Source organism: Dioscorea cayenensis, chromosome 19, assembly GCF_009730915.1.
Source record: "Dioscorea cayenensis subsp. rotundata cultivar TDr96_F1 chromosome 19, TDr96_F1_v2_PseudoChromosome.rev07_lg8_w22 25.fasta, whole genome shotgun sequence".
NCBI classification, from domain to species: Eukaryota; Viridiplantae; Streptophyta; class Magnoliopsida; order Dioscoreales; family Dioscoreaceae; genus Dioscorea; species Dioscorea cayenensis.
Window position 1 is genome coordinate 25523425 of NC_052489.1, and position 53471 is coordinate 25576895.

The following is a 53471-nucleotide window of genomic DNA, read 5'->3' on the forward strand; positions in this document are numbered from 1 at the left end:
GAAGTACTTCAAACTTCTGGCGTAGAGTTTGTATATTAACAGAGATGATTTTTGAATCTCCTTGATACTGGCTCTTGAGCTGATCCCAAGCTTCTTTGGCACTAGAGACATCTGAAATCCTATCAAAGATAGGTTCATCCACAGCCTGTTGGATGTAAAAGAGAGCCTTTGCATCATCCTTCTGGCTTTCTTCTTGTTGAGCTTCAGTACCAGTAGTCACCACTCCTTTCTCTACTACTTTCCAGAGATTCTGAGAACGAAATAGAGTCTTCATTTTAATACTCCACCTTTCATACCCTTCTCCCTTAAAGAAAGGAAGTGCAGGTTGAGTAATATCAAGAGGTGTAGAAGCAGCCATGACTGAGATTAGCAGAAAGAAAAAGACAGGGATTTGTTACACTGAGATAAGATCAAAGTTTCACAACCTGTCTCTGATACCAGATTGAAGGATTAACAATGAGAAAAAACACTACCTGAGATTAGCAGGAGAGAAAATTGAAAGAAAGAGAGCACACATTATAGTATGAGAACAAACAGAGGCGTTACTTGCTTGTGGACCTGGTGATACGAAACTCTTCTTCACCAGCTTCTTGATTCATAAAGCATACATATATGGCTTAGTTTTTCATGATGACAAGATTAAAATATTCAAGACATAGTACATATCTTTTAAATACTACATGACATTAGCCACCAAAAGTTAAAGCTAGGTCTGACACTTACATGATACACAATAGCCTAGTGACACCATACTGTAGACCTGAATACTTATCAAACACATGTTGCCATCTCCAGAAATTTCTTCAATCTTCTATTCTGCAGATAGCTATGATGATCCTGCAATCAACTTCATCAATTGCCAACACCCCTATGTTTCTTAGTTTCTTCTGATCTTATTCTTCATCTCCATAGATTACAAACAATGGACAAGCTACCCAAGTGTGGAGCTAACCATATATATATATATATATATATATATGCTCCTTTGAGCCCCCATCTCCTTCTTGCCAACGCAGTCCAAACCTATGGTTCGTATATATATATATATATATGTGTGTGTGTAATACATACGTACATAATGATAATTTTTTTAATATTTGATGTCAAATTTTTGTATTTGTAAGTATATGTAGGTTTCGGTATTTGCACCGAATATTCCGGCAATGTATGAGATGCACTTTGGAGTGCCGATCGCCTGGCGGCGCTAAACACCAAAAAACACACGCCTGGATTCTCGCCGGCAACGTGTCCACCATCCTGAAGCACTCCGAAACCAAGATTCTCTTTTGTGGATTACCAATACGTGCCACTCGCTCCACAAGTTCTCGTCGACCATCTCGCAGCGGATGGTGCGCTGATATGATACCAAAGTGGGATGCCATAGCAATGAACTACACTTCCTGAACGACGTCGGCCGGCGGTGAAAGGAGTGGCCCACAGCCACAGCAGCGCCTACCTGAGCACCATGAGTCTGTTGTTACAGTGGGGATGAACTGGTTTATCTCTGGTCCCTTTCCCATGTTCCACTGCAACGTTTGGACCTTCACACGGGGCATGGCGGCTCGAGGCGGCACCGACGTTTACATCTACACCACCACACCAAGGGAGAGGGAGATGTACCGTGTTGGTTCATCTTGTTAGAAACAAACAGGGTGTTCTCTGAGTCTGATCCTCTTTTATCATATCCTCCTCCGGACACATTTTTTAATATTGTTATTTTTTTATATTATAATTAGAGCACATGCCAGACTGTAATTGTCACGCCCCAGCCCCAAAGCCGGGCCCGCTGACAGATCGGCCGCATCCAACGGGGCTGGGCCCCACTGGGTGTAAGGCCTCGATTTGACTCGGTCGAGTCAACCCTAACAAGCGAGCAGGAAACAATATAAAAATAGTACGTAAATACAACACGGACTCACGGATCACGAGAATCCAAGGTATAAATACGAGGTTATAAAAAAATTTTTTTACAAGAAAACGACGACTCTAATGGATCCATCCTAGCACCGGGTCGATCAACAAGGTCTTAAGCACAACCTAAGAGTCGAGTGCACGAAAAGATAGAAGAAGAGAGTCGAGTAACTCCGGTTACTCGAGTGAGTGGGAGCAAAAAAACATGAGAAAACTCAAAAATACCGAAAGAAAATACGGAAATTGGTTATCGAAACATTCCCAAACATAATACTTTCCATACAGAATGGCAAAACAGCAGAATAATAGCGGAACGGAAATACAGAGAATGCTCAGAAATGCCGAAAATACGCAAAACAGACATGTACATGTCCCTGACTAATAACAGAAATCAACAGACGCAGGTCGGATCTTCGATCGTGAAGTCGGAGATGTAACGTAACATAACGTAATATCAATGACCGTAGCCGGGATCTTCGACCATGCATGCGGGGTAGCGCTACTACTGAAAAACATGTGCACATGGCTAGGGACTTACTCCTCCCTAGTCGGGCGAGCTGAAATGGAGACGTACTAAAACCGCAGAGATACAGAATACAGACAGAGGAAATACCGAATAATTAATGCAAGGACAAAATAAACAAATAAATAATCATACACCAAAACACAGAGTTCGAGTTCAGAAATTGCAAATTCAGAAGTTCCCAGATACTCACACGAATGCAATACGTGAACTCGTAATCCCACATTAGGGAAAATAACTGAAGGAACAAAAATTATGCACAAAATTTACCAAATGAATAAATCATCAAATAAAAACCAAACACCCCGGGAATTACACTCTTAAGGTCTCGGCATAATATCACTTCTAACCTGTTCCATTTCACAACACATAACTCCAAGATCATATTGACAATTGAAAAGATAATTTGCCGAACGAAACTCAGGACCATACTGAACATTTTCCTTGTCAAATCCTTCCCAAAGTTTTGTCCCCAGAAGTGAGAAAAATCAAGCTAAACCTTAAGATTCCCTGTAGTACATCATCTTGCACAAGTCTTTAATAAATCAAAACTTCTAATCTATAAATCCAATCCACACCCTTGGTTTTCCCCATCATTTCGATTTTATCAATAATGTATCTTATCATAATTGCTCATCTAAAACAAGTTATCATTTCAAAGGCATGAACCTAGTTTTCCCTTCCAATATTAAAACAACCCTTGAACATCAACCAACATAAGCTATATAAAGCAATTACCCCAATTTTGATTAACATTAGGTCAAGGTCACCTCTAATATCCAAGATACAATAACACCCAAGCAACTCACCAACTTTTCAATTCTTTACCGGCCATAATTGCCATGCCACCTCACCCTTAAAATGTCTTCAATCCTAGCTTAATACCACCCCATTCCTCTAGATTCAAAAGCAACTCACATTATTATTTTCATTCTTGAACATTCATGCTTTAGTTCTCATCACATAAGTTTTTATCAATATCTTACATTTTATTATGAGCATACATCTCTCCCCCTTTCTCTAACTCCTTCGCATCATCCCGACATATCATCAAAGCATTTCCAATCTCTTCCAAACCCATGCAAAAATTACATAAACATAACTCTCTCACATAAACAAATTTCCCTTGCCAACATACATATACTTATAATCTATAATGTAAAATGTCCATCTTCTCATAATTCTTTCATTCTAGTATTTTAACACAAACCATGATATGTATAAAAACACATTCCTTACCTCTTGATTCCTAACCAAATTCCACAAGATATACATATTATCACCCACACATGAGATCAATCAAATACATTTAAGAATTTCAACTCATATTTAGTAACAAATAAGGAATCCACACTTATTATTCCTTCATATGTAGGAGTGCTCATACAAACTAACAACTAAGCCCATCAATACCATTGAAGCCATTACAAAATTAAATCACACAATTCTCACAATTATATCCCCAAATATTTGTATTCAACACTATGAGACAATTAGTCAAACACCTTATGTGCATCACCCAAATTCCATTCCATGGACTCTAGCATAACTCAATAATATGATTTTTTTATACACCAATCTACACTTGCATAATTCACCATAAATATAACTCCCAAGGCCTTACATTGTCATGGACCCAATTAACAACAAGTATGAGATTATAGCAAACAAATGGCAAGTTTCCAATCAACATCATGCCAAAACAACACCCAAACATGCAAATAATTTGCAAGAACCAAAATAAATCAAGAATGATTCGGTTAGCCCACTCACCTTGCCATCTTCTCTTCTCATCTTCTCTACTTCTATTAATCTAGGGAAAATAAGAGAGAAAACAAGGAGAACACAAACCCTAAGTTTATACTAAGGTTATCAACAAGAACACAAAATGAAAATTAATGGAAACAAGAATTACTTACCTATCTTTAACCATTAAAAGCAAGAAGAGGATAAGGACATGACTAGGGTTTCCAACAAGTATGAATGGGAAATGGAAGAGAGGGGCTGAAACTTTTAGAAGGGAAGAAAAGTATTTTCGGGCTGCTACAGTACCCGTGCTACAGTGTTGGGCTTTATAAAGTTGCTACAGTAACATGCTGGGTTATAACAGTAATAGACTGTGACTCAGAAGGTTGAGGTCCAAGCTACACCAACGTTCAATAGTGTGGACCACAAAGTCACGCGCATGTGTTGCTGGCCAGTCATGTTCAACATCACGCTAGAGGCCAAAAACGAAGATCGCCGTACCATCACGTCTCCGAACACCGCCTCCGGCGGGATTGCTGGACAGGATATCGAGGAGATGGTGTTTCGTACACTTATGGTATGACTGAGTAGACAGGGCCGGCTTTGGTGTGTGAGTGGATGGCTCATGGCTGAGTGGCCGGGATCTCCGCCAGGCGGAAGAGCAGGCCGAGCTGAAAGCTAGGCAGGGGACCAGTGTGCTATCTCTTCAGGGAGTGGACGTGAAGGATACGAAGACCATGTCAAGCGTGCGATCTGCCATGTGATGAGAGGTGGTGCTGCACGGTAGCAACCTAATGAAGGGTTACTTGAAGAACAGTGAGGACGTACACATGCAGCTGCGGCTTTAATTTTAAGGATGTCTGGTTTCTCACCAGCGATGTGAGTGTTATCCATCCTGATCATGGGTATCTAGAGATAAAGGATATATAAGGATGTGATTATATCTAGAGAGGAAGAACATCAACAGTACTGTGGAGTTAGTGACGGTGTTGTACCGGTATCGGCATCCGTTGGTGAGGGAGGCGGTGGTAATTAATAGCGATGCCTCACCCGTGCTGGGGAGAGACACCGTGGGCTAGCTAGCTTTTGTGTCACTTATCAAGAAAGGGACATGTTGGTGTGACTGGGGATGATATTGTGTCTCACTGTATATATATAGGAGTATTTTGACAAGGTTGATGGTGCTCACACTACACCAAAAAGGTGTTTTTGAGGCGGTTTCAAAGCCCTATAGAGGCGGTTATTTCTACTTGAACTCTCTTCATTAGATCCTTGCACACTAATTCTTGGGTGTTTTGTTCTTTTACGCTTCTTCTTTGTATTTTCCTTCTTGCCTTTTTTCTTCTTAAATTTTCCAAAAGTGAATTGAAGCCCATCTAACTGATTCAACACATCACTTCCACTTGCTCGCTTTGGTGGTAGCCTTGCTTCTTCGGTGCCATCAAATAATTGTTTTTGATAACGAAACAAATGACCTTCGGGTAACCACCTACGAGAACACATGTAACAATATTTTTTACCCTTATATAACCACAAAGAAGATGTGTTTTCAGCACAACATGGACATGCAAACTTCCCTTTGGTGCTCCAACCAGATAAATATGCATAAGCTGGAAAGTCATTTATAGTCCACATTAATGCAGCCCGCATGTGAAACTTTTGATGTTTGGAAGCATCATAGGTTTCCACACCTTCCCACAATTTCTTTAGCTCATCTATTAGAGGTTGTAGAAAGACATCAATATCATTTGTCGGTCCCTTATCTCCTGGAATTATCATTGATAAAATAAATGAATGTTGTTTCATTCCAATCCAAGGTGGTAAGTTATATGGAACAAGGACAACTGGCCACACACTATAGTTGCTACTCATCATTCTGAAAGGATTAAAACCATCACTAGCAAGGGCAAGCCTAACATTACGAGAGTCTGAAGAAAAGTCTGGATATCGAGCATCAAAAGATTTCCATGCTTCACCATCTGCAGGATGTCGTAGAATTCCATCTTTATTGCGACCTTCATCATGCCACCTCATATCATTTGCAGTTTGCTCCAAAATGAAAAATCTTTGTAGTCTTGGTATCAAGGGAAAATACCGTAACACCTTCACGGGTCTTTTCTTAGTGCTATCCACCCAACGAGAAGTACCACAAATATGACATGATTCTCGCACTTGCATACTCTCTCCAAAAACAACATGCAATCTTGTTTACAAACATGGATTTTTCTCATAATTAAGACCTAAGGTCTTAATGATTTTTCTTTTGCCTCATAAGAAGATTTTTGGCCAAGATGATCTGTTCACCAAATGCCCGACCTAACAATTCAAGCACCTTTGCAAATGATTTTTTTCAGTCCATCCACCTAAGCATTTTATATGATACAAATGTATTATGAATGACAATTTTTGAAAAATGTCTTGCATCCAGAAACAACTCTTCTTCAACATCTCTCAACAACTTCAAAAAATTACTATTTTCTTCAAAGACATCCATCTCCGAATTGTTCTACAGATATTCCTTCTGCTAGTTCTTCTATGTCTTCATCTGAATCCTGGCAATTATCATCACCATCATCTTGAGCATCAGAAGTGTTTCTAAACATCTGAAAATTTAATTCTTGACCACCTAATTGACCAATCATACCCATTGTATCATGCAACAAAGCTTCCATATTATCAAAACCTCTAAAGTTTGCACGAATAGCCTCTTGTACTTGTGAAGTTTCAAGAATATGGGTTGAAGAAGATGATGCAATATCATTAATAGAAGAAAATTCACCATGACAAACCCATTGAGTGTATCCTCTTAAAAACCCATCACAAATTAAATGCACTTTAGCTTCATCCCTTGTTTGCCATAATGAGTTAACACAATGCTTGCAAGGACACATTATCTTCCCACCAACTGACTCATTATTAAAAGCAAACTCGAGAAATTGATCAACTCCTTCTTGATATTCCCTAGATTGTCTAGGCTTGTACATCCAACTCTTATCCATTAAAGAAAAATAGCACAGCTGAAATAAAAAATGACCAAGTTATTTTTTGCATAAAAAGCATTGACAATTATTTTTTGCATTCTTTCTTGATAGTTAATTGCATAAAAAGCATTGACAATTATAATATGTATAGATATTTAATTTAAATATTAATTTTATCAATCTACTTAAATACATTGTTCTCTATTGATGTTATCTTAATACACCTATTTAGTGGATGGAAAGAGAAATGGTAAAATGAGGAAATTAAATTAAATGTTCATGAATGTTTTAATTTCAATTACTTGCCTTAGCCTTTGTAAAAACTTATAAGATTGATATTTATAATGAGATGAAAGGAGTAGATAATAAAAAATAAAAATAAATTTTTTTAAAAATATTTAAAACGGAAAAATATCATAGAAAAATTTAGATGATAAACATAATTTAGGAAGATTAAGGATCAAAATGGCACCATTGTATCATATCATATCTTTATAACACTCCACTTATTGATTGGAATGGAGTCCGAGATTTACTTTATGAGGGTGAAAAATTTTCAAGAGAGGTCAAAAGATTTTTAGTGAATAAGTAAAAAAAGTGATGAAGGAAAAAGATTTTCACAAAAATCATATTTTTAAATAAAAAAATTTTACAAATATTTTTCTAAATATATAATTTTTTTATAGATTAAACTGGTGACGTGACATAAGTGATGCAAAACATTAGCATATCAATGAGTGATTAAAAGTGTGATAGGGCATAAGTGGTTAAAGTGTGATAGGGCATAATTTTTAATGGTTTCTGATTTTTTTAAAAATATTAAGAAAAACAAAAATTCAAAAATTGACATATGCGACAACTAAATCAAATCATAGACATGTATACAGATTCATCAGCTCATCGTAAGTTAAAATGACCTTCTAGAAATAAACCCATTCTATCATGCAACTTCGGAGGAAAATACAAAAAGATATTCTATCATTCTTTCTTGATAGTTAATTGCAAATTTTTCCTATACATAAATGCATCAACAATGGAGAATTTGTATTTAATAAAAATATAAAAAAATAACTATAACCTTCCAAATATATATTAAAAAGCCTACACTTCTTGACTTTTTACGGTTTAGTTAGCCTATCTCATCTAAAAGATGATTGAACAAATAATGAGATTTTCATGATTTGAAAATCATGAAATAAAAACGATGACGTGCTAAGCAGTTATGTTTGCACAAGATGTGGTAGCACATCAATTTCATGCAATTTAAGGTGAGATTTCAATAAAATACAGCAGGCCATGAAATACAATCACTAAAAATAAGACTCTGCAAAATACAAAAGCAATAGACTATGGCCATGAATGTGCCTAACAGGGACAAAATGAAATATAAAAATTATAAGAGTAAATTACTCTTATAATTCACAAGAAAGCAGAACACATATAATAAATTTTGCATGTGTCACTTTAAGTAAAATTAAAAATAACGAGAAAGCATACTTGGTCACATAGCATCACGGTTTGTGGCTAAATCTTGATTTGCTATAATCCCGACATCCGAAAGATCATAAGGGGTATGGCATCTATTGTAGGTGAGGGCAAATAATAACAATAACCATAACAATAATAAAAAGCCACGGGGGATTAACAATCGAGAATTACAAGTGGAAGAGTAACATTACAATTTAGGAACACATAAATCGACTAATACGTGGAGGTAATCCTATGGTAAGCTCATTCAAACTAAGCAAAATGGATTTCGACCTGCGAAGACGCATGACCTCCAACATCATTCTCTTGTGTTTGGACAATATGAATGCATCTTTTTAAATATTTGCTCTATATATATAGGATAATCTCAAGCAACCCTCCCAAGGACAATTGCAATTGCATTAGTATTACTCTAATAGCTCAATTCATACAATCCAAAAAAACTACTCTAATAGCTCATAATTCAATTAACAATTATCTAAAAACACGGAACTAAAAAATCATTGCTCATAATTCTATTAGCTCATCATGATCTGATTTACCTCAACAATCTAAATCATAGATACCAGGAAATACAAGTAACTTACAGACCAATCAATATAAAGAAGCCATAAAAAAATCGGGGAAAGTGGAATAGTTCATTCGGATGTCCGGCAAGAAAGATTATCTCCTCTATGAAACTAATTAAACATAATACTTAATGTTTAATACAAGTGACCGACCATGTGAAAAATAAGTTTTATGAATGAAACTAGATATGAGAATACTTTATCATATTAAAATAAGATCTCATTCATGACCTCCATTTAGCTTGGCAGCTACTGACCCACTAAAAGCAACAGGTATCTCTTCTTCAAAGTCTAAAATGACATAAAAGATAACTCTAGCAAGCTGATTTAAGAAGGGAATTTTTGTATAATGAAATTGTTCTTGAATTTAAGTGGTGCTCCTATGCACACCCATTTAAACAAATACATGTGAAGGAATGAAATTCACACAGCATCCATGCGGTTTAATAAAAATACATTTAAAAAATCAAACAAAATAAATAAAACAGAATCAAATATGTTAAATTTCTACATCTTTTCAAGTAAAACAAAATTAGGACCAAATATGAAAGAAAATCCATTTTAAGGCTATAACTTCTCATGGCGGTCATGAAACCATAAAATATATATAAACAGATTAATGGGTTCCATCTCCACCATCAATTAACTAGAGATGGCGCATCCACTTTAGCCCATTTGATCATTATAATATACAGAAACAAAGAATGCTTGTGCTTGCCCCAGAATGAGGCCCATATTAGAGAAGAATTGGATAGATGATCCTGAAATTGGGTTTCACAATATAAGCCCAGAGTTTCTTGACATCCAGAAATAAGGAACATTTGTTGAAAATATGAGATAATAAGCTCCAGAAACTATTTTCCATTAAGCTCTTCTCAAATCCATGGCCTAACTACCAAAGCTCAAGAGCTAAACCACACCAGCAAGTTAATGAAATGCCAATTATTTAATTGCTCAAGAATGTGTTGCTTTAACATGTGAAATAACCATATTTGTTGAGCCGTTTATACAGAGTTTTGCCTCAATTTGAAGCAATAAGAAGTTAGCTCAAAATGACAAGTGTTTGATCACTGACATTTTATAGACAGATTGAACATCTCACAATTCTTGACGTTTAAAAAGAGATAATTTTCAGATGAGAAAAAAAAAAAAATTCAAGTTCAACAAGCATTGTAAACTTCATCAGCCAAAAGATAATTGCAATTATCACATAATCCGATGGAAATTATAAATTCACAGCTGAACTAAGATTACCAAATTTATCAGAACATAGCATATCATCCAGAACAAGAAATATAGTAGCAAGTTATATGATCAGATGGAAATTAAATATTCACTGCCGAGCCAAGATTACTAATTGATCAGAACAAAGCATATCATCCAGAAAACAAAATACAATAACAAGTACTAATTATAAAAGCAACACCAACAACATGAAGTTCATCAAGGCCGCTTTAAGGATAATACACAGCCACAAGGCTTTAACACCCCCTACCACATCCCTAAAGCTTCAATTAGGGTTTGTTTGAATGATTCAAAATTCAACACCAATATGAGATAAATTAGTGAACTAAACTATTGAATCAATTATTCTAAAAACTAATAACTGATTAAAGATAAACCAATAAACATCAAGATCCTCTATTAATTCACTTCCTCCCAAATTTCCACACCATCATCAACACCATCCTCCAAAAAAAGTCTCCCATCTTCATAACTCCCCTGCTGCTCCTCCTCCTCCTTTCTACCATCCTCCTCCCAACAACCTCCACCTCCACATTAAACATCACAACCTCAACCTTCAAACCTTAATTAAGCTCAGTAGCATACCAATTGAGAAGAAACCCTAAAAAAAAAGTCTCTCGGATGAGAATGCCTCTCTCATGGGGTTTTAGAACTCACCGACGGTGGTGCGGTGGTGTGGCGAAGATCGACACCTCACGACAGAAATCGGGTGGAGGTGATCGCCGATGCGGTCTGCGGGCGGTGCGGCGGTGCGGTCGTCAATGCGGCGATGTGGAGAAGATCGGTGAAGATCGGGCGAGTGAGTGCTGGAGATCGAGATCGAGAGAGAGAGAGAGAGAGAGAGGAGTGTGTGTGTGTGTGTGTGTGTGTGTGTGTGAGTGAGAGTGAGAGTGAGAGTGAGTGAGTGGAGAGAGAGTTTTTTTTTTTATTTGTGGGGGGTTTTTAAAACCGGCTGTAATTTATTTAAAAAAATATATATAACATAATTATGGAGGGGTTTTCTAAAAACCCCCTCTATTAAAGTGCTTCTAAAACTAAAATTTGGTGTAGTGTCAAGACGGTGGTTTTCATGGATGAGCTTCCAAAGTACTCCTCTACCGGGAAAATTCTCAAACTCAAGCTTACATAGCTCTAGATGGGGAAAGGATTTCAGCTGATCACGGACAAGCAATCAAAAGTTGTGATGGTGAAGAAGGGGTATGCTACGCAGGAGAACATGCAAAGCAACCACCCCAAGTCCAGTGATTCTTATATAGTTCGAATTGAAGTGGGTTTACAGTTGTGTTCTTTATTAGTTAATCAATTTCTTGGGGGCATGATCAGTTGCATTTCCTGTGTGTGCAGACAAATAAAAGTCATATTTGAGATTTGTTAATCACTCTCTTGGTACATTATGAATGAGTTCTGATTTTAATAAAATATAATTATTGTTTGATATTAGTTTTAAGTTTAAATTTAAACTAAGTTTAACAAATTATTATTTGAATCCATATTAATTCTAGTCAGTTTTCTAAATAATTATTTACTTTAAATTTAAAGTAAAGTTAAAATTTTGACACAAATAATAATATATATACCAACACCAGTGAGGTACAATTGTTTTTGGAATTCTTATAAGGGGGTTATTTTGTAGATTGAAATAATTTTTTTTTAAAAAAAAAAATTCTAATGCCATTGTTCAAATTAATATAGTTGCAGGTAGATATCTTTAATTCCGCATACTATGTTTTTAATAAAAATTGTCTTTATAAATGTTGTAATCTGCCGATTTTATTTTAAATGATAAGCACATAGAGACCACTATAATTTTAAAGTATTTCTTTTTTTTTTCAGGTGTTATCTTGACACTGCAATATTATCATATTTTTACAAAGGGCCTCGAAATTCATTTCACTCTATTTTACTTTGTTATTTTATTTATTTGTTATGGGTCTACAATCCATTATTAAAACTATAAATTAAATTAAATTATAATAAAATTGAATTCTTGTTATTATAAAAAATTGACAAAAATAATAAATAAAATTTTCGAGCAAATAAAAGAATTTTTTTTTGCTGGCATATCAATTAATTGAGAGGAACAAAACAAAACAAAACAAAACGTTTTTTTTTGGATTATATATAAGAGCATAAGCTTTGGGAGGCCACATGTTATATGAGATGCTAAATTTTTTGTTTATTGTTACCAGTTGGAATGAAAATGACTAGTATTATAAACTGTGCTAGTGACCTTGAAAAGGAAATAATGAAAAAGTTTCTCTTATTATTCTTTTTTTTCCATTGCATTGGTCTAATGTTGTCATTGATTAAAGAGAGTATTCCTTTCCTTGAGCCATTAATAACCAAGTTGAACAAAGAAGATAACCAAAATGTCAGCAAAACCATTAATAAATATTTTTAATGGTAAGAAGGGAAAAACAAAGGGGGCAAATGGTTTTGAATTTTTTTAACATTCTCAGGAATATAAGGCCGGGAATGTATTATTCCCTCAGATTTAGCAGGGTTATCGGATCTGCCCGCAATGACCCTGGCCAGTTCGCAGGGGTCAGGGGTCAATCGGCTCGACCGGGTCGAACCCAGGGGTTGAACCGAAAAGTCAATAATTAAATATAAAAAATATTATAATAATTAATAATGAGCAAATATAATATTAAACCCATAATTATATTATAAAAACCTACTCAAATTTGATATTTAAATTGATAAATGACTTTATATACAGTAGAGTTTTCTAATTATGTCATTTATTTTTACATTTTTTAAATATTTACAAATTTAATATATTAATATATAATTATCGAACTTCTCTCGATGTTATTTATTTATTTGTTTGTTTATTGGTTGATTTTGTTAAAATAAATAAGAAATTTAATTCACTAATTCTTATATCTCAATTGAGTTTTTATTTTGTTTTAAATTTTCTTATATTTTTTATTTAATTAGAATACTTTAATTTTATATTTTTATAATAAAATTACACTCATTTATTGTTTTATTTTCTTAATAAATTAAATTTTTAGAAAGTATTTACATAACACATTGATATATTTTATTTTTAAATGATAATTTTGGTTGGTATGTTTATGATATATATATGTATATATTGTAATTCTATTTATTGATTATAAATTATAAATTAATATTAATAAATATACACGATTTTGTGGTTTCTAATGGGAAAATAATAATAAATGATTAAATATTGTAAAAAAAAATTAAACATTGTGACCCGATTGACCCGGCCGGGTCAACCGGTTCCCGGTTGAACCACCCAGGTCACCGGGTTAACACCGGGTTTTTTAATACCCGGGTCAATGGGGTATACCCGGGCCGGCCACATGGCCGGTTCCCGGTTTTTCCAGTTGAACCGGCCGGGCCGGTCCGGGTCTGACAACCTGGGTATTTAGTTGAAAATTTATAAACTCATTCTCAAGAATTATTTATTTTAAAATACACATTTTTTTTTTTGATAAATGTGGATAAACCACATATTTATTAAGAAAAAGACAACAGTACAAGGAGAAATATAGTAACAGGGAAAGAGTCATCACTCACCAGAGGTGAGGAGGAACAAAGAAGGCGAAAACAGTAAAAAAACAGACAGAGTAAGGGAGCTTAGGAGACGGAAGATGTCGTCTGACATCTCAGGCCTACTAAGACGAGCAGCAGGAACATCTACTCCGAAGCAGTACCGATGTCTTGATCACCAGCAGAGGTGGATTCTCTAGCGCTGAGGAAGTTGAGTGCGCGCTTGATTTTCTGGGTTCCTTCATTGAGGGGTTGCTGGTGCCTATCAGCTGCTGTAGAAAACCAAGAAAGAGTCATATTAGCTGACTTAAAAATAATGTTGAAATGCGGTAAAGCTTTCATTTGAAATATGCGAGCATTTCTTTCTATCCAGATATTCCACAGAATAGAGTGGGAGATGAGATCCCAGAGAATACGGTGCTGGAAGGTAAGGGAAGGCAGCCAGGAGGTCCAAAGTGAGGGGATTGAGTGTGGGAGAGAATTAAAGTCTAATGCATGAGAGAAGAAAGCCCAAATGTGTTTAGAGAATTCGCAATTAAGAAAAAGATGATTCAGGCTTTCGGTAGCGTTGTGGCATAGGACACAGGTATCTGAGATATTAAGAGAGATACACCCTTTTTTGAACAGATTTGCAAAGGTAAGAATTTTGTCCTCCCCAGCAAGCCAGCAAAAAATAGAAATTTTGCTAGGGCAACGAATCTTCCAGAAAAGTGGGTAATGCGAACTTCTCAATCCACCGTCAATAAGGTATTTGTAGAAAGATTTGACAGTGAAGATACCATTTTTATCTGGGGTCCAAAAGGTGATGTCGTCCTGATTAAGGGAACAGTCGGGAAAAATTTCCATAAGCGATGATAGCATATTAGAAGAGACTGAGGAGAACAAAATCTCCGGATTGTTTAGATGTTGGGAAAATTGTCTGATAGTTATCCAAGGAGATGTGCATTGCAAAAATAAATTCTGCCAAAGATCTTTGAGAAGAATCCCAGAGTGCCAGCGGTCATGCCAGAGAAAGGAATGTGAGCCGTTTCTGATAGATTTATTGATGCATGAGCGAAAAGCAGGTAAAATGGAGGTCGCGCCAGCCCAAAAGTATGATTTATTTCTTGGTGGTGAATGGTGAAGGATTCCGGCTGTAGAGAAGATGGAGTAATTGGCTTGAAAGATTTTGGCCAAACAACTGTTCGGGTTGCAAGATAATTTCCACCACCACTTCCCGAGAAGAGCTTTGTTGAAATCATGGAGATTGAGAATTCCCCAGCCTCCCATGTCCCGGGGCCTAGTGATCCTGTTCCAGGCGATCAGTCTGATTCCGTTGGGTCCTAAATCAGGACCTTTCCAAAGAAAATCTCTTCGGATTTTATCGATTTCATTAATAACCCAAATAGGAAGTTTGAAAACTGACATCCAATAGACTGGAACAGTAAAGAGAACTGAGTTAATGAGAGAAAGGCGGCCTCCAATAGACAGGTACTTAGCTTTCCAAGGATTGAGTCTAGAGCGAACCATGTTAGTTAGCTTAGACCAGTCTGAACGTCTAGGTCTTCTGCCGGAGAGAGGAATCCCTAAATAAGTGATAGGGAGGCAATTCCTGGAGCAATTAAGAATTCTAACAGAAGAATGATGTGGTTGGAAGCCATAGTTTGTGGAATAAAAACAGCTTTTTGTGTAATTGATGGACAAGCCAGAAGATCCCTCGAAAAGATAGAGGATAAGTTTAATGATTATTAGATCTTCTTGTCCTCCAGCAGAAAAGATTAAGAGGTCGTCCGCATATTGGATATGACAGATGTTGAACGACTGATCTAGAGGAACACCCACAAGAACTTTAGAATTGGGTGCGTGAAAAAACATAGCGCTCAAAACGTCGGCTGCAAGGGCAAAGAGCAAGGGGGATAAAGGATCACCTTGTCTCAGGCCCCTCTTACATCTGATATATCCCTGAGTACTCCCATTAATGATAAATTGAGATTTGGCAGTACTAAGGATAACACGGATCCAAGAGAGCCATTTGGGTCCAAATCCTCTAGCAGTAAGAACTTCAAGGAGGAAATCCCAATCTAGAGAGACAAAGGCCTTTGCAAAGTCAACTTTGAAAGCATATCCAAGGGTTTTCCGTTTCTGCAAGTTGAAAATGATTTCCTGGGCTCCAACAATATTGTCTGCAATACATCTACCTTTGATAAACCCAGATTGGGAGTCGTCCACCAGTACGTTGATGACAGTGCTAAGTCGGTTGGCAAGGATTTTGGAAAGAATTTTGCAAGTAGAGTTGATTAGACTGATAGGCCTAAAATCCGTGACTTTACCAGGGGAATTATTCTTGGCAATTAGAGCGATGTTTATCCAATTTATACGCTCTAGATTTAAAGAACCTACAAAAAAATCTCCACAGAGTTTGACTAGGGAATCCTGAAGGAGGTTCCAGTGCTTCTGAAAGAAGAAGATAGGGAAACCGTCGGGTCCTGGGGATTTATCAGGATTGAGATCGAAGACAACTTGCCTGATTTCCTCGAGAGTAAAAGGAATTTCCAGATGAGAGAGATCAACTCTTTCTTTGTGGTCAAAGAGGAAATGCCAGTCGAAAAGAAATCTGCTGGAGATAAGGGTACCAAAGAGGGAGCGAAAATGATCAGTGAAAATTTTACCAATGTGGTAATTTCCATCAATCCACCTGTCTACGTGAAAGATGCGAGGAATATTGTGGTTAAGGTTTTTCTTGCCATTAGCAAACTGATGGAAATATTTAGTATTGGCATCTCCTTCTCTAAACCAAGTAATCCTGGATCTTTGTTTCCAATAGATTTCCTCCCGATTAAGGATAGAAGATAGCTCAATTTTGACTTGGGAAAAACGAGTGGATTCATCCTCAGAAAGGGGTCTGCTTTTACTAGTAATATCAAAAGAGTTTAGTTCAGAAGGCAGACGGTTTTTTATGATTTTAGAAGCCCCGAAAGTGTTCTTAGACCAGGAACAAAGTTTGGACTTGAGATAAGAGAGTTTCTTGGAAAGGATAAATGCACCACAGCCAATTGGGTTAATTTCCATCCACCAATATTCTTGGATGTGGGAAATAATCTGGGAGTCAGTATACCAGAATTTCTCGAGTTTGAAATGTCGGGGACGAGTAATGTGATCGCCAAAATCAAGACAGATAGGGGAGTGGTCCGAACCAATTCTGGGAAGAACGAATTGAGTAGTTCTAGGAAAAGAAGTGGTCCAAGAATAAGAATAAAGAAAGCGATCAAGTCTAACCCAAGTAGGGTTGGATTGACCATTGGTCCAGGTAAATCTTCTCCCACTGAGGGGTGGATCAATAAGGTCGAGTTCACAAAGGAAATTTTGGGATGCAGATAAGTCACTTGGGTTAAAAATCCCATTATTTTTATCTTCAATAGAGAATACTGTATTAAAATCACCGCAAATAACCCAAGGAAGGGAAATAAGATTCCTTAAATCTCGTAGTTCGTTCCAGAAATCAAATCTAGTGGTGCGGGAGTTTGGGCCATACACACTTGTACAGGCCCAAGAGGAATTATTAAGACGGCAAGTGAAATTAATGGAAATAGAGAAGGTTCCCTTATGAAAAAGGTTACCTAGAACTTTTGAGCCATCCCAGGAAATAATAATGCCTCCCGCAGAACCCTTGGCAGGGAGAAATTCAAAGGAATCAAAAATATTCCCTCCAATTAAGCGCCAGTGTGAGATGTGAATATCCTGGAGTTTAGATTCTTGTAAACACACAATGTCCGCTTTAGAGTTTAATATGATGTCCTTAACTAGGTGGCATTTTGAAGGTTTGCCAAGACCTCTAACATTCCAGCAAAAGATTTTCATGGAGAACAGTTAGGTTCTATTCTTGGATCTGGGAGAAGATCCAGGTGACTGAAGAGACTTGGATGCTCTTTCAGATTCAAGTAAACGAATTTTGTCTAGGCATTTAAATTTATGAGAAGGCGATCCTAGGAATTTAATGCCACAAGAATTACTGTAATTAAGGAATTGTGCATCAGTCCAAGAGAAAAATACAGAATTAACAGGGTTAGGCGTACCTTCTCTTGGATCTTCCGGAATTTTTTTCTTAGTGGATCTCGGGGGAAGGGGAACAAAACCTGCTTCTTCGTTCCAGCGCCCGGATGGTTTCTTTGCTCTATCACTCCTTCTGATTTGCTTAGGTTCGGATAGAGGGATTTTAGGTAAGGATATGTTGGAGGTGATGACAGCATTGGAGGATTCAGTTATGACATCAGTCATATGAGCATCAACAAGTTCAAAAGAGTTTGAAACTTGTTTAGAGGTGTCGAGACATTCATCCTCATGGAATGTATCGTCTTCTGCCAATTCATTACCTGAGAGTTCCTCATCTTCACCTCAATCAAGAAGTTCTTCATCAGATTGGTCTTCGAGTGGGGAGCTCTGGAGAGTGGAGTCTAGAGCATAAAATTTTTCTGAATTTATGCTCGGGACCAGAGTCCATCCATCATGAACAAAAATCCATTTGTATCCGTTTGGGATAGGAATTGAAGGTGGAAGGGGTTTGAGGTGAGTAGGTAAATTCCCCTGATCAAGAGGTACAGATGAGTCTTGAACAGGTTTAATAGGAACAATAATACTTGTTGCAGGAGCATCATCATTAGATAATAACACAAAGTTTTGAGTAGGATCATGTTGTTTATTATCTTGGGGAATTAAGTTGCTATCAGATGGTGGATCAGGGAGATGTGGATCACGAGATAAGCTAATCAAATGAGTTGATGAAGAGGCGGTGAGCTTATCTCTAGGCGCTTGATCAGCCAATAGATCCAATGGGATATCAGAATCAATGTTATCATAGGATGAGGGATCATCTCGAGGCAGAGTGAGGGTAGTAATGGCTTTGCAGGAATCTTGAGAATCACGATCACGAGGCAGATGAGCCGGGGGCAAGGTTCCAAAAATAATTGGAGTGTGCTCATCCCGAGGCGACTCAATGGCCTGTGAGAGAGGGGCCATCACGTTGCCACTGCATGGCAACAGTTTGTCCCCTCTCTTGGGATTCTCCCGTGGTTTCACCGGGAATTCAGCCAACCCGTCAGGCTGCCGGTCGGCGGTACGAGAGAGACCGCTGGTGATTTCTCTCGTCGGTTAGCGGAGACCGGAGCTGAGCTCAACAGTCTCGCCAACAATGGGATCAGCGAGAGAAGGGTTAAGAATTTCTTTGCCCTTGTTCTGTATGGTATCGGAAGCAAGGTTGCGAGTAGCCGGAGCGGAGGGAATAGAATCCGGGCCCTGAATGATCTTGGATCTAAGTATGTGGGCACCATCGTCTTCCAACTTGACAATGAAGCTTCTTACACCAACGTCGACGGTGATCTCTAGCAGGAAGAGAATAGAAGGTTTCAGTCTAACAAGGGTACGGAGGTGTTCGAGCGAGATGTGCTCCTTCTTTTGGACGTAAATTAGATCGCCGATCGGACAAAGGACCTCAACAATGGAATCCCAGTTCCAGCAGTGAAGAGGGAGGTTGGTGATGCGGATCCAGTTGTAGTTCCCGGCAGCGATCGCATGCGATCCGAATTCCGTAGTCCAGTGAGAAAGAATGACGCTACAGGGGCTGATCTGAGAAGAAAGAGATAGTGGGCTTCTCTTCACAACCAATGCTGCATCTCTCGCAGTAGCCATCGTGAGAACAAAGTCATTGTTGAAGGGAGTGATGTGCTCACATGAATCAGGGTCTAAACATTGAGAAAGAGAAGAGTGAAGTGATCTAACACTTGCATTACCAGAGATGACCTTAATAATCACCATTTTTTTGAGATCTTCTTTGGATTTAAGAATAGCTTCAGTTATAGGTAGCGAAACCCGAAGAGAAGCAGGTGAAGACCGGGCAGGAACCCGGAGAAGAGGTTTTAGTACAGTAGGATTATTCGGAGAGAGGTGTTTCGATCTGGTCCTGGCTTTTTTAGGGTCCGATCTGGGAGGGGGTGTTCGGAGAGGACAGTGGTAGGCAAGGTGAACCGATCCAGCGCAGCGTTTGCAAGTGATAAGATGCCTGCAATCCTCTATCTTATGCCCAGTTCTGAGACATTTTTTACAGAAATCACCAGAGTCCGGCGAGCGGCGTCGCTTCAGGGAGGGAGGTTCAGGATGGGGTGGAGATCGGGCTGCGTCCGCATATGTAGTTCCTTCCCTTACCGGGGAGGCTTTGGAGGGCGCAGCTCCTGGAGCGCTCTGAGGGTGATGGGAAGAGGAACTAGGACGAGACTCTATGGGTCGAGGGTTTCTACTGGGTCTGTCGCGATAACCTCCACGATAACTACCCCGATGATGCCGGAATCCGCCATATCCATTCTTGGTGTTGTACGAGCAATCCCGAGAGCTGCCGAGGATGCGCATCGCTAACGGAAACACTGTTCAGTCTTCAGGCTTCTTCTTCATCATCTCTTCATCATATTGTGTAATGTTGTTTTATATTTTTTATATTTTTTAACGGAAACATTATTTTCGCATCTGATAATTTTTTATATTTTTTAAGTATATAATATTTATATATATTTTTCATATGGTTAGTATTAGTAAAATATTTTTAAGAATATCTTTGTTATCAATTAAATAAAAAATAAAATATTTATTAATTTATTAATTTTTAAGAATCTATATTACTAAAAATCCATATTCCCATAGTTGTACCAAACTTTTCCTGTGGATCAGGTTTTTTTTTAGATAATAAGCAATTTAATGGGTAAATATTACTGTTGGTCACCAAATTATACCCAATTATCAGTTTGGATACCACATTTTGATTTGTATCAAAATGGTTCCCCAATCTTCATTTCATTTCAAAAAGATGCTGCTCAAAAGTTTCCGGTGAGTTTATTCTGACGTGGACACCGGAAATCCAACGTGGTTGCTGGATTTTCACATCACTTGCCCAGTGGCATGTGCCACGTGGATCATAATGCCACATATGCATTACTAAAGCCATGTCAGCCCCTTTCTTCTTCTTCTTCTTCTTCTTCTTCTTCTTCTTCTTCTTCTTCATCTCTCAAATCTGAGAATCTTGATAATCCAAATCTTTCTTCTTACTCCTTTTCATCTCTCACGTTCAAGAATCATGAGAATTCAAAGCAAGTCTTCTTCTTCTTCTTCCTTTTCATCTCTCAAATCTGAGAATCTTGATAATCCAAATCCTTCTTCTTTCTCCTTTTCATCTCTCACATTCAAGAATCATGAGAATCCAAAGCAAGCCCATGGAAACACTAAGGAGAGGAGGGTGCTGAACTGTGAGTGATCTATCTCTCAAAAACAGGAGCGTACTGGAAGGAAAGAAACCACATTGAACTATCAAGGAAGTTAGATAGGGAGGAAGAAAGCCCTATGGCTTTAGACTGGGAGATCAGGATCCTTGAGAAGAAAGGCCCAACATATTATGTATATCTTTACAGATTAGTTTCTGCAGGTTTGTTTTTTGTGCTCTTAAATTTAAGTAATTACCAAGGTTTATATAAAGATATTAATATAAATTTTAATGTCTCTTTAACAACTTCACAACACTTTCACTGAAAGAGAAATGTCACACAAACATTTAGGATATTATTAGATCAATAATTGTGCTCAAGGGATATCAACTAAATTGAAGTAATTTTACAGAAAAATAGACACAGTAAGCAAAAGTAAATGCAAAAACAATGTGAATGATGTTCAACCATCTTCATAACTTTGATTTGTGACGATGTGCTCGTAATTCCCACTGAAGCAAAGCAAGCTTTGAATACATATATCTGAAACCTAATAAAAGACCAAGCTTTGAATACAAACTTCAGATCGGTTGCTTTCATACCCGGGATCACACCTTCATAGAGCACTTGCAGTTCAGCACGTTCTGGATTCTCGGGATTCTTGAATGTAAGAGATGAAAAAGGTGAAAGAAGAAGAAGATGAAGAAGAAGGGGGTTGAAGTGGCTTTAGTAATGCACATGTGGCATTATGATCCACGTGGCACATGCCACTAGGCAGGTGATGTGGAAAGCCGACAACCACGTTGGATTGCTGGCATCCACATCAGAATAAACTCACCAGAAATCTTTGGGCATCATCTTTTTGAAATAAAATGAAGATTGGGAGACCATTTTGATACAAATCAAAATGTGGTACTCAAACTGATAATCGGGTATAGTTTGGTGACCAACAGTTAGGGCTGTAAATGAGCCGAGCCAAGCCGAGCTTTGCCTTGTTCAAGCTTGGCTCGTTACTATTTAATCGAGCTTGAACTCGAGCCGAGCTTTCTTCGAGCTTCATTTTTTATGTTCAAGCTTGGCTCGTTACTATTTTAACCGAGCTCGAACTCTAATGGAGCTTCATGCTCGAGCTCAACTTGTTAAGAAAATTCGAAGCTTAGACTTATTTAGGGGTTGTTTGGATTGGCTTTTAAAAAAAGTACTTTTAGAATAAGTTAAGTGCTTATGCATATTTTTTCGTTTGGATGTATTAGTTTCATAAACACTTCTGTAGTTGTGAAAATGTTTGTATGTTTATTTAAAAATTACTTTTACAACAAAAAATTACTAAAATACCCTTTTACTGGATTGACTGAGGGCATTTTAGTAAATGCACTTAACCAAATAGCTTATCAAAAACAGCTTATTTCCATAAGCTAGTGTTTGGCAGCTTATAAAATAAGCTGTATTTGAGCTTATTTCACAGCTTGAGCTTATTCAGAAAAGTCCATCCAAACACAATATAAAACCTCATAAACACTTAACTTATAAAATAAGTGCTTTTGGGTCAGCTATAAGCTGATCCAAACAACACCTTAATGAATCATTATCAAGTGTGACTCAACTCGATTTGAGTTTGATTATATGAATGATTGTTACAAATAAAATTATAAATGATACTATAAACGAGCTTTTAATTATACAATAAACGAGTTCTTCACAAGATTTAATGAGCCGAGTTTGGTGGTGTTCAAGCTTGGCTCATTTATCTTATGAGCTCATTTAACTTAATGAACTAGTTGACCTGAGCTTTTAATGAGCTTAGCCTTCGAATAGTAGTTTATAGCAAGGTTGTCAGACCCGGACCGGCCCAGCCTGTTCAACCGGAAAAACCGGGAACCGGCCATGTGGCCCGCCCGGGTATACCCCATTGACCCGGGTATTAAAAAATCTGGTGTTAACCCGGTGACCCGGCCGGGTCAATCGGGTCACAATGTTTAATTTTTTTATATTATTTAATAATTTATTATTATTTTCTCATTAAAAATCACAAAATCGTGTATATTTATTAATATTAATTTATAATTTATAATCAATAAATAGAATTACAATATATATATATATATATATCATAAACATACCAACAAAAATTAACATTTTAAAATAAAATATATTAATGTGTTATGTAAATACTTTCTAAAAAATTAATTTATTAAGAAAATAAAACAATAAATGAGTGTAATTTTATTATAAAAATATAAAATTAAAGTATTCTAATTAAATAAAAAATATAAGAAAATTTAAAACAAAATAAAAACTCAATTGAGATATAAGAATTAGTGAATTAAATTTCTTATTTATTTTAACAAAATCAACCAATAAACAAACAAATAAATAAATAACATCGAGAGAAGTTCGATAATTATATATTAATATATTAAATTTGTAAATATTTAAAAAATGTAAAAATAAATGACATAATTAGAAAACTCTATTGTATATAAGGTCATTTATCAATTTAAATATCAAATTTGAGTATGTTTTTATAATATAATTATGGGTTTAATATTATATTTGCTTATTATTAATTATTATAATATTTTTTATAATTAATTATTGACCCCGGTTCAACCCCGGTTCGACCCGGTCGAACCCATTGACCCCTAACCCCTGGGCTTAGCCGGGTCATTGCCTGGGCCGGGTCTGACAACCTTGGTTTATAGCCCTATATGTGTAACTCAAATTGACAACAATGACATAGTCACATACACACCTTAATATACATATACATATACATATATATAATGTAATATATATATATATATATAAACGAGCTCACAATCGAGCTTATTCATGAGCTTGGTCACGAGCTGTGTTCGCGAGCCAAAACGAGCCGAGCTTTTGGCTGCTCAAGCTTGGCTCGTTTATTAATCGAGCTTGAAAATGATGTTCAAGCTTGGCTCGTTTACAATATGAGCTAAACACGAACGAGCCTTTATCGAGCCGAACACCGAGCTACTCACGAACGGCTCGGCTCAAATACACCCCTACCAACAGTAATATTTCCATTTTTCATTACACTAAGATTTTTATCTTAAAAATATTACAACCCGTAACTTAGTAATATTAATTTCCAATATTCAAGCTTTGAAGTAGAACACACTAAAACCCTAGTCCTCTGTTCAATTTCCGCTCCACCTGGGCAAAACCCTAGTCCGCAACGTTCGTCGAGAAGAACCCCTCCCGCGTCCACCATCGAAAATCCAATTGCAATTCCGAGGTTCAAATCCAATGGAGATAAAAGGAAGGCGTGCTAGTGTGGGGAAAACGAGGAGAGGAGTTGTACGTTTGAAGCCGGATGGAATGAGGAATTCCGGTGAGAAAGAGAAAGAATTTCATGTAGTTGAATCGGGTGATCGTTCTCGGAGTGTTCGAGGGAGTATCCGTAAAGATGGATTTGCTAGAAATGGCAAAGTTAGTGATTTTAGACTGTCACAAGAGAAACCGAGTTATGCTAGGAGAGGAAGGTTTGCGATTGATGACTCTAATGGACGGAAAAAGAGCGAGACGGTTGATTTTAAACCAAGAAGACGAGATGAGGAACTTCGAAGTGCCAGTCGTGAAGCATTGTCAAAAAGCAAGCTTGTATCAAAAGAGAAGAAGATGGATCACAAAAAGGAGAAAAACGGAGCTAAGGGTGATTCTGGGGAGAAGTTTTTGGATCAAAATGTTATTGGTGAAGAAAATAAGGCTGATTTAAGTGAGGGGAAGAAGAGAGTTATTTATCAAACAAGATTGCTTGATAAAACCGGGAAGAAGATTAGAGGACACAAGAAGGATTCTGATGATGAGGTGGCTGATGCTGAGAGGAAGAAAAGAAAGAGAGTCATTAGGATTGATCCTTATGACATTTCGAACAAAAGACTTGATGATGGTATTTCCAATGAAGGTCAGTGTTTTCTGTGTTTTATGTTCTGTATTTCTTGAAATGTCTTTATTGCTGGTAACAACAATAATTCCTACATAACGAGTGCCTCTACCTAAAGCAGTTTGGAAATGTTGAAGAAATGAAAGATGGAAAATGCCACATTTTATCTTTTATGTTCTAAAAGCTTCTTTGCTATCAAGTCATCTAGTTCTCTGATTGTGTAGTCAGTGATGGACTTGTTAATCAATATTCTGTGGAAGCTATGAACCATCCATTGCTTGTTGGTTAATCCTATAGGGGTATCTATAAACTTTCTTCCCTTCATTTTATTTCTGTTTTTACTGGAGTTGCTTGCTGAGACTATTTGATATATCTCAAATTTTGCAATATTCCCTTATGCACTGAACCAAATTCAAAACTTTTAATAAAGAACAAGAATTTTCATACTGCAGTAATTTTTTTCAACTTTCATTTGAAATGAGATGCTTGGTAGTTATTAATCTTCAATTAATACTCATTTCTGTCAGTATTTATTAGCTCCTGTACACAAAATATGATGGTAAGATTGAAACCTCCCACTTTGATTTATGAGCTTGTGTTTAGAAAAAAAAAAAAAAAGCTATACGTAACGGCTTGATGTGCATAACTCGTAAAGTGGGTTGGTTTTGGCACGTTCTAGTTTCACTGTGATTAGAGGCTGGTTGTTAGAACACCTTATTATGTGTATTGAATATACTTATCAGGACTTCTGTAGATTGCTTGGTGATTGACTAGTTTTTAAATATTTGCCTTTATGCTATAGTTTTGTCTGTCACATTTCATACAGAAAAGCCTGAGGTGAAAGAGGTTGAACCTTCCAAAAATGCGCAGTTTCGTGCTATACAACCAAGCCCCTCAATCCTGTCATTTGTGGAAGATAATGTATCTTAAGTTGTATCAAAATTTGGGCATTCGGTTTTTTATTCTGCATTTATATTGCCAGCAAAAATTGATAATCTCCTCTTGTTGTTATTGACAGTTGTTAGGCCGCAGGCGTTTGAATGAGTTGCGAAATGCTGGTTATAATGTCAAGCTTCCTGCTCCATTGGATAATATTCCCTTCTCAACCAGTATAGAAAGAGAGCGGATAGAAGAAAATGTATGGCGTTATTTGGATGATACGAAATGTCACTTATTTTGTGTACTTGGCTTTAGCTACTAATTTGGAGATTTTTGCATTTCATCATATTACAGATGGCTATTTTCCTATTTTAGTTCCTCCAAGTTCGTTCATTTTCTAGTGTGTAGTGTCAGGGGTCTTAGAAATCCTTGGGTGACTTCTCTCAGATTTATATTGTTCAGGACCTGCTGATTTAGCATTTTTTTTATCTCAATATGAAAGATTTTATATCCTAGTTGTGCAGCGAACTGTGAAGGGAAATCTTATTTGTAGATTTGGATCTTTGAATCATTATAGATTATCTTGTTAAAATTTGTTTCTAAGTCTGTACAAATTTGATTTCTTGTGCACTTTCTGATTTTCTTCTTCGCCTTTGATTTTCTCTAAGTTCATTGATCTATGCAATTTGTGTAGCATGTTGTGGCTATCTCTATCCTTTTGTTTGATTGTTTCATTTTTTTTTTAATATGTTACATTTCATAAATATTGAAGTGTGTTATTTTACATCTTCCTTTCATCTTTTTAAATAGTCATTGTTTGTGCTTTCAACAGGTCTTCAGGAGCAAACTAGAATTTTTTGCTGCTGCAAAGGTTTCCTCTTCTTTTCCACCTCCTCTCATCCCAGAGATAGCATTTGCTGGTAAAATTCAGAAAGCTAGTCAGCCTTTTTAAGTACCTGTTTGTTTTCAACATGCAATTGTGTAGTGCTTTACGTTCTTCTAATTTCCTCCTATGAAATGAACCATGTAGGTTGCTTTGGATCTTTTTGTTATGATATGCTTATGTTCTAAAAGGTCCTCATAGATGAGCTTGAACAGTTTTTCCCTGTCTTGAGCAAGATATATTTTTTTTTGTTATTTTGGATCTTCTTATGCTATTAATTATTTGGTCCATTGAGAGGTTTAATCATCTGTCAAAATGAAACATGGGTTCTCTTACTTTCCTAACCAAGAAACCTTGTATGTGTAGAATTTTTTCTCAAATGCTTTTCTTTGTCATGTATGAGATTTTGCAACAAATTTGTTTGTTTTCTTTGTGGATCTCACAAGTTGTAATTGGTTATCTAGTCATGCTAATTTTTTGAAATATTGTATTGAATTAATTTTTTTTGCATCTTAATTTCTTCAATGATGGCATTTTCCTTTCTTCAGTGCTATATTTACTTGTGAATATATTGCTTTACTTCAAGGAAGCTAAGTATGTCCTGGTTCTCCACATTAGGATATCTTTTATGTTTTGAAGCTCCCTTTGAACTTTTAATGACAAATGTGTAATTCACAATTTACATTGCACTATTTGTGTGAAACTGGCAATGGCATCAGAGTGATTAAAATTTTTTATGGCTATAGGTCGGTCAAATGTTGGAAAATCATCACTGCTAAATGCACTTACAAGACAGTGGGGAGTTGTACGAACTTCTGATAAACCAGGACTTACTCAGGTTAAGGCAAATTTTGATTTCAATGTACAGATGAGCTGAATCTGTTATATGTAAATTCTAAGTATTTTTTGCTTGTTTCGTAGACTATCAACTTTTTTAAGCTTGGGACAAAGCTTTCATTAGTTGATTTGCCTGGATATGGTTTTGCTTATGCAAAAGAAGAAGTCAAAGATGCTTGGGAGGAACTTGTGAGTATACACTACTGAACTTGGGTTTGGATTTTGTGGTTTTAGTTTTATTAAATAAATTACTACCGTTATGTATCCAAAGTTCTCCCTCATCATACTTCATTTCCTTATGCATTATGTTGTTAATCTGTTCTAGAAATTTGAGCTTGGTCTGCACCTATACATGATTATCTAGCCATTCACATGAGTTCTGGAAATTTACCTATTTTTTTAATTTCCAACTGCTGGTCACTCTTTCCCTGGTGATTGGTTCCCTTAAATAATTGCTCAAGGAGATGAGATACCATGTCCTGCAAACATTTCATCTGTAGTTTAACCCTTGTTTCTGCAGATTACGCACATGACTCAACTTTTTTCAGTCTAGAGTTATTGTTCTTTCTAGTAGTTGAAGTTGTGCTTGTTTACCGTTTATTAGTTTTGCATTTGGCATTTGGGATGCAGTTTTTTTTTCACTTGTATGTTTGTTTTCTATTTAGATATGAGACTATGATATGCTTATTATATTATCTAATTGTGAACTATCCTATAAAAAACCTCCATAGGTGAAAGAGTATGTATCCACAAGGGAAGGTCTGAAGAGGGTATGCCTTCTTATTGATACCAAATGGGGTATGAAACCTCGAGATCATGAGCTCATTGATTTGATGGAGAGGTAATTTTGCACTAATACCAATATGCAGTGGTACTCGGGCAAGGATACGGTTGTTGAGTATCCAAGTGGCCACGTATTCAGTTTTGGTTCTTACTAGTTCTGTCTTCTTTTTTTAGGTTACTGATACATGTGCCTGTGTGTCCAAGTAAATGAGAGTACATGGACATACGAGGGTAGAGGACATGGTAGTAAAACTACTTGTTTTTAAAGAAATAGAACTCAGGGAAGGCACGTAAATCATCATATTAATATTTAAATTATGGAATTCTCAAAATCATAAAAATTTAGGAAAATTACTATTAAGAAGATAAAAAGGATAAGATTCAAAAAGAAAAAAGATGGTGATTGAAAATTAAAAGAAAAAAAATTAAGATGTAGTGTGTAATGGAAAGGAGATAAGCTTAAGCAAAACTGTGTCCTTGTTTGGATAAACTAAAGTAAGATAAATGTTCCCCAGATATAAGCAGTAGGGTAACATTATTTGGTTGTTATTAAAATCAAATACTCCATTTACTCACTTATGTGTAGATTTTTTTTTTAATTAGTGGTCTCAGTTCCTGCCTTGTTTTTATTTTTGTAATGCTTATCAACTGGTTTTACTGTAATTTCCAGGTCTCGGACACCTTACCAAATTGTGTTGACGAAGACTGATACAATTTTACCCATAGATGTTGCTCGCCGTGCTATGCAAGTTCAAAATGTGAGAATTGACACCCATCCATGAATTTTGGTGAATTATTGAAGTAATAATAATCGATTTGCTTTTCCTTGTTCCAGAACCTTAAGGCAAACAAGTCTGTAGTCAACCCGGTGGTGTGTTTTCTTCTTTCCTTGTTACAGTTTAGTTTTGCAATAATGTTTATCCTGATGTCTGGAGATTAGATATTCAGTAGCAGGCATTGTTTGCACTCTCTGCTTAGTAGATCATTGTGCTGACAACTTGATTTATTCTTAGATGATGGTGAGCTCCAAGTCTGGTGCTGGCATCCAAAACCTTAGGACTGTGCTCGCCAAGATTGTTCGATTTGCCAAGCCATAGGTGCCATGTTCAACTCTTGTATTTATTATACTCTCTTTTTTTTATTATTCCTTTTGATGTATAAACTCTGGCTTTGTCTACAGGTTCAGGATATGTTTATTGTTCTAAAGCTATGCCTTGATGACAATTTTGACCGCATGCCTTGGTAAATGGCACAACTCAAAGCAACCAAGATTGGTAAGGCAACATTTTTTTTTTTTTTTTTGGGTTCAGAAAAAGAACAAAAAAAGGAGTGCAAGAATCAGTTTATTTGATCCCTCCTCAGGCTCCTCAGAGCTTTGCAACTCTTAACTTTTTGCAGGTCCATTGCCCTGGCATTTCAGTGTCCAATTTTTGTTATCGCACCCAACACCAAATAACCAGTTCTCAATCAAACTTTCTCGGCTTGGATCAGGTCAACATCTCAACCTGACCCAAGTCTCATCTTAAAAAAAGGAAGAACTAAATGATCTGAAACCTGATCTAGCGTTTTGTGCTAAATGGTTTCTTTTAATGTTGTGTGAGAGGCTGAAACTTAGATTTACATTTAGTTCTGTCATTTATATGCATCTTGGTAATGTGATTTGCTATTTGTTTTACTGATTTCAAGTAGGAACTTCTCTTTTAAACTAGATCAGGTTCTCCTGTAGCCTTTTGAAAGCTTAAACCTTCATCAAATGTTTTTCCCAAGGTTGTCAGACCCGGCCCAGGTAATGACCCGGCTAAGCCCAGGGGTCAGGGGTCAATGGGTTCGACCGGGTCGAACCAGGGTCAATAATTAAATATAAAAAATATTATAATAATTAATAATGAACAAATATAATATTAAACCCATAAAAACCTACTCAAATTTGATATTTAAATTGATAAATGACCTTATATACAGTAGAGTTTTCTAATTATGTCATTTATTTTTATATTTTTTAAATATTTATAAATTTAATATATTAATATATAATTATCGAACTTCTCTCTCGGTGTTATTTATTTATTTGTTTATTGGTTGATTTTGTTAAAATAAATAAGAAATTTAATTCACTAATTCTTATATCTCAATTGAGTTTTTATTTTATTTTAAATTTTCTTATATTTTTTATTTAATTAGAATACTTTAATTTTATATTTTTATAATAAAATTACTCATTTATTATTTTATTTTTTTAATAAATTAAATTTTTAGAAAGTATTTACATAACACATTAATATATTTTATTTTTAAATGTTAATTTTTGTTGGTATGTTTATGATATATACATATTGTAATTTGATTTATTGATTATAAATTATAGATTAATATTAATAAATATACACGATCTTGTGGTTTCTAATGAGAAAATAATAATAAATTATTAAATATTGTAAAAAAAATTAAACATTGTGACCCGATTGACTCGGGTCAACAAGTTCCCGGTTGAACCGTCCGAGTCACAGGGTTAACACCGGGTTTTTTAATACCCGGGTCAATGGGGTATACCTGGGCCGGCCACATGGCCGGTTCCCGGTTTTTCCGGTTGAACCGGCCGGACCGGTTTGGAGCTGACAACCTTGGTTTTTCCTGGTGTGCCAAGAGAAACTTTTCGTACAATTGTTTCATTTCATGTGAATATTCCAGAAAGCTTTTACTTTTCTTTGGTAAAGTCTACTAGAGGTGGGCACGGGCCGTCCGGCAACCCGGCCCGGCCCGCCGGGTCACTGACCCGGAGGGCCGGGCCAACAACCCGTAACCGGCCGGCGGGTTGGCCCGCCGGGCTAGACTCGGTTGCAACCCGGCCCGGCCCGCCGGGCCCAACCTTTTTTTGAATTTTTTTTTATTTTTTTCTGAATTTTTTAATTTTTTTTTATTGAGTGGGCCGGCCCGTCGGGTCAACATGGAAGCCGGGCCGGTTTCGGGCCCGGCTTTCTGTGACCCTGACCCGCCGTGTCCGGCGGGCCAACCCGGCCCGGCGGGTTCTATACCCAGCCGGGTCCGGGTCGGTGGGCCGGTGAACCGCAACCCGGCGGGTCGGGCCCGCCGGGCCGGTTAACCGGCCCGTGCCCATCTCTAAAGTCTACAACTACTCCACATGCCTTCTGTTCATGCACTTCTCATGGAGTAACCCAAATGTAGGACATCAAACTTCCTTTACTGAAAAAAAAAAAATTTAACTATAACCTCTTAGATGAAATTGGAGGAATTTAATTGAAATTGTTATAACTTAAACTGGACTTAGATGGATCGCATGCCATTGAAAAGATTAAACTGTTGCTGCCTCAACAAGCTAGTGGAGTTTTCCTTTATTTTTAATCCATAGTTGATGTCTAATGTAAAAGTGGTCCCCAAGCTTTGTCTAAATCCACAACAGCCCTCTTTGTCAACACATGCCTGGGTCTCTTAGTCTTCAACCACTCCTTCATCATCCCCACTGAATGGAGGGGTCCATGTTAGGCCACAAACTTGTCATCTCTTTGGACCCCCGACAAAAATAGTATTTGCCTTACAACCATGCATACACACACATTTATTTTTACTTTTAGTTTCTACATACATGTGATAGATTTAAAAATGATAATGAAACGTAGTGGGATATTCTTTCATTTGTTTGTGTTCATATCCAGAGTCAGAATTTTCAGGCTGTATTTGGTAGGCCATCACCTTGTCCTAAACCACCACTCTTTCTTTCTGTCTCCTCTTTGTCTTCCTTTCATTTCTCTGTGTTCTTTGTGATCTTGGGAGATTGATAGTGAGTATGTGTCCATTGAGGGTGGTGTTAATCTTCTTATCAGCAACTCTTGCTGGATTCTTCCTACTGAGAGGTCTTAAGGCACAACCTGATCAGACTACCACTGGTCTTGATCTTGATGCCAATGAGTCCTCTGTAGCTATGAAAGAACCACTCCCTGTTTCCACCAAGGTATACAGAACCAAGATGAAGTTATTGTTTGCAAGTTTCAAACTGGCATCTTTCCATCAGTGTTGATGCATTGGAATGTTTCATTGCTTCATTTATTTTGTTTGTTTTGATTGATCTTCGGAGCAGGTTCGGTCTGCAGCCTGTTCGGTGTTTTGGACATGCGTGGACATGGCAAGTGGGCGATACTTGTGGAGGACTCTTATGCCATCTTCATCATCATCATCATCATCATCATCATCCATTTGTTCTAACAAGAAGGATTGATTGATGACAGCTGAAGTGATCCTTCTTCTTGGCTGGTATTATATGATGCTTGATTGCATGGTTTTCAAACTCGTTAAACTATTATTGATTCCTAAATTAATACATCAAGCTGTGAATTCTGTTTACATTTTTCTGTTCATGGTTTTCTTTTTCATATTGTTTTTGGATTCTTTTCTGGCATACCGAGTTATTCAGAAATGATGGGGTGTCCCAGTGGCTTGCTTAGGAGTTGGTTCACTGAATTTCAACTTTAATTATTGTATTAAAAGAAAGGATGCTCCGCTAGCTTATTAAGAAAGGAAACTCCACTAGCTAAATCCAGCTGGTGATTATTATCCGAGTTCTAAGCTTTCTTTGGCTTTCTCTTCTTGGCTGATTTTCCATTGCTTCTTATTGTCCTTCAACAAAATGTAAGGATTGCTGTCTAGTGATAGATGTCTGTTAGCGTTTCACCCTTAATATCTGGACTTGTATTTTTTTTACTTTATTGTGAATTTTAGGGTTCCGTTTGTTTTAAATAATATTGATAAACCATGACACATATTATTAGATTTCAATCATGCATTGTATGCATTGTATAATAGTTCAGTGTCTTACCATTTTAGATTATTGCTGCGGTGATAAATTTTAGATATTTAGTTGATCATCTTCAATTTATTTTGAACCTTCTTACATTATTTTCTTTCTGTTTTGGTTATTAAAAAATGAGTATATTTACTTATATAATTCTGTGAATCTTGAAATTCACCTCCTTATTTTTTATTCATATAAAGCCTGGCAAATATAGAAATTTGGCTTAAAATGGATTGGGATCTGTGAAACATAATTTATATCTTATTTATTTGCATTTCTCAGTCTTTTAATTTATGTATTTTGTTTTGACCATTTTATTCGTTTATTTATTAATGTCTTATTTTGCATTTTAGCCGCTCAATAACCAAATTCTCATGTATATTATTGAATTACTCTAATCAAGCTGTTTGAGAGGGATAGATAGATATAAAAGCTTATATGTAAATAGTTTTTTTAATAAAATTTGAGTCACCGTTTTTCTTTGGTGTTTCCACCCTTGGTGGATTTTTGTATGTGTTCTTGTTTTTGCCTTTTGTGTCTTCGTTGCTTGTTGTGCTATCTTTTTTTTTTTTTATTTTAATAAAGTTTGGTTTCTTTTAAAAAAAATTAGATAAATAATAATAATGAGTATATTTTCTTAATTGATCGCTTAAGAATATGAATTTAGCAAGGTTTTACTTATAAAAAATTATTCACGTTGTTGGTCCTTGGATATGACCAAAACAAAGTTCATCACCTAAAATATATAAAACATAAATTGAAAACAGTAAGTACAAAAAAAAAAAGGATATTAAATTATGTTCACAAAACTCACATTCATGTTACATGTATACCCATTAAATTATTATTAATTTCATTGGCTAGTCAACAAACTTAATAAATGGAGCAAAAACTATAGATATAATTATTGTTATTATGACAATTTAAGAAGGTAGGAGAACATTCATGAACAGCAATGCCTTGAATGATTAATTTGAAGAATCCGATAATTATTCTTATTTTAAAAAAAAGTTGTCTTAATAAAATAGACGACCGACAAACCAAATTTAATCAAGTCAAGTATAAATAATTAATTATAAAAATGAATACCATCAACTCATATAATAATGACAATAAATTCTTATTACCTAACTGCTCAACAACCAAAGAACAACTCTCCACCATGGATCAAATTCAAATTCCTTATGACCTTGTCTCTATATATTAAAGATAATTAAAGCCCTAAATGAAAAAGACAGCCACAGAACACATGGCTGAACAAAAGAGGTATTTACCTGAAGAATCTCATTTTACTTCAAAAGTCATCCAAAAAGTATTATCAAAGAGAGATTACTGCACACCTAATCCACTTCACATTTCAATTTATAAAAACCCAGTTGGTTCTATCAAACTATATATAAATGAAAACACACAACATCTTAATGAACACCAACATATGCCTCAGCGCGGATTTGTACACAAGCCTTAACATCTCTGAAATGCAAAGCAACGTTAAGCATACCAAACGGATCAAGATGTTCATGGGACACTAACATTCAACAATGAACAAAAGCACAAATATAAAACAGATAATTATCAAGTCAAATAACATATCAGGAAATTACTAGAACAAAGAACAATCACTTGATTGTATGCTAGTTGATGAATTCAAGACTGCTGCTGTTGTTGTTCTGATTGGGGTTGCTGCTCTGGTTGGGGTTGTTGTTGCTGCTGCTGCTGCTGCTGCTGCTGTTGTTGTAGAAGCTGATCACCCTGCCATGCCCAAACGATGTCCTTGAGAGCAGGTCTCATTTGTTCTTTCCATAGCTTCTGATACTCCAGAGTATCACCATTAGACTTTTTAATCTCTACCAGATGACACTGAGAAGTGATCTCAAATATCTCTGCATCAATGGCTAAGACACCCTTTCTGCCTTCCCTAGGCCTTATCATTTTCAATAATCCACCATCCTTCTTCATTATTTTTAGCCTCAAGCGCTTTGCAAGATCCTCCAGCTTCAAGATGATAGTTGTTGCAGACTGCATAGAGGTAAACCGCGCTTCCTTTCTATGGTGTTGTTGTTCCTCAAATAGACCTGAAAGATCAAATCCCGCTGAAAGAGAGATGATATCGAAGGCATTTAAATTTGCAGGTTTAACTGACTCCTGCTTCTTGTCAACAATGTTGCCATTAGAGGATTCAAGGGCTTCATTCACATCTCCAGGCACGGCTTCTGTTGTTTCTGATTCAATGTCCATTGATTTGTCTACAAACCCTTTCTTGAACCAAGAATTTTCCTTTATCTTTGTGATTGAGATCCTTGTGCTTGGGTTTGGATCCAATATCTTTGAAAGTAGCTTCCGAGCTTCATAGGGGAACCAATTAGGGCATTTATATTCTCCTCTGCCAATTTTCCTGTACATCTCCATCAGATTTGAGTCATGGAAAGGGAGATATCCAGCTAGGAGAACAAACAAAATGACACCACAAGACCAAATGTCAGCTCTGGCGCCATCATATCCTTTTCTACTGATCACTTCAGGCGCTACATAAGCTGGAGTACCACAAGTAGTGTGCAATAAGCCATCCTGCCTCTTAGACTCGGCAAGGGCACTCAAACCAAAATCAGAAACCTTTAGGTTTCCATTTTCATCCAACAGTAGGTTTTCAGGTTTCAGATCACGATGGTAAACACCTCTGCTGTGGCAAAAGTCAACAGCATCGATCAGCTGTTGGAAATATTTCCTAGCAGCATCCTCTTTGAGTCTGCCCTTAGCAACTTTGTTAAACAACTCACCTCCCTTAACATATTCGATGACAAAGTATACCTTGGTCTTGCTAGCCATGACTTCATACAGCTGCACAATATTCGGATGTCTCACCAATCTCATCACTGAGATTTCACGCTTGATCTGATCCATAAGACCAACCTTCAAAACCTTCTCTTTGTCAATCACCTTTATAGCAACACTTTGGGTAGTTTTGATATTCCTAGCATAATAAACCTTTGCGAAAGTTCCCTGCCCTAATTGTCTCCCTAATTCATATCTTTCCATCAGTACAGTCCCTTTATTGTCCATTTCCATTTATAGTAGTTATAACAACAATTACGCTACGGCCTCCCGCTTCTGCGTTACAAACTATTTACAAAGCGGGATAATATGAGCAGAAGTTCTCAACCGTCATCGCCAATGTCGTGACTGACCACGACAGGCTTACTTGATATTGCCACTCCATCGAGCATCCTTGCGCAGAGCACAAGCTGGGTATTAGTGTACTGTCCAATCTCGTCAAGGATGAACAAGGATAGCTTGTGTGGAGCTACAATTTCATTAGCCTTAGATGATTGTTTCTCAGAGGTCACACACATCTTTCTGCATTCCCAAATATTGATCTTCTGATACTGTATGAAACAAAGAATCAAAACAAAGCATTACAAGAATGTTTCAAGATGCTATTTTTAAAGTAGTCTATTTGAAGGGATCTAACCATCTATTGTTCACATTATAATAGTAAATTAGTTTACAAACACAAAATGAAAGAAAAGCTTAAAATTCTTCAAATGAAGAAGACTTGAACATGGATATATAATATATATAAAGGTGAACTGTTGTCAACTCGGAAAAGGAAGCCAGAGAAATCATGACATTTCACAAAGACCAGGCAATTTTTGCATTAGTTGATAAAATGAAATCTTAAAAAAAAAAAACATATTTAGGCAGGATACAATCTAGGGAGAAAAAGGACTACAAATAATACAATAAAATTGTAAAAAAAAAAAACAATATCTGTAAGAAATATTAACTCTTCCAATAAAACTGAATACCACCAGTGAAAAAAAAATCCAAAAAAAAATAGTGATATAATTGAAGAACTTCACCATATCTAACAATTTTTCAATGGACATAGATCTAATCTAGAATCTCTGAACTATTTCTAGGCCTAGAAACTCAATCTTGACAAGAAATGGATAAGAAGCGCAACATAATATCTCCAGCACAAGTAAGAGGGTAGCTCATGCATCAAACCTTATGAACAGAATAAGAAAGAGTGTGAAGACATAAAGGAGACGTGCAGATCAAAGTACCCAGAAAAACATGATCCAAAACTTGGAATCAAAGGAAACATCACAAACCATGTACTCAACCACCCCAAAAAAAACACAGAACGCATAGAAAAAAAAATGGAAAAGAAAAACATCAAATATGCTGTGCATTTTTCATCCATATACTGGCACAAATCTAACATAATTACCTTTATATTTCACTCGCATCAAATCAATCATAGAGTACAAACAAAGCCAAAACTACAGGAACAAAAATGAAGAACAAAGAAGAAATAGGCAGACTTTCAAAGGGTACGCTCACAAAAGGGATAAAAAAAACATTGAGATTTGAAATCAGAACAACAACACAAGATCAACATGAGTTTTGAAAGAAAAGAGCCACAAAAAAATTCTCTTGGGCAAAAACATCTTGTTTACAACCGCAACCTGCATGACAGCCTGTATACCAAAAAAAAAACCGAATTTCCCACGAAAAATTCAATTTTTCACAAAAAAAAAATCAAGAACAGATCATCAGAGCAAAATCAAACATTAGGTATTTAGATTCCCAAAATCAAGCTTCTCACAAATAAAAAATCTAACAAACACCATAGAAACAAATTGAACCAAAAAAATCCACACAAAAGATGAGAAAATCATAGAGGAATTTCACCTGGAGAGCTCCAATTGACCCAAAACCAAGCGAATCGAAGAGAAATCTCCGCCGAGCTTCACAATTCTCGGACCGAAAAAATATCCCTTCCCGTCTAAATAACAAGGGTTGAAGAAGGTCCCAACGTGAATTTACGAAAAGGTCCCCGCTTTTGCCCTTAATTAGAATAAAGTCCGGAGCCTAGAGCCGCGAAAAGCACGCTTCCCTGGAAAGAGGCTCATTTGGACCCACATCCAGAAAAAAATAAATAAATTACACCGATTTTGACTTTTTCAAATATAAAAATTTTAAAATAGAAAAAATTGAGTGCCATAAATATATATATATATATTTATAAAAATATGTGATATTATGAATTGCTTAATTAGAAGATATATACTTGATTAGCTCTTAAGTTTTTTGAGTTGAGTGTTTTTTTTTTAGAAATATTATTAGAATATTTGGCATACATATGTCTGTTTTGTTAATTTTGGAAATAAGAGAAAAATAAGTGTATATTTAGGGATTTCTTAAAAAATATATATATTTGTTGTCCATACCATATTCTATTATTGCCATTTTTTAATTTGATATTCATTCCTATGGAAAGTCGTAAAATTTCAAATTCAGCCTAAAAAAACTAGTTGTCTGAATTTTTTTTTTTTTAAAATATAAATAATTATATTTTAAAAGAAATATGTAAAAATATATAAACCAATTTTAACAACAAAAAATAATTTAAAATAATAGATTAAAAAAATACAACAAATATTATAGAAATATTGAAACCATCTAAATAACAAGCGGCCTAGATCAAACTACAGTGTCCCAGTTAAAACAACTTGTAACTTGTGATGTATACCTTGAATGCAAAACTGGTTCTTGGTATTATTTATTTAAGTGTTAGATATCTTTGATGCTTAGTTGCATGACAAGTTAGGTCCACCAATTATATTTTGAAGATTTGAGGTCCAACAATTCACAGCTAAATGTTCATCAAATGTTGGTGATGGACCATGTGTGGCTACAAGTGCCAAATAAATCATCTGAAAATGAGAAGTGATAATATGTTATATTCATTAGCTTTGAAATATTTTTAAACTTTTTTAAATTTTATTATAATGATTTCTCTACAGTGTTGGTTGGGATGCCACTAGACATTTACATTGATATAAATTAATTTATATATTTAATTAAAAAAGGTATAAATAGAAGACAAGGATCATGCATGAATTTGTTTGGTATAAATGTAGCTACAAAGAGAGCTCATGACAAGGTGCAGGTGGTGGACATGGTACCACTTGAATTGGGAGCAATGCACATGCACATGATAATATAATTCCAAAATCATGATGGTAATTGCTGCTTAATCTTGTAACATTACATGACTGAATATTTTGTGCTTAATTGATGTATCATGAAATATGTTGCCACTGAAATGAGAGAGATGGTGTTTTAGTTTGTTGTTTCCTGTTTAAAATAGTTATAAATAAAATAATAATATTTTTTTAAAATAAATGTGGATAAACCACAGCTTTATTGATCTAAAAAGACAAAACAACAGGACAGACATGGAAAAAAAAATAACAGGAAAACAAAATAACAGAAAAGAGACAAGAGTCTCACTAAGGGTGAGGGTACAATAAAGTAAATACAGAAAAAACAAGTAGAGAGGACGTTGGGTGGGCTAAGTCATCTTCCTGGATCGAGACATAGGTTTATCCAAGCTACTGAAGAGATGAGATTACTCCCGGAGTAAGTTACTTTCACGGTTGCCGGTGTGATTTGTGGGTCTACTGCTTAAAAAGTTGATGGATCTCTTAATTCTCTTCAATAATAGCATATTAGAACAAGATATATAAACTAAACAAATAATAAGGTATTCAAGAAAATTTAACCAAAAATGGTTCATATAAGCACCATGATAATGATTCAATTATGCAAGTAGAACATTGGATGCATCTCTTTTGAGCTGAAGTCAAGTTTTTTAATATAATTAAAAATTAACAAATTTGTGTTGTTTAGTATCCAGAGCCGATGGAATACTAAGATTATTATTCATTTGAGAAATTTATTAATTAAATCTGATTTATAAAAATAACATTTCTCCTCTAAATAAAGTTACTTTTTTCTGCAAATATATAGATTAAACTTGTGAAAATCATGACAGTTAAAAATAAATAAATAAATAAATCCTTTCTTTGTTACACCTTAAGATAACTAATCCCTTATGATAAGAGGCAGTTTATATAATGCATCATTAATCAAATTATAATAATTATATCACTGGTGTTAATCATATAAACAAGAATAAAAATCATACATTAAAATGATACCAACCAGGCAACCACCAAGATGCCTTGAATTTTTCAAAACAATTGGAATTAAAGAGAAGACAACATAAGTAGGGTTAGTTTACATGCATCATTTACCAACCTTGTTATTCCAACCTTGTGCATTTGTTAGATACTTTCTCTAAATCCACTCCCTTAAGTCTTCTTTCCATATGTGATCTAACTCTCATGGCATTCATATAAATATATAATACTGTCCACTTATTTCTTGTTTGGCATTATTAACCTTATCTTTCAGAAGATCATATGCATGCATTGAACTTGAAGCATAAATTAATAATCTGATGGTTGTGTGATTTGTGTCCTAATGCATGGAAGATATGTTCAGGCATATGTCACAACAAATGAACAAGTAGCTAGTTTGTCCCTTCTAGATTTTATATGGTCTCCATTAATCTTCTTCATTTTCTGATTACAATTGAAGTGGTTTTGTGGCTGGATATATATATATATATATATGTATTTATGTATATATTATAAGACTAGGGAGACAATATTCAGCTTGTGTCTTAGTCTATGGTATGGCCTCAGATAAGAATATCCATGCAAAGTGATGTAACTTTCCAAATGATTTTCTCCATTGAATGGTTTAGAGGGCTGGATTTTTTCCTCTGAATATATATATATATATATATATATATATATATATGGGTCAATGAACGTTAATTTGATCTTCTAGCTAGGTTTGATGTTAGATTAGTGCATGTCAAGCAAATGAAATAGGTGCTTAGTGATTGAGATGTTAAAGGTTTTAATTGCTTTATGTTTTATACTTTTATACATGTTGCTTTGTGTTTCTTTTTCCTTAAAACAAAAAAAAGTTGTTTTATGTTTCATCACCAATGAACTTTTAAGTTAAAAAAAAACATAAATGGACTTTGTTCAGCATATATTAATTAATTAGTTCCGTTCATGATTTTTATAAGAATAACTTAATTTGCATGTTAAGCGATCATGTTGATAGGATTTTTTTTATTGTATGTGTGTGTATATATATATATATTCGGTGCTTTAATTTAAAATCGCTGAATTGATTATTTATATGTTATGCTATCATGATTAATTTAAGAATTGAGACGTGTTAAAAAAAATAAAAATAAAAATAAAAATAGAAGAAGAAAAAGAATAAAAAAAGAATGCAGTCCTAATTAATGGAGAAACATCGAGACAAATGACAATAATAATATATTATAATAAACCAAATTCTCACAATAGTAATTAATGACCGTGACAGTGTGACACCAACCCATACTTTTATATTGAATAATTTTTAAAATAAGATTTTTTCTGGTAAACATGCATTACACTGAATTGTAATATTATTTTTTATTTTTTCTTTTTATCACCTTGTAATAAAGAGATATTTTATTTCCTCTCCTCTCCTATTCAAAGATTGAGGGTTACCAATGAGCAAGTGGTTTATTGATAATTGAATCTCATTAAAACATTTTAAAATTGATAAGAGTTTGCATCAAGGATGAGATTATATTTCCAAAAATATAAATAGTTATTATGTGCAAAAGATCTCAATATTCATATGCGCATGGCCACACCCTGACTTGTTCTGTTGATATTTATGCACGTCTCTGTTTTTCTTAACAGTCAAGCCCTTGGCCAAAAAAAAAATTTGAGGGTTCATAGGTTTATTCACAATTTTTCCCTGAATTAAAAATTATTTTAAAACAAAAATACTGCAAATAATATACTCTCAAAATATGCTTAAAATCTAAATATATTTTAACTTTTGAAAGCATCCCAACTCTAGAAGACTCAACTCAAGCACCGTGCAAGTGTAATCAAATCAATATAAATAGTAATTGTCGAAGTTTTCAATTGAATCAATCTGAAACATGACTCCTAGTCACAATATCTTTTTATGGATGGACGGAGACAATTAATGGCACATTCTATGAGTATGCAAGTACCTAAATTAATAGAGCTTGCATGCAGCACATACGTGGAAGGCAGGAGGAGATAGAATAAGGGTAGCTTTAAACCATGGCTTGGGTAGGGAAACATGAGAATAAAATACTAGTACATTTGTGGAGATAACAACAAGAAGAAAGGAAAATTATGAAGATGGCATATTAATATATAGGTGGAGGTGGGGGGAAGGGACATTATTGAAGATTTTTCTTTAAGTAACATGCATTAGTTTGGCTAGCTTCTTGTCTTTCAGGGACAAGACCGGCCTTAGGCATAGGGTACTAAAATCTAAAACATATGTCTAAAATCCCTGATTTGTTAGGCCCCATAATTCATAATTTTATTTTTAAAAATTATATTTAAAATTTTCATTTATTACTATCATTTTATTTATATGACCATCTTGTTAAGAATTTTTAATTTTTTTTAAATATAAAATTATTTTATTTAATTGATTTATGATAATATTGAAGTATGTTAATTTTATTTTATCATTAGATTAGAGGGCATTATTTTTAGAGCCACAATTCATGATTTTTTTTAAAAAAATTAAATTTAAAAATTTTTATTTATTTATTTATTATTATTATTTTATCAATTAGAATTTTAATTTATTACCAATGGTCGGTGTTGAGCCTTGCTCTACACACGTGCTCTGGGGTTCTGGTGCTTATCGTCTTTCTTAAAAAAAAAAAAGAATTTTAATTTTTTTTTTAAGATGTAGAACTTTGATTTATCTTGTATATTTATGATCATATTATTTTTATGTTTATTATATCATTTGTTATTTAATATTTTTTTTATTATTTTTCTTTTTGTAAGTTTGCCTAGGGCCAATTTTGCACTAAAGACCGGGCCTACATGGCGAGGTTGATAAGAAGACTGAAGATAAGAATGTTAATGAGTCCCATATCTTCTTGAGAGAATATAACCTAACAGAACAAGCGAACATATATATATATATATATATATATATTTAGTGCATAAAGATTATATTCAAGAGAACAATAAAGAAATCAAGCAGAGCTATCAGAACATTTATATTATATATATAAGTTCATGCTGTGCATGACTTCTTTGTGTAGGTAGGATGACTTGGAACAACATGACAATTGGTAGTTGTATTGATAGCAAAGACAAATTTTAGCTATAAATTTACTGTTCAAAAGCAATTAATGTGATGATATGTAAAGAAAGGTTCTGAAGTGACGTGAAATTTTACTTTTTTTTTTAATCTTATTTTTTCATGACTTACTAATAATGCGTAGTAATTAACAACATGATGATTAATTTCCGTAACCAGGACACAGAAATAGGGATCACAAAGGATTTGCTCTGCTGTTGGTATCATCACTCTTCAGGGCTGGAGTTGTTGTTGTCTTTCTAATTTGTTAAAATTTCTTTGCTACTTATTACTCCAGTACTGTTCCCATGACATACGTTGTATTTCTTGATGAACAACTACGTACGTACGTTTTGAATTGAGTTCTATTGTCTATTACAAAAATAGATTAACCACATGTAGAACTGACGGATATTTAAGGTGCAGAGAGAACTACAAGAAGATATAAAAGATTGTTGGGATGACTATTGACTACTCATAAGTCATGCTGAACAAAAGTTACAAACGTACACTCTATATCACATACTCTACCGTACAACATGTATATAAAAATAAAATAGCATGATAATTAAAGACACTTGAAATTCGTCCAAGGAATAGTGAAGATCATCAAGCACTGAAAAATAAGTAAGCTTAACAGTAATTTAAATTTGAAACAGCATCAGAAATATGTAAAGGACAATAAAACAAGGGGTAAACAAGAGCCATTGCATTTGCATTGCATCAGCATAGTTGAAAAACTTAATACAAATGCCTCATTTCCTCTCTTCCTCTCTTTCTCTCTCCCTCTCTCTATACAAAAGTGCAAACAGGCCAAAGACAAAGAACCACTATGCATGCATGATTCAAATGACATAGACGCCTGATCTGTTAAATCAGAAATGAAGATCAGGGACCCAGGAGTGTCCCCCACACACACACTGTTCTTTTTCTCTTGCCACACATTAACTGCAACATCAGAGAAGCATGTGACCAAGAATGGCCATTGCTGACTCCATATCCTTGCTCTGCAAGAGGCCGCTAATGCTGTGCTCCACTGTGACTGTTAAACTGCTCACACTGTGCAAGACTGCTGTTTGCTCAGTCTCAGGGCATGTATAGTTTATTCCCACATTTGCATCGCCACGCCTCCGGGTAGTATTCGGCGATCACTGGAATGCCTGGAGGCACCGGTACATGCACTGGGTTGCATGGTGTGCAGTTTCCACACTTGGACTTGCATCTCGGAGGATATGAACCTGGAACTTCTCCCAGTTGCCGTCTTGTACCCATCATCAATGGCATCCTTGGAGCTGCTCCATCCTGCTGTACTAGTTGCAGGAGTAGCATGCTATTAGGTGTATGAAAAGACAACTAAGAATGAAGTTGTTCAATGTTCAAGCATAGAAAATGGTAAGAGATATAGCAAGCACTAGTGTTCACGTGAGTGATTGTCTCAGTGATGTGACAATGAGGTAAAAGATGTTAGTGAAGAAGGGAAAAAGAAGAACACCTGAGCATTTAAAGCTTCTCTCCAGCTCCTAAAATCTGAAAAGAAGGGAGAAAAACAGAGCAGTTTTAGATCAACGAATGAAATAGAGAAAAGAGAGAAACAAGTAATTGTTCTTGCTCACCTAAATATGCAGACCAATTACTGCAGCCATGCACAGCCAATACCCAAGTAAAGAGAAGAAACAAGGAAACACAACATGAAAAAACAAGCTTTGAAACAAAAACTCTTCTCAACTCCATCCAAAGAAGCAGAGAAACAAGAGCAGAGGGAAAGCTTAAGATCTCAATGCACAGCTCTGAATCTCACCATCTTATGCAACCTCGCCAAGAGGACAAACAGAAGGATTCAATGAGTATTTCAGAGCAAATGCTTACAGAGCTCGAGTTGTAACTTCTACTGCGACCCTGAAAACTCAGCAAGAGTAATCACTAGCCCTGCACTATCATTTCGTTTAAAGCCACCAGGCCCTTTATCACACAAACTTGAAATTACCTTTATGCTCATAAGAGTACTACTGTTTATATACAGGCACCATGGTTTTTGCATGGTTTTGCAGAGCCATTGAGAAGCCAACTGGAGGACCACATAGGAGCATTTGGGTGAACTTTTTGTGGTCCTGGATAGCTTTAGGGTTGAAGCTTGCTTGCACAATACATAGACTGGTCCCCAACCATTGATCTGATAGATCCTAATCAAAAGGAATGGTTGTACTGTGGATATTTGCCTTCAAATGCAAAAGACCCAACATATTGATGTGATTGGTCTACACTTTCAGAGTCTATAACTCATATAACCATACAAATATTGAAATACATATAAGCTAACAATATTTATACAAATTCATGAAAGATGATTCATCAGGAACTAATCCCAGACTAATAAATCTGATGCGAAAATAATCCCATATTCCTAAATCCAAAATGCCGATGGTTTTCTAATGTGAAGGATAGAAGAAAAGGGCAATTTGGCCAATTCAAGGAAGCAAGGGGAGCAAATAATTGGGGGTGAGATCTGCAAGAAAGAAGGTCTCAGGCATCCCAAGACCGTTTGTCTCCCACTCATCCTTTTTATTATCCCAAATTTTTTACCACACTGGCATCTTGTTACTGCTACTGCCATACTTGGGCTTCCTTGCAAACCCACTTATCATAGTAGCCACATAAGACTAAAATTGAGACAAGAGACAATTAACCTTAATTGCTGTAATGTCCAGCGGAGGCATCAATGTTAACAGGTCCTGCTTGGGTTACATCACTTGTTGACACAATCAAATCATACTTGATTTGGATCTGGCACCTGACAACTTTGAAGTATCAAATTAAGGAGTTATTTTCATGAACCATCAATGCCCAACACCTAACATTGGTTGAGTCTAGGTAGAGGATCAAGCACCAATACTCCGCACGGCAGAGACCTTAATTAGCAACTAAATAAAGCTTCTACCGGTTTAAAACAGGATAATTCATGGTAACAAAATTGTATTTAAAAGATTATACATTTCCAAAACACATCAAAGAATTTAAAAGCATAAATTTATTTTTTTAAAAAAAAACATCCATGATCAATATATATTTTATTTGGAATATATGTTATCTCAATTAATTTCTTTCTGAAAACTCATCGTACCAATTCTATTGAACATTTTTTTCAAACAAAAAGAATATATATTCTATTGAACATAGAAGTATCAGTTCTCACAGCAATATTTCCATTCTCATATTCCTCCACCTTCCATTTAAGCCAAAAAACATCTTCATTTCAATATTTCCAGAGCTTCTCTATTGGCATACAGTATGTGGAGAATAATAATAATAATAATAATAATAATAATAATAATAATAAAAGTTGTTAAGTTGAGTACACGCCATTTGAAAATTCTCTTTGCGCCCTTCATGATTGAAGAATAAGAAACATAATATTCAAGTAAACTGGGTTGGGAGCTGTCTCCAATAGAAGCAGTCTTTCAAGGAAAATTAAACAAAATTCAGGGAAAAGAAAACGCAAAGCCAAAATGATGAATATTGCGCGTAAATGTATGGAGTTATTGACAAAGGTCATATTCTAAGTTTGATTCAGCCTCAAGGTTCTCAAAATTGATAATAGAGCCAATAAACTGATATAAAAGATAAAGGACAAGGATATGGACTACTGGTGGTTGTGAAATGGACTAAGGCTCCAACTCAATCAACAAGATATGGCCCATCAGTGTGACAAGCAGCAAGTTAAATTTACAAATTCATGATTAATAGACAAGTGGGAGAAGTGGCGCTGGCATGAGTGAGTTCAATATAATGAGTTAGGCTTGGGAGGCATTTGATTTGGCCCACCCCCAACCTGCACTACCGACTGGCTCTTTCACTAAGTAGTAAGTAGCAACTACACTGGACTCCAGGCTAGAGGCCACATTCCACCACTGGAAACATGACTACCTTAATCAGTCACAACGCTTTTAGTTGATCTGAAGACAAAGAGGGAGTTTGGTGCGCTGAAGTTGAGTAGGGAAGCCAAAACAGAAATGATCATCAAAACAGGAAGTCACATTATTCATTGTATCCATTTTGTCATTGGACTTCAGACGAAAACAAACTTCCATATTGGATAAGGTTGATTTAGAATATACCTAAACAAATTTAAACTTAACTATGCATAAATAAAAAAATTAGACAATGTTTTTCATCCGCACCAATTCAAATTGGTGACCATCAAAACAGGAAGTCACAATATTCAATGTATCCATTCTGTCATTTTGACTTCAAACCGGAAAAAAACTTCCATTTATTTATTTATTTATTTATTTATTTATTTATTTTTAATTAATAGACGACAAGCGTCATTTATTTAAGAGATTGTTAAAGAGACAGACAGGTACGAAAGTGCATCAATTATAGTAGCTTACAAACCTTCTAGGTAAATCTTCCTACTCTGTAATCTTGGAGTGGTGAAACTACTGTTTTTCGCACAAAGAACCCACACCCAGGCTGTAAACAATACATGAATTGTACATATAAACAGTACTGTCGGGGAGGAGATTTAAACCATTACCCTTCCCCTTACACCCAAGTGTCTTGCCATTGGACTATCCAATGGTTGAAAAAAAAAATAATATTTTTCATATTCGACAAAAAAAAAAACTTCCATATTCAATCAGGTTGATTTAGAATAATATACCTCAACAAATTTAAACTTAACTATGCATAAATAAAAAATTAGATAATGTTTTTCGTCCACACCAATTCACATTGGTGCTTAAATGCCATTCAACTTCCATGGACAATGGAAGTGGTGTTTTTAACACATCTACGACTCAAAAACCAAACACTCCCTTCAAAATGAGCAGCTAGATTTAGTCTTAAAATATGTTATTTGAAACACGCAAACATTAAAAACAAGTAAATAACATATGTATAAAAACTTGCTAGAAGTAGAGCCAACTTTAAAAGCCATTCTTGACCAAGTCTAAGTGTGGAGCTACAGCCACCCCGGCAGCCTATTTGAACTTACTATTCAGACTTTGTCTTCAGCCACACATGTTGAACATAGACGAACTTATCCAAACACGTCAAATGATCTTCTCTAAACTCAAACTGACCAAATCTCTCCAAAATTTCAACCAGACACGACAGTTAAAATGACATTTGCAATGAAAACACGCACGTTTGAAAAAAAAAAAAACACATGCAACGTTACCACCAATTGGAAGCAAAAGCAAAGGGGTCCTGCACTTCCCGCGCTATTTGGGATCCACACTATGTACTTTCTATGTTATTTCCTTCATTAATTATTCACAAAAATTGTGGAATGTTCCCACACTATTCCCAAGTTGAAATTTTATCTATCCAGAACTCCCAAATTCTTAGTGCTGCCAGCGATCCCTCTGCTGTAAAGACTCACTATAACACGGACCCTACTTGGCTAGTTCGGTCAGGCCAGGTGTGCTCCATCATCCACCGTTAAGATATGATCTAACGGGTCTAAAGGAACGGATTATAAAAAAAAATTATCACACCAGTCGATGCTTCCAACACGGGACCAGCTCACTCCGCAGCAGCGTTACGCAATATGGAAACTATAATAACATGGTATTTCGAAAAAAATGGAAGGCATAATAAACTTAAGAGAAGCTAGAGCACACGCACCTCCTCTCTTGTCCTCACCTTTCAAGCTTTTGGGTACGCCATCAATGGCGGTGTCTTCGTTTCCGATGCCAATTCCTCTCCCTTCGCCTCCTTCGCCCCCAGCCTTGTCAGACGCTGATCTTCTCCGTTCTCTCCTCCGGTTATCTAAGGAGATCGCGCACTCTGAACCCCCTGGTGATCTGTTTCACCGAGGGTTCGCCTCCGTAGCCCGCAAGATCCGGGTTCTCTCTGTTATTTTTGAAGACCTCCAACGCGATCGGATACCTCGCCTTCGCCGCTCGGCAGAACTATGCTTCAAGGAGATCCTTGTTGTTCTTCAGCACCTCAAGGCGCTTCTCGCCGACTGCTCCGCTCGCAGCCGCATGCGTCTCCTCCTCCAATCAGAATCTCTCTCCAACGATCTCCATGAGCTGACTCTTGATCTCTCTACCCTGCTCGATATACTCCCCATGGCCGAGCTCGATCTCAGCGAGGACGTGCGAGAACTCGTTGACCTCCTTCGCCGCCAGTGCCGACGATCGGATCCGCCGTCCGATCTCGAAGAAGAGTCACTCCGGCTTGAGATCCTGGCAATGATCCGCGAGATCGAGAACGAAATCGTGCCGGATCGGGAGAGGCTCGAGAAGATCTTCGACCGATTGGGTCTCGTCGATTCAAGAAGTTGCAGCGACGAGATCGAGTGTTTGGAGCGCGAGATCGGCGACCGGGTCGTCGAGAATTTGACTCCCGCGATGCTCGCTCTCGTCGGCCTCATCCGTTACGGGAAATGTGTCCTCTTCGGCGCCTCCACTCCAAGATCCGTTTCCGCCGAGAAACCCGCTTTTCTCCAGCCGAACCCCGTCATCCCTGACGACTTCCGTTGCCCCATCTCTCTCGACCTAATGCGCGACCCTGTCGTCGTGTCCAGCGGACAGACGTACGATCGCGACTCCATTACCCGATGGTTCTCATCAGGGCACGCCACGTGTCCCAAAACAGGACAGACCTTGGACCGTTCCGATCTCGTCTCGAACCGCGCACTCAAGAACCTCATCTCCCGTTGGTGCCGCGAAGAGAACGTGCCATACCATTCCCCGGAATCCGGAAACGGGGAAACGAACGGCGTCAGCTCAAACAAAGCCGCGTTAGAGGCGGCGCGAATGACTGCGTCGTTCCTTGTTGAAAAGCTCGCCGCGTCGCAGTCAACAGAGGCGGCAAACCGTGTGGTCCACGAGCTCCGACAGTTAACCAAGACCAGCTCTGAGAGCCGAGGTTTCGCGGCTGAAGCCGGCGCCATCCCCCTCCTCCTTCCACTCCTCAGCGAGAACGAGCCAAGCCTACAGCTCAACGCCGTCACGGCGTTACTCAACCTCTCCATAATCGACACTAACAAACGCCGAATCATGCACACCGACGGAGCACTCGATGCTCTCCTCCGCGTGCTCTCCGATGGTGCCACGTGGCAAGCTAAGCAGAACTCGGCGACCACTTTGCGGTCCTTATCTGTGAACCACTCTTACCGGAGAAGGTTTGGCCGGAATCCACGTGTCGTGGAGGAGTTGCTTAATCTCGTCAAGGTCCCACCTGCCAGCAAGGACGCTTTGTTGGCGTTGCATGCTTTGGCCGGCGATAGGGCGAACATCGGGAAACTGGTTGAATCCGGCGCGGTGACCGTGGCGCTGGAATCTCTCGTAGATCACGAGACGGCGGAGGAGGCGACGGCGTTGCTCGCCGCCATCGCCAAGCGGGGCGGTGCCTCATCGCTGGCCTCCGCCAAGGGATCGATTAAAATGCTCGTTAAGGTTTTGAGAGATGGATCGGAGTCGGCGCAGGAGAACGCTGCCGCGGCGCTGGTATTGGTTTGCCGGCGAACGGGTGGCGCTGCGGTGGCCGAGATCACGACGACGCCCGGGATCGAGTGGGCGATCTGCGAGGTTATGAGCTCCGGCACACCGCGTGCTCGCCGGAAGGCCGCTTCTTTGGGGCGCATTTGCCGGCGATGGCTCGCCGCTGAGGAGGCTTGTAGCATCAATGGCTCGGCGGTCACCGAATAATCTTTAAAAAAAATAAAAAAAAAATAAAAAGAAATTAAAGAAAAAAAGGACAGTGTACAGATTCATTATCGACAGAAGCGCAGCCAAAATTGTTCATATTCGGATTGTTTTTCATTCATTTTTTTATGTTTTTTTTTAAATTTGATTTTTATTTTATTTGTTTAATAAAATAAATTGATTACGTGATTTATTAATTTTTCATAGAATAAATTGGAAGGCATTACTCTACGTTGATGATATTTATTTATTTATTTATTTTGATTAAGTGTTTTTTAATAAATTAAATGATATTTATTTTGCAGACGAATTTTTCTTTTAGAAATGCCCGTAAGTCACTGATTAAATGTGTTTATTTAATTATATATTTTGTACGATGTTATTCTTTTTATCCTCTTCTAAAAAATATATATATTTATTTTTTTTAATACTTAGAGAAATAAAACGTGGACAAACTACAGAATAAATCAGGTTTGTAAGTTGTATCTACCATAAATTTCTATGAATTTTCATATTTAAAATTCCATTTTGGTTCTATTTTAAAAGTATTATCATTAATAACTAATAAGACATCATCTCATAGATTTTTTTTTTCCTTCTTGTTCAGCTGTGCTGCTACTAAATGAAGCTCTGCCCCACACCCGCTTCACAACCAACTCTCCTACCCCGCCTATTTATTGTGAAATTCACCATTTTAAAATATATAAAAATTAATAAAAATTAAAACTCCAACCAGGATTTTGCTTATGTTTACTTTTATAAAACAAATAATTATATTAAATCATTAAAATGACGACAATAATAAACATACAAAACGAAAAGGATGACTATTGGCTGTGGAAAAAATAACATATATCATTTAATAAAATTAACATATTCTTCATAAGAGACAATAAATAAATAAATAAATAAAAGTTGTTTTACCACTGTAAATGAAAGATTTGGGTACTTGGAATGATGCAATAGCAAATGCCAAGACATGAATCAAGTTAATAAAAAGAGTGGGTGTCTTATTATTATTATTATTATTATTATTATTATTATGATGATGCCTCCCCCTTCACCTAACCCAAATAATTTGTGTGTTGGACGTGTGAGCAAACTAGTTGATGGTTGATAGACGAGTCCAAGGACTAAGATGGACAACAACTACAACAGCTATATTGTAAGACATTTTCATAATATCATGTCTCTCTTGTTGTGTGTGATAATTTATTTCAAAAAATATAAATCAAACTTTTTGCTATATATATACTAACATCAGATGATGAAAAGTAATTTAAAGAAAGATTGAAAGGCAGGAAGCAGATTCGAACCATATTTTACATAGGGTGAATCTACAAAGTAGGTTTATGTATTAACTCATCACTAATGAATCTTTCTGACATCGTTTCTCCATATTTGTTAATAAAAACTCCTCTCTATGTAACATAACTTTGATTTATGTAATAAATCATAAGACACTGGTCAAACCGAATTGTTACATTTTACTTTAAAATAATTATTTAGTAAAAACTTTTAATGTTTTAATTTTGAATATTAACTCATCATCTATGCATTTCCCTAATGTGATTTCTCTATATTTATAAAAAGATAATATTAAAAAAACAACTTCACAAAACAAAACAAAACAAAATCATGATTTGTGTAAATTGAATCGAATTATTACATTGTACTTTAAAAGGATTAATTCGGTAAAAAATTTCAAATTTATTTAACTTTGAATATTAGATTGTGATTTAGAGATCGATTAACTAAATAAAAGTTTTTAACTTGAGAGTAGTTAGATTAATTAGCACATTTTCTTGTTACTTTTCAAATGTGATTTATTATGTATGATAAAACAATCATATATTTAAAAATTAGTATAAAAAAATGCAATCAATTATACATATAACTAATATATATAGATTGCAAATCATCATTATATAATTTATTGTCAGTTTCCATGCTCGAATAGAATCCTCTAAAAATAATTTTTTAATATTATACTCTTTAAAAAAAAAAACCTAATATTCTACTTGTTCTCAAATATATATAAATATTAACTATTCATGTAACCATTGTGAAATCTATTAATTAACTTGACTGCCCTAGGATTAGAAGTCTAGTTAATTGACGAATATTCTCAAGATACCTTTTAATTTTTTTTTCATATATATATATATATATATATATATATATATATATATATATATATATATATACCTCCAAAATTACAACTAAAATGTAGTTATTTCTTACATTTTTTTTATTAAACCTTAAAACCTATTATACTTGATTTAAATCTTTTCAAATATATTCTTGTTATTTTATAGTTGTTATCTTATTGATTTTGAGTATAATTAGGGTGACAAAAAGGGCAATTTATAATTGAGAATAAAGTTTTTTTTTTTTTTTTGATAAAGTCAACGAGCGACAAAACAAAGTAC

The 53471-nt window shown here is 35.9% G+C and overlaps 6 protein-coding genes and 1 pseudogene across 7 annotated transcripts; 4 read left to right on the forward strand and 3 right to left on the reverse strand.

Moving 5' to 3' along the window:
- The first annotated feature begins 4417 nt into the window (after nucleotides 1–4417).
- Nucleotides 4418–5263, forward strand: LOC120249280 (annotated as a pseudogene).
- Nucleotides 5264–6660: 1397 nt separating this feature from the next.
- Nucleotides 6661–11142, reverse strand: LOC120249281. The gene is made up of 2 exons (XM_039257787.1): nucleotides 11121–11142; nucleotides 6661–7197 (listed from the first exon to the last, which is right to left on the reverse strand). The coding sequence occupies exon 2, from the start codon at nucleotides 7177–7179 to the stop codon at nucleotides 6661–6663; it is 519 nt and encodes a 172-aa protein (XP_039113721.1). The 5' UTR covers nucleotides 7180–7197; nucleotides 11121–11142.
- Nucleotides 11143–24421: 13279 nt separating this feature from the next.
- LOC120249938 (GTP-binding protein 8) lies at nucleotides 24422–30246 on the forward strand. Its single transcript, XM_039258652.1, has 12 exons — nucleotides 24422–25136; nucleotides 25942–26036; nucleotides 26134–26253; nucleotides 26827–26914; nucleotides 27624–27715; nucleotides 27799–27903; nucleotides 28446–28555; nucleotides 29168–29255; nucleotides 29333–29368; nucleotides 29511–29594; nucleotides 29678–29771; nucleotides 29896–30246. Exons 1-10 carry the CDS (start codon nucleotides 24479–24481, stop codon nucleotides 29592–29594), a joined length of 1476 nt encoding a protein of 491 aa, XP_039114586.1. The 5' UTR covers nucleotides 24422–24478; the 3' UTR covers nucleotides 29678–29771; nucleotides 29896–30246.
- A 1825-nt stretch (nucleotides 30247–32071) lies between these two features.
- LOC120249940 lies at nucleotides 32072–33332 on the forward strand. Its single transcript, XM_039258654.1, has 2 exons — nucleotides 32072–32464; nucleotides 32591–33332. The coding sequence occupies exons 1-2, from the start codon at nucleotides 32300–32302 to the stop codon at nucleotides 32726–32728; spliced, it is 303 nt and encodes a 100-aa protein (XP_039114588.1). The 5' UTR covers nucleotides 32072–32299; the 3' UTR covers nucleotides 32729–33332.
- Nucleotides 33333–34771: 1439 nt separating this feature from the next.
- LOC120249939 (CBL-interacting protein kinase 2-like) lies at nucleotides 34772–38152 on the reverse strand. The gene is made up of 2 exons (XM_039258653.1): nucleotides 38000–38152; nucleotides 34772–36684 (listed from the first exon to the last, which is right to left on the reverse strand). Exon 2 carries the CDS (start codon nucleotides 36365–36367, stop codon nucleotides 34949–34951), a length of 1419 nt encoding a protein of 472 aa, XP_039114587.1. The 5' UTR covers nucleotides 36368–36684; nucleotides 38000–38152; the 3' UTR covers nucleotides 34772–34948.
- Nucleotides 38153–44075: 5923 nt separating this feature from the next.
- On the reverse strand, nucleotides 44076–46340 carry LOC120283728 (EPIDERMAL PATTERNING FACTOR-like protein 5). Of its 2 annotated transcripts, XM_039290451.1 has the most exons (4): nucleotides 45366–46340; nucleotides 44995–45277; nucleotides 44874–44908; nucleotides 44076–44686 (listed from the first exon to the last, which is right to left on the reverse strand). In XM_039290451.1, exons 2-4 carry the CDS (start codon nucleotides 45110–45112, stop codon nucleotides 44468–44470), a joined length of 372 nt encoding a protein of 123 aa, XP_039146385.1. In that variant the 5' UTR covers nucleotides 45113–45277; nucleotides 45366–46340; the 3' UTR covers nucleotides 44076–44467. The 2 variants fall into 2 exon arrangements, with proteins under 2 accessions (XP_039146385.1, XP_039146386.1); XM_039290452.1 differs by lacking the exon at nucleotides 45366–46340 and having other exon boundaries at nucleotides 44076–44683; nucleotides 44995–45359.
- A 1688-nt stretch (nucleotides 46341–48028) lies between these two features.
- Nucleotides 48029–51270, forward strand: LOC120249900 (U-box domain-containing protein 16). Its single transcript, XM_039258605.1, has one exon. The coding sequence runs from the start codon at nucleotides 48967–48969 to the stop codon at nucleotides 51040–51042; it is 2076 nt and encodes a 691-aa protein (XP_039114539.1). The 5' UTR covers nucleotides 48029–48966; the 3' UTR covers nucleotides 51043–51270.
- The last annotated feature ends 2201 nt before the right edge of the window (nucleotides 51271–53471 follow it).

What these genes read in the sequence shown, in the direction of transcription:
- LOC120283728 (XM_039290451.1), bottom strand. Translation starts at nt 45,112, where the DNA reads ATGGAGTTGAGAAGAGTTTTTGTTTCAAAGCTTGTTTTTTCATGTTGT. An exon ending in TAATTGGTCTGCATATTTAG is followed by an intron (nt 44,909 to 44,994) that starts GTGAGCAAGAAC and finishes CCTTCTTTTCAG; the next exon opens with ATTTTAGGAGCTGGAGAGAA. An exon ending in GAGAAGCTTTAAATGCTCAG is followed by an intron (nt 44,687 to 44,873) that starts GTGTTCTTCTTT and finishes CAACTAGTACAG; the next exon opens with CAGGATGGAGCAGCTCCAAG.
- LOC120249940 (XM_039258654.1), top strand. Translation starts at nt 32,300, where the DNA reads ATGTGTCCATTGAGGGTGGTGTTAATCTTCTTATCAGCAACTCTTGCT. An exon ending in CACTCCCTGTTTCCACCAAG is followed by an intron (nt 32,465 to 32,590) that starts GTATACAGAACC and finishes TCTTCGGAGCAG; the next exon opens with GTTCGGTCTGCAGCCTGTTC.
- LOC120249938 (XM_039258652.1), top strand. Translation starts at nt 24,479, where the DNA reads ATGGAGATAAAAGGAAGGCGTGCTAGTGTGGGGAAAACGAGGAGAGGA. An exon ending in CCCAGAGATAGCATTTGCTG is followed by an intron (nt 26,915 to 27,623) that starts GTAAAATTCAGA and finishes TTATGGCTATAG; the next exon opens with GTCGGTCAAATGTTGGAAAA. An exon ending in CTCATTGATTTGATGGAGAG is followed by an intron (nt 28,556 to 29,167) that starts GTAATTTTGCAC and finishes TGTAATTTCCAG; the next exon opens with GTCTCGGACACCTTACCAAA.
- LOC120249939 (XM_039258653.1), bottom strand. Translation starts at nt 36,367, where the DNA reads ATGGAAATGGACAATAAAGGGACTGTACTGATGGAAAGATATGAATTA.
- LOC120249281 (XM_039257787.1), bottom strand. Translation starts at nt 7,179, where the DNA reads ATGGATAAGAGTTGGATGTACAAGCCTAGACAATCTAGGGAATATCAA.
- LOC120249900 (XM_039258605.1), top strand. Translation starts at nt 48,967, where the DNA reads ATGGAAGGCATAATAAACTTAAGAGAAGCTAGAGCACACGCACCTCCT.